General features: G+C 21.8%; 3 protein-coding genes across 3 annotated transcripts; 2 read left to right on the forward strand and 1 right to left on the reverse strand.

The window, feature by feature from the left end:
• The first annotated feature begins 6,156 nt into the window (after positions 1–6,156).
• Positions 6,157–9,071, forward strand: LOC128951292 (dr1-associated corepressor homolog). The gene is made up of 5 exons (XM_054296542.1): positions 6,157–6,370; positions 7,703–7,783; positions 7,894–8,100; positions 8,383–8,563; positions 8,813–9,071. The coding sequence occupies exons 1-5, from the start codon at positions 6,157–6,159 to the stop codon at positions 9,069–9,071; spliced, it is 942 nt and encodes a 313-aa protein (XP_054152517.1).
• Positions 9,072–12,782: 3,711 nt separating this feature from the next.
• On the forward strand, positions 12,783–51,882 carry LOC128952451 (vesicular glutamate transporter 1-like). Its single transcript, XM_054297853.1, has 12 exons — positions 12,783–12,853; positions 36,760–36,834; positions 39,469–39,724; positions 43,864–43,982; positions 44,093–44,207; positions 45,023–45,110; positions 49,128–49,214; positions 49,302–49,438; positions 49,547–49,696; positions 50,407–50,650; positions 51,190–51,317; positions 51,391–51,882. Exons 3-12 carry the CDS (start codon positions 39,542–39,544, stop codon positions 51,880–51,882), a joined length of 1,743 nt encoding a protein of 580 aa, XP_054153828.1. The 5' UTR covers positions 12,783–12,853; positions 36,760–36,834; positions 39,469–39,541.
• A 3,392-nt stretch (positions 51,883–55,274) lies between these two features.
• LOC128952070 (levanase-like) lies at positions 55,275–57,008 on the reverse strand. Its single transcript, XM_054297403.1, has 3 exons — positions 56,815–57,008; positions 56,218–56,725; positions 55,275–56,154 (listed from the first exon to the last, which is right to left on the reverse strand). Exons 1-3 carry the CDS (start codon positions 56,996–56,998, stop codon positions 55,299–55,301), a joined length of 1,548 nt encoding a protein of 515 aa, XP_054153378.1. The 5' UTR covers positions 56,999–57,008; the 3' UTR covers positions 55,275–55,298.
• Positions 57,009–60,383: the final 3,375 nt, after the last annotated feature.

The raw sequence follows: 60,383 nt of genomic DNA on the forward strand, positions 1-60,383 counted from the left end.
AGACAGAGATATCGTCGATTGAAAGCAATTAGGATTTCAATAATAAATAGCCGTTTACTTAACCAAAACACTGATTATCAAAACACATGTTCTCTATATTCAAGTCAATCATCAAATTATTACAAATCCTATAAATACGATGAAATCAATTCAATGAATTTACAGAAAAATGATTTGAATGAATCAGACAGTAATTATTGTTCACTCAGAAAAATTTGAATAATTTTTATAAATATTTATAATTAATAATTAATTAATAATTTGATTTATAATTGATTTAAAATTTTTATGAAAAAACTTGTTAAAAGTAAATGAAATCTGTTTTTAAAATTAATTTTAACTAATTTTGTTACATTTAACAATTATAGAAATATTCAAATATTCAATAAAAATAAAAACACTAATAATAATAATAATAAAAACAGTAATAGATATAATCTGAAAGAAAATTTTATTTAATCACCCTGCTAATTATTTTAATTGACTTAAATTTATTAATATTTTTTCCAAATATAAATAAATTATGTGTTGTTATATTTTATTATTTTCTAATTTAATATTTATTAGTAAATTTATTTTGTATAATAAAATTATTTTATATTTTTAAATGTTTTATGCAATTATTGTATATTTATTTATTTAAAAAATGCTTATAAAGTAATGAATAATACTGTAGATGAAATAAATTATTACTAAGTAATTATTAGTAATTAAATCATTTTTTTTTAAATTCCATATAAACTGCATAACTAACTCATAAAAACATATATTTGATTAAAGCATAACAAATGCATTTCTAAATAAAAATCTGAATAGTTATTAATTTATACAATTAAAAAAAGAGACATTTTTGCATTTTATGTCTATATATAGTAATGACAAATATCTTTATTTGGCAAAATAATTAAATATTTAAATATATTTAAATATATTTAAATAATTATTATTAGTTATTATACAATTAATATATGCAAAATATAAATTATAATAAACATAAGAATGTCTTTTTATATAATATTAAAAGTTGTATTATTATTAAAACTTTATATACATTTAGTTACAAATAACATATGGTATGAAAAGTTTAACGATAAGTATTTAAATACAAGCAAATGGGATATATATGTTGGTAATTATAGTCATCTAGGTAAGTTAAGATAATAAGTAAAATAATATTAAATTAAGATATATTTATTTTAAATTAATAAATTTTTTTATTTATTTTTAAAAATCTATTATGAATGTGACGATATTTTATTTAAGTTATTTATTTATATTATTAGATATATTTTCCGGTCAAATCAGTTATTTTTCTCAAAGCAATCAAAATATTCAACTTTTTGACGGAAATCTGGCGCTAACAGCAATCAGACAACAGTCGGATAACGGATCACAATATAACTATACGAGTGCTCTGATTGTATCCAAAGATTTACTGGATTTCAATGAGATTGAGACCCGACTGGCCGTACCTAATGGTGGATCACTCAAATCGATTGTTTATTTGAATATATCTATAGGTTATCGTAACTATGCGTATATAGCAATACATAATTTTTATAACAAACATTGTTATCAACAAATTGATATTGGCATAAATAAATTTACCTGTCCAGATAATTTGCACCGGGCTAAATTGGCTAATTTTAATACACATACAATTAGATTAGACTCAAATAATTATCTCAGATTTCAGTTTAATAATAACGATTGGTTTACTTTTGGAAAAATTAAAAAATACTTTGAATATCGTATAGGAATTGCATTATTTGTAAGTGAAAAAATTCAATCGGGAAACAGTATGCTAATTGACTCAGATGCTTTATTGTGGTTTAATCAAACATGCTCTACATTTACTGTCAACTATATTAGAGCATATTATCATGATGATGAGGATGATTATTATTTCAATAATAAAACAAACACTCATAACAATTTACCCAGTTCAAATAGTTCATCGGCTCAAAATGTATGCAATCATATGAAATATTTAATTTTGGGAAACAAAACAATTGATAATAATAATAATACAACTACTAATACTAATAATAATTATTATAAAAATAAGAAAATGCGAAGATCAACAAAATTAATTATAATTATATTTGTATTAATTATAATTATAGTAATAATGAGTATTATATGGTATATCCAAAAGCAAAGATATCATCGATTGAAAGCAATAAGGATTTCGATAACAAATAGCCGTTTACTTAACCAAAACACCGATCACTTGAACTCCAGTTCTCTATATTCAAGTTATTCATCAAATTATTACGAGTCCTATAAATACGATGAAATCAATTCAATGAATTTACACGAAAATGAATTATACGAATTGGACAGCAATTATTGTTCACTAAAAAAAATTTGAATAATTTGTAAAATATTTATTAAAACAATTAATATGTAATTTAATTTATAACTTACTAAAAATTATAATTTTTTATATTTCTAAGTTTTATTTGTAATGTCTTTTATTTTTAACTATTGAACTTATTAGTAAATAACTTATTGTTAAAACATTTCTATCATTTATTAATAATATTTTGTATATAAAGTTATATCAAATCATTTCATTTGATTAATAAAATTTTTTTTTAGATTTTATATATAAATATACTATAAAATAAATATTAATTTATTATAAATTACTGAAACTTTTAATAAAATACATTTCTCTAATATACTCACATAAATACAAATATAATAATTATATAATAATTTTATTATCTATGAAAGTCATTATTATTTATTTATACCAACAATATATTTATGATTAATATGTTGTTATTATTTTTACATAATGTTATTGCTTTATTTGGACATACATTATGTGTCATTGTCTATGCAATACAAAAAGCTATGCAATAAATTTAATTATATTTAATTAAAAATAAACTATATAACACTCATATTTATATTTAATATTGACTTTATATCGTTTAAATCAGTTTTTGTATTTATTGTTATCAAATTCATTAGAATTTTATTATTATTTTGAAATTAGTGAATCAGTTATATTAAAAGTCATGTATAATATATTATTTTATTTGATATTATTTAACTTGAATTTATATGAATCCAAACCTGAAATTAAATGGAGTGATGAGTTTGATTGTCAAACATTGAATACAACTAAATGGGAAATACGTGTTGGCAATTTTAAAGGTATATTATATTTTTAAAACTAGTATTTTTAAATATATATATATTTTAAATTATGTCTAATTATGTATTTAGAAGTTGAAGATTTGTTTCAAAATCGTGTCGTTAATAATGAAAATTTTAATGAAAATGTAAAGTTTTTTGACAAAAAGTTATCGATGAATGCGATCCAACAATCAATTGGCAATTATACCGGAGTGGCAATCATATCGCGTGAATCGTTTAATTGGGGAACAGTTGTGGCAGTGATGGCAATACCTAAAACAAGATTACTTAAAACATTTTTATTTATAAATTTTACAGTCGATAATAACTATTATAATTTTGTCTACAATTCATTTCAATCTAATGAGTCGCTTATTGGCAGATATCCAATAAGTGGTAAAAAATTCAAGAGTATTGAACACATAAATCTTGACAAAAATAATGCCCATTTGATTCAAGTTAATCAAAAAGTTTTTAAATTTATGTTAAATAATATAAATATTGACAACATTTATAAATATTATAATAAGTCTAACAATATATCTTTCAAAATTGGTATACTATTTATTGTTGATTATTCTAGAGGTTATATTGAATTTTCGACTAATGATTATCTATCTATTGATTATATCAGATATTATAAATCATATCCATATTATATTTTTAATGAAACAAATTATGCATCAAATGTAATTGTACCTGGTCAACAATGTCCAACATCATCAGCTGACACAAACATTTATAATAAATTAAATTATACACTACCACTGAATACAAATTTAACTGGATCAAATCAAACTACACTTCCTATACGTAAATCAAATAATTTTATATTAGCTGATTATGAGCTGTCAGATAAAACTAGTGTTAAAACTATTGTAATCAATATATTGTTGATTGCATTGATATTTATAGTTGGACTGACATTATTGGTAATCATTTATACAGTACTTAATAAAATGTTTTATAGCAAACCAATAGAAAATAGAAAAGTTAGGTTTAGAAAAAATAAAGATAATATTAATATTATTAATGATGATAATGATAATAATAATAATAATCTGAAATGATCTAAAAGTAAATTCAATTTATCTATAATGCTAAATAAGTTTTTAAACTAACAAACTATTATTATTTTAAATATTGTTATTGTAAATAATTATTATTTCAATTATGATTTTCTAATAAATAAAATAAATATATTTCTTGTAATTTGACATTTATTAAATATATTATAGATAATTATTTATTTTTATTACTGTACAGGATTTGTATTATATACATGAAATCAAAATTTTTACATTATAATACCCGTACATTACGACACATTATATTTCATTTTGTTTAAATTATGACAAATACATTTAAATTAAATTAAATATTATTATTATTTGTAACATAATATTAAAAATAAAAAACATTTATTAATTTATGTCTTTATATCTTTATGTCTTTATATGGTAATTATAAGTTTTTTATGGCATATAGAATATACTGTATTAAATAAAATATTAAATGACAATTATTATAACTATTTAAATATTGTCTATAATTTAGAGTATATTATAAACAATTTATTTTTAAAAATATAAATCAAAATTAATAATGTTGATTTCTATATTATTAATAGTAATATTATTAAAAATATATATATTTAATCATTTTGTAATAACAATTGGCAATAATTTTGACAATTTGGTCACTTCTCATAACATATGGTTTGATGAGTTTAACGATAAACATCTAAATACAAGCAAATGGGATATATTTGTTGGCAACTATAATCAATTTGGTAAGTTTGGATAATATTATATTTTTTATATAAACAACTAATTGATGCAAAACATATTTATATTATAATTTATTTAAACGATTTTTGGTTACTAACATGAACCAATAATTTCAAAGCTTAATTAATATTTTTATATATTTTAGGTATATTTTTAATATAAGATAGATCATATATTAGTAACAAATAATAATTTATTATTACATAAAATATTTATAGCTTAATATTAACCTAAAATAACTAGTCTTGTATTAATTTAATTTTTTATCTATATCAGCTTTGATCTAATTATTAAAGTTTTCCTTATTGTCTAAAGTATAATAATAATCATTTTTCTCAAAATTTATTAAAAATCATTATTTCATATTCAATGATCTACATTATTAGATATCTTTTCCGGTCAAATCAGTTACTTTTCGTCAAACAATCAAAATATTCATCTTTTTGACGGAAATCTGGCGCTAACAGCAATCAGACAACAGTCGGATAACGGATCCCAATATAACTATACGAGTGCTCTGATTGTATCCAAAGATTTACTGGATTTCAATGAGATTGAGACCCGACTGGCCATTCCTAATGGTGGATCACTCATATCGATTGTTTATTTAAATATATCGATAAGCTATCGTAACTATGCTTATATAGCTATACACAATTTTTATAACAATTTATGTTACCAACAAATTGCTATTAACTCAAATAGATTTAAATGTCCAATTAAATTGCACCGTACTAAGCTGGCAAATTTTAATATTCATACAATTACATTAGACGCCTATTACAGCAAATTTAAATACAATAATATTGATTGGTTTAATTTGTCAATAACTGGACGACCAAAATATCGTATAGGAATTGCATTATTGGTAACTGAAAATTTACAATCGGGTAACAGTATGTTAATTGATTCAGACGCACAATTATGGCTTAAACAAACATGCTCAACATTTACTATCGATTATATTAGAGCATTTAACCATGCTGATTATTTGAGATACAGGGCCAACAAATTAAACAATTTATCAAACTATACCAATAGTACATCACCACAAAATCTATGCAATCATATAAAATATTATATTTTGGGAAATAAAACACTTAATAATACTAATAATTTGTATTATAATAATTCAATTGTTAATGTTAAGACATTGCAAAAGTCAATAATATTTGGTATAATAATTTTTGCACTCATTATAATTATTATAATAATGAGTAGTATTTGGTTTATACAAAAACAAAGAGATAGTCGATTGAATGAAATACAGATTACTGTAACAAATAGTGATTTATTAAACCAAAACACAAATAATTTGAACTCCAGTTCTCTATATTCAAGTTATTCATCCAATTATAACGATTCCAATAAATACGATGAAATCAATTCAATGAATTTACACGAAAATGAATTATACGAATCTGACAGTAGATATTGTTCATTGAAAAAAATATAATTTTTCAAAAATAATTATTACAACTAATTATATTATAAATAAATTTATGATTTTCTAAAAATTTATTCTTAATTATATATAAATTATTGTTTTTAAAATAAATTTTCTAAAATTTTATTTCTTATTTGTCATGATTTTGTAATATTAAATAATTATTAAATATTATTATTTTTTTAGTTGTAAATTAATTAATATTTCTTTATTATAATAAATATATTTTAATAAAATTATATTTAAAAACCATTATAATATATTTATTATTATCTAATTAATAGTTAGTTATAACATCTTTTAGTAAATAGTAATCAATTAGAAATATGTTATATAAAAAATCATATCCTGTGTTTTGTATGTCTCTTTCAAAACCACTTATACTTAAAAAGTAGACAATTATTAAATTATATAACAATTAATTTATATAAAGCGCTGAATGAATCGACTCGTGAAATGTTGAAACAGATATCTGTCCCTTAAGTTCTGTGTTATAGTGTATCCATTGATATCAATTGAGGTAATCAATAAAAGTTTAATAATTTATTTTATGTTTCATCAGATGCTTAAATATTTAACTGTAATTTACATAATAGTTTAGATTAGATAACAGAGTCAAGTAATCATGTTATTTAGAGTTAATAATCATATTTTAATTATGTTTAAATAACTATAAACTTAAAAACAAATATAAGATTAAAAACAATACTGATTTTAATAGAAATAAAATTGCGATTTAAATAACTAAAACATCGATTATCTGAACACATCTTCACTATATTCAAGTCAATCATCAATTTATTAAGAGTCCTATAAAAAGACTAAAATTAATTCAATGATTTTAGAAGAAAATTAATTGTATGAATCAGACAATAATTATTGTTCATTCAGTAAAATACAATTTAAGCAATTTATAAAAACAAATTATATAAGTTTTGTTATAAATGTATCTATATTTTTATTGCTTCAAATATTTTTATAATTTAAATTAGTTGAATATTTTGCTATTTATATTTCTTTCCATATTTATTATTATACAATTCATATTTGGTTTTGACATCCTTTTTAATACAATTTTAGTAATCAATTAGAAATATACTAAATATATAAATAATGAATATGCTAAAATTTCATTTATATTATAACATTATTTTTTACAATAATTTAAAATAAAATATTAATAATTATAATAATCATAAAATATATTCGTTTTTGTGTTAATCATATATTATAATGCATTACTTATTTAATGCATTATTATTTGTATTATATGTGAAATTAAATGCATTAATATTTTTGGTCACAACTGAAGATTATTGGAGAGATGAGTTTGACGGCCAATATCTTAATGAAAAGAAATGGGATGTATATATAGGTAATTATAATCATTTAGGTAAGTCATTACAAAACTATTTTTATTATTTTATGTTATATTAAATATACTAAACGTATTAAAATAATTTAAATTTTATTATAAATTTTGTTGTTAATCTTATTCATTAGGATTATTTTCCGGTCAAATAAGTTTGTATTCAAACAATGATAAAAATATTCAGCTTTTCAACGGAAAGCTGGCGCTGACAGCAATCAGAGAGTCGTATAATAATATTAATAATACCGTTCAGTATAACAACTATACGAGTGCTCTGATTGTATCAAAAGAGTTAGTAGACTTGGATACGATTGAAACCCGACTGGCCGTACCTAATGGCGGATCAATCAAATCGATAGTCTATCTGAATATATCATACTATGATAGACATTATGAATATATATCTATTGAAAACATTAATACAATTTTTATATACAAAAGATTTGTTAGCAATGATAAACTTAAATACATTAGTGATGTTAATTATGTACATGGTCAATTATTAACAACTTTTAACATACACACAATTAAATGTACTAAGGACAATTTTGAATTTATGTTTAATCAAAATTTGACTGTTCAAATTAAAAATCCACTTGATCAATGTAAATATCGTATAGGTATTGCAGTGATAGTAGACAACATGGCTCACTCGGGAAACAGTAGAAAGACTGATACCGATGCCAAACAGTGGCTCAATCCGACTACCTGTTCGACATTTGTTGTGGACTATGTCCGAGCATTTAACAGTAAAATAATCGGTAATTATAACCGACATAAAGCACCTAATAGTGTAGGACAGTATGAAAATTTATCTAACAGTACTAGTATGTCACCTGAAAATGTGTGCCATCATATGCAACAATATATTTTGGGCAATAATAGTACGCCATTGGTTAACAATAAAACAACTAATATAGATACAAATATTTATCATAATTATGGTGACGATGATCATCATAATAGCAGACAACATCACGTACTGTTGGTTATCATTATTGTAATGCTAGCAATTATTTTGCTAATTGTTTGCATTGTGTGGTTTGTTAGAGAAAAATATCGGTGTCGGCCATTGGATTCCCGGCTAAATGTTATTTCCGTAATGAATAACGATTTGCTTAACAAACAAAACAATGGCAAACAATCAAAATTGTGTTCACTTTATTATTCGCGTTATTCAAATCAATTCAATTATAATGATGAGGAAGAAAACGAAAAATATGATGAAATCTCATCCGTTTTTATGGTCAATGAAAATGATTTATACGAATCAGACAGCAATTATTGTACACTACATAGTAGTTCATAAAATTATTTTTTTTTGTTTTATAATTATAATAAATTTTATTATAATTATTGTTAAATTAAAATAATTCTTAAAAAATTAAATATATCTTAAATGTAAATATTTAATACTTTTGTTGGTTTATTTTTTATTTATATTATGATTAAAAATATTGTATAAATTAAATGATAGATAATTTTAGATAATAATACTAATAAAATTATATTATATTATATTATATACTAATAAACACTGTATATTAAATTGATTTGTGTGTTAATGTGGTATTAATGAAGTTTTCAATTCAATACTTGTAATATATATAACAAATTCAATTCTCTAGTATAAAGATGTATAGATATTCAACAGTTATCAGAATTATTGCCGTTAGAGAACAGTCATCACAAACACCTGCTGTCCACCACTTGAATGGGAGTCAACACATCGTTAAAATCGTGTTGTATTTAGTCAGACACTGTGGTTCACATCAGAAACACTGCTCTCGTATAAGCATTTTTAGTAAACACTTTTGTAAGGAATGTTAGCAAAAACTAACTGTTCCTTAATAATATAATATAATAACAACAATAGCACATTCACACCACTTCTAAATAGACTATTATTTTATATGTGATTTATGTTATACAGTGTAAGGTATATCTAATAATAAAGTAATTGCTCTAAACATATGCTACCTTCTCATAGCATTTAACAAAATTATATATATTATTGTTTAATAGTAATACAAATACAATTATTTATTAAATAATTGACTGTCATTAAGTATACTAAAAATAAATTTATTTATATATATATATATAGGTAATTAACAATACATAATTTGATAAATAAAAAAATAATTATAATCTATAATTAATATTGCCACTTTTTCACAATAATCTTAATTTTATTTAGTTTTGACTAAAATTTTAATTAATATTTTTTTCTGCAATTTTTCATTTTCTTATTTTTTATTTATATCTGATTTTTCTTGACTACCAAATAACTTCAATAACATAACATAATATGATTTTTCCTTTTTAATACAATGTTTTGAATAAAAATGCATTATTTATATGTTATGTGTTGTCGTATAACAAAATAGATGGGAAAACTATGTTGTGAATGCCGGTGCCATATCATACATCACTATCTACCGAATTGGATACATAATACTGTATATACAGTATAAACATAATAGTTAAGTAAAAATATATATATATTTATATATAAATATATGGAGAGACGTTGTGTCATACAATGCGAATGCAATCTCACTAATGGTCCCAAAGGACGGGTAGGGAATTGAGAGATAGTGTTGTGAATCAAACAACACAACTGTTTTTAATACAATAAGCGTGTGATGTCTGAGAATTAAGTGGAAAGTGGATGAGTGAGTGAGTGAGTGAGTGAGTGAGTGAGTGAGTGAGTGAGTGAGTGAGTGAGTGAGTGAGTGAGTGAGTGAGTGAGTGAGTGAGTGAGTGAGTGAGTGAGTGAGTGAGTGAGTGAGTGAGTGAGTGAGTGAGTGAGTGAGTGAGTGAGTGAGTGAGTGAGTGAGTGAGTGAGTGAGTGAGTGAGTGAGTGAGTGAGTGAGTGAGTGAGTGAGTGAGTGAGTGAGTGAGTGAGTGAGTGAGTGAGTGAGTGAGTGAGTGAGTGAGTGAGTGAGTGAGTGAGTGAGTGAGTGAGTGAGTGAGTGAGTGAGTGAGTGAGTGAGTGAGTTAATAAGTTAGTGAATTAAAGATTACTAAAACAAAACAAAAAAACAATTTTATAGTTTAATAAAATTTTTCAATGTATTATAATTATAAAGTTGACTAAAATTATTAAATATTTGTTAAAAATATAAATATTAATTACATTTTTTATCTATTTTGTTAAATTAATATAATAATCATATTATCTTTTAATGATATTTTCCTTTATTTGATAAATTCCATATACAAGACATTTTAGATAATATTTATATTTTTTAGATTAATATTTTAATTACCGGTAGTAAAGTTTTAATAGATTTAAAAACAATTATAAATAATATTATTCATATATAATAATAGTATTAATAAACATTCAAACTAAATGTTAAAAAATATATCTTAAAATTTTAATACAAATGTATTTAATAACTTATTGAATTTATATTGAGATATAGTATATTACAATAGTAAAGTATAGCAAACAAAATTGTTTATCACATTTTTAAAATTAATAAAAATTTTAGTACATTAGTATATTTTACATATTTATATATTAAAATATTTTTTGATTAGTTTGCAAGTGTCTCTAAATTTTTATCTATAATTATATGATAATTACTATATATATCCATACACCAATTCAAAAATATTATATATCTATATATTGATAGTAATAGAGTTTAATTAAAATATAATTAAAAAATAAATCACAATGAAGTGTACAGTACATGTTAGCACTTTAATTGTGTTAAATATTTGAAAAATATATATTTTAAGTAAAAAATTATATAAAAAACTAATATAGCCATACATTTTAAACGATTTAAAAAAAATAAATTTTTAGAATAATTTATTCGTAAGATATGATGATTCAGATTATACATAAAAACTGTTCAAATGATATAAAAGTAATTTAAGAAAATTAATGATAAAAATTTGAAGTCATTTTGATAATACAATTATAGCGCAATCGCGACGTTTGACAACATTTTGCAGACAAACACACATATATACTCACACTAAACATACAAACTTTGGAATCGTACGGTCCTTATTGAGGAACTGTATGATACTCTCTATGAGCGCTGCCATAGAGAGAGAGAAAGAGAGAGTATATATCGATATATAGTGAGAAATAGAGAGGAGTCGGTGGTCGCGTCGCTAAACAATCCATAAGCGCCGTAACCATCGGTTCCCTATAAACTTTTGAACTGTTTTTACTGTTAGTGTTGTCCCCCACTCACCAGTAAAAACACAACTATCCATCAGTACAGTTGTGTTACCATTGCCTGTGCCTCTACAGCACTGGTAGAGTACTGGTTGCTGGCGATAGTGTTTTGTGTTTTGTGTAGAGAAAGTCAGTTTTTTCTCTATGACACCAATAATTTGTTGGTTTTTTTGTTTCTAAAAAATGTTGGATTATTTTAATAAAAAGGATTAACTATTTGTTATTTATCTTATTATTAAAATTATTGTAAATAAGAAAATTGTTGTAAAATTATTAAAAAAAAACTAATATAATAATTTTTAAAAATTATATAATTATAAAATAATATCTATAATTAAGCTTTATTTTAGTGTATTTTATATATAATAATAATAAATAAATAAAAATATAATTTTCTTGTTGTTGTTAACTGTGTGCTATTATTATATACCATAATTATTTATATTCATATATATAAATAAACTAATTAATTAAAAAAATCATTTTATTGTTGTTGTTGTTGGTGTTGCTACAGTTTATTTAATACAATATTTAAATTATATAATTAAATTATTAGTACTGTATTAAAAAAAATAAACTAATAACTAATTAATAATAACTATATAAAAATTATTAAATATAACTATAATTATATAATTACTGTTAATCATCATTCGTCATATTGATATCCTAATAGACTTAATTTTTTTTAATCAACTAAACAAAAAAAAATAATAATAAAATATTGTTTTTACTTATAGAAAACATAAAGTAGATAAAGTATATATATACTAAAAATCTAATAAAATATAAAAATAATTATCAAAAATGCCTATCGATTTTGGTAACGCCCTGGACGTAGCCAAGACTACATTCAACCGATTCAAGACCCGCGATCGGGCCGAGTAAGTGTCCATTTTTATTAAAATATTTATTAATATATATTAAATATATTAACAATTTACAATTTTAATATATTTTATATTATTGATACCATTACTATTAATAGTAGTAGTAATAATAAAAATTTTGTTTTTACAATATTTTCATTATAATATATATAAATGGAAAAAATGTTTTTATTATTAATATTATATATATTAATATATGTCTGTATTGCGTGACATATAATTAGAAAATATACTGTATATTCGTAATTGCTTTTAGAAATAAAGAATATATGATATATGCAAATGCCATGTGATTTATACAAAAATGTATTTTTATCACTAAATTATTATTGATATACTCTAAAAATTTTATAACATAGCGTTAAAATAATTTATACTTATTATTATAAAGATATTATGAATATTATCATTTACCTAAAATTAATAAAATTAAATTTATTGTAATATTAAATATTGTTATAATATAAATACATTTTTTTATTAATAAACCAATAAACTTTTAATTTTAGGTAATGTTTAATAATTAATTAATAGTGTATGTTATTAATATACTGTAATATTTATAAAATAACAAATAATAAATACTGATATTTAATCTGATTTTTTAAAAATTTTGCATAATTACAATTATTAGTATATATATTAATATATACTATATTAAAGTTAAATAATCTATTTATTTTACATCAATTTATTATAAATTCATCAAAAAACCAAACTGATTATTTAAATTGTTAATATAGTATATATATAAATACAGTACTTTATATTGTACTCTATAATATAATACATCGAAAAATTTTATAATGCAATTTTATCTATCAATTGCTGATATTCATAATAATACTATAATAATAATAATATTAATGTGAAAAAATAGATTATATTTTGACAAAAACAGCAAAATGTTTGAACACACCAAATACAGGGTCACAGTAAATAGCATATAAAAATGCTAATAACATAATCACATTATGCATAACATAGAGTATAATAATATTATAAATATTTAATGCATTTTTCTCTCTCTCTCTCTCTCTCTCTCTCTCTCTCTCTCTCTCTCTCACACACACACACACACACATACACACACACTCTTATATTATGACTGAATGACTACCAAATATGTTAGCAAAATGAGTGACTGAATGAATAAATTGTTATATTATGCTTGCGATACAAATATATACAATCTATTTATCTATTATGTATTATACTTATACTATTAGATATTTATATATATACTGTATATATATTTGATAACTTTTCTTTATACATAACATCAATTTGTAAAGTTATGGTATAATATTATATAGTACAATATAAATATATATACAGTATATTTCTAATATAAATTGCATTATAATACATAAGTTTTGTTTTATATGCTATATAACAAATGGCTTCAGAGATTTTTAGTATTTTGCTATTATTTTTTGTTTTGTTTGTAAATTCAATTACAATTTTATCAAATTTTTATACTCTCTCTCTCTCTCTCTCTCTCTCTCTCTCTCTTTCTCTTACTCACTCACTCACTTTCACACACACACTCTTTCAATTACACATTCACTCCCTTTAGCTATAATAAAGGTATACAAAACAAACTAAATATACTGAATATATATATATAATAAAATACGAGATTTAAAAATATTGTTTGTACATTATTTACATATGAATTGTTGTTATGATTGAAAACAAAATACAACACAAATTTCTAACAGCAATACAAAAGAGAAAATTTATTATAATTTAATTTCATAAATAATTTTTGTAATGTTTGTATATTTCTATGGATTATACAATGATTTGTCTCTTTTGATTTAGTTTAGCAAACATTTATAAAACAATTGTTTGTGTATATACACAAATATAAATACTGTATATATTTGTTTTTTAAAAATATTGTACTGAAACATAAAATTCATATTATTTTTATTATTATTATAAATTATAACAACAATATTTATTATATAACTAACATTGACCGACTATTTTTTAAAAATATTACTTTATTTTATATAAATTTTTTTATGGATTCTTAAATCAAATGGTATTGTGTTTAGTGAATCCTAAAATATGAGGCAAACCATTAAATATAAAGTTATATTATATTATAATATATATATATACTGTATGTTTTATAAATATAATATAACGTTTTATTTTATATATAAATATATTGCTTTTACAATATATATATATATATATATATATATATATATATATATGCATATACTTTATATACAGTATAATACAGTATATTGCTTTTACATTATATATATACAGTATATCCCTACTGTATGATGTATACATACAAACCATTGGTAAATCCATAAAATTTTATGTATAGTAGATGTGGTTTATACATATAAAATTATATATTCAATATTTATATTATATATATATATACACGTATACTGTAATATACACCGTATATAAATATATATATATATATATATACAGCTATAATTTATATATGTGAAATGTTTGTCCAAATAAATTTTCCATCAATATCATTTATATAATCCAGATATATTGTATAATATATATATATATATACAGTATATATACATCAATGTAAAGGCTATTTATCTTGATTTGTGAGATATTTTATATCTTAGTCTGACATTTGAAATCTTCAACGCTTTTCATAAACGACTTGACATAAGCATTGAATATAAATATATAACTTTATATAAAATATATAGACTTCACGGCATTGATGTCGACTATTGCGGCAAAAATGTCATATATTTAAGAATACACTGATATTATATGTACAGTAGTTTATATAACATTTATATATATACTGTAATTTATTTTGAGTATTTTTAGTATATTTTTAATATATAGATATAATATATAAGTTAGTAAATGAAAAACTAAATTATATTGGACTAATATTGAATATATAAATTATTTAAATCATAAAATTTGTTGTTTTATGTTATTTAATGCAACATTTATTTAATTAAAGTAAAAGACCATTTTCTTTAGTATTTAATTTATTATCTTAGAATAATAATAATAATAATAATAATAATAATAATACTAGTAGTAGTAGTATAATTTATAATTAGTTTTTTGTTGGTTAGCTAAATATTATATTAGTTTTCTTTGTAAAATGATTTGTTATATAAATTAACTAAAATTAAAATATATAATAATTATTGAGATGTTTTTGTATTAATATTATTCTAATACCGTACTATATATCAATTACTATAATGGTATTGATTATTTTGATGATGTTTTTAAAAAATAAATAAAATATCATTAAAATAATAATTTAATATAAATATGCATATAAATATATGTAAAATAATATTATGTAGTTGAATATTAGTTGAATATTAGTTGAATATACTGTATAATAATCTATACAAAAATTTATAATTTATATTAGATTTACTGTAATTGTGCTGTCATTAAGCAAATGGTATATTTTGTAATCTAATAAATATTTATTTTTTGTTATTACTTTTGTATATAATATAAATTTTTTAAACAAGATCAAATAAATTTTAAATAATTTACTCTGATCTAACATTATATATATATATATATATATATATATAATTAATTTAACTGATCAATGAAATAATTAATAGTTATTTTTATTTGTGATGCTTTGATATAAAAACTCATTTAATTAATGGCCACTGTATTTGATTTTTTGTTATGTATTATTTAGTATTATTATTATGCACTTGAAATAGTGAATAGTATTCACAAAAAAAATATGTGGTAGTATTGTGTGATGAAAAGGTTAAACATATAAAAACATTAAATGTCATAACCATAAAAAACCATTGTATTGTACATTTGTATTAAATAAACTTAGACCACCAGAGTCCAATGTTACAAATTTATATATATATATATTTATACTAAATATACAAAACAATACATACAATACACAAAAAACATTAGTAAATTACATATCAAAACAAAATAAGTCGACTATAAGTCTGATAACACAAATAAAAACTTGACTTACAATTTGTGTGTAACTATTATTGAGATTTTTTTGTCTATATATGGCTGTCTTTATTGTTATTATTATTTTGTTTTTATGAGTTATGTTTAATATAATATAAGCAGTATATATACAGTAAATATATATATATATATATTTAAATATCATATAATTTATGAAATTTGTTAATGTTATCATATAAACAATTTTTTATAGTAGTCTTAAAATTTTGCTTAATATTTCTAGCTTTTTATTATTGCAAAGTAATAATAATTTTTTATATAGTGTATAAAGTATACAAATATACTGTGTATATATATATATACTGTATAATGTGTATTAAAACAAAAAACTTTTTTAATTAAATTACTATTAATATATTAAATTCTCTGAATAAAATAGATATTTTTACAAATAAGATAAAATAAAACTTATTAGTTAAATAATTTATATTAAATTTTTTATGTGAACTCTCTCTCTCTCTCTCTCTCTCTCTCTCTCTCTCTCTCTCTCTCTCTCTCTCTCTCTCTCTCTCTCTCTCTCTGTTCTCTCTTATTTTATTTGAGAGATAATAAATGGTTTCTGTCGTATGTTTACTCTCTTAGATGCTATTAATTATAGCAACAAAAAATGTCACAATTATATACATAGCTTTTTACTTATATAGAAATATAAAATAATTTCTTTTAATTATAAAATATTATATTCTGTACATTACATCAAAATCAATATAAAATGATTTAATTGTTTAAATAATATATTACAGATTATATCTTTAGTATTTTGAATCATATTGTATTCATTTAAACTTATAAATAAATTCACGATAAAAAACATCAATATAAGTATTTCTTGGAAATGTTATTTTAAAATTACTAATAAATATATTAATAACTATTAATAAATTTAATAATTGCAATTTATTTAGTTGATGACTGCAGTGTAGCTTAAAATAAAATAATCTACAAAACTATTTTAAAGTTATAATATGTATATAAAGTTCATAAATTTTAACATTAATGCTGTGTTAGCTGTATATCTACCTCCCTGTGCTCCCACTCACACACAAACTAACATTAAATAGCTCTTCCCTTATTCACTGACGACTTAACAGTTAATATCTTATTTCTATTCTCTATAATACTGTAAATGTCTTATCATTTTTATTGGATTTGATGCTTCAAATGTCTTATTTATTTTCAACTCAATTATTATTAGTATTATTACACAATTTTCACACAAACCCTATAGTTTTTTTCGCATACCTTACCCAATGACTAGACATTCATTCACATCATTGCGTCGTTTAGCTGGACTAACACTGAATTGCATTGTTGTGTTGGATGTGATGACAAAAAATATCTCAATTCACTAACTTATAAATTATATCCATTGACTCAGACAGACAGACAGACACACACACACACACACACACACACACACACACACACACACACACAYACATACATACATACATACATACATACATACAGATACACTAGCGTTAAGAATCGTTAAAATAATTTAGCTCTTAGAGTAGATAATGTGTATGTATGTATGTATTTATGTGTGTATATATATACAGTTTATATATATATATGTATGTGTGTATGCGTTTTACAAGTAGTGTTGGAATTTGTGTAATTTAATGTATTGTTGTTGTTGTGTGTAATCATTATGTTGATGATGATCATTTATTTTTTTCAATTACAAGTTCCCAACAAAATATTTTTGATGTCTATACTGTATAGACTATACATACACAGAGAGACACATAGAAAGAAAGAAAAAAAGAAAGAGAGAAAGAGGGGTAATATATCTATAGATGTGTTAATTAATTTTTTTCCTCAATTAATTATAATATGAGTGTTATCTATTGTCTAGTAAAGCTGTATGCCGTAAAAGTGTGTAATAAAAATGGTCTATAAAAATGTTATCTGTATTTTACAAGCAATAAATAAATAGTTATCACTCACTGGGTTTATCGTACAAAAAAATAATAATATAAAATTTAATTTATAAAATGTCATTTTTCAAAAAAATATCGACTTTTATATGTATAGCTATAATGTATTACATGAATGAACTGACATATTAACGGAAATACGCTATAAATAGTATGAATGATATCATGATTTGTAAATCAATATTCATTATATACACTAAACTTATAGAGACTATTATATTACGTTATAATTCATTATAAATAGTAAATTATACTTAAATTATATAATATATTAATAGTTATATACTTATTTAGCACATTATTATTAAATGATGTATAGCTAGAGTTAGTCATTATTTTCTTAGGTTTTAATCAGAGTTAAGCAAAGGGGTAGGGTGGGGTCAAGCCAGTTGACCCCCTTATAAGATCGATATTTTGAGATTTGATCCCCCAGACTTTTTGACCAAATGGAAAAAATTGTCGCTTAAAAACAATGAGAAAATAACCCACACCTAAAATTTCGGCGTCATTTTTTAAGTTTATAAAAATTATAATTTTCTTTCATACTATTTTGTTAAGTGTTATTAGGCTTTTAAAATTTATATCAATCTAATTATTGCTTAAAAATAGTTAAAATCATGTTAAAATTAATATAAAAATAACATTATTCTATTTAAAATATACAACTAAATAAATTAAAAATTATCTATTAGTTGAAAAAACAGTAATCATATAACAATTTAAATACAAGTTTAAGATAAATAAAGTGAGAAAAACAAATTATAAAAAAGACAAAATTGCTGTTTAAAAAATGCAATAAAAGTCCACCCCCTAGAACCCCTCAAGATTTTTCGAGAATATTGTAAGTTGACCCCCCTCCTAAACCTCCCCTAAATTCAAAAACTTGCTTAACCCTGATTTTAATTTATTATTATTTTGTAGTAAACTTTCTTTTCTTTTTTATTTCTATTCATAAATACCATATTAATAGTGATATTCATATAATTCTCTTATTATACTATTATAAATGATTTTTGAATATATTATAACATTCAGTAAATTCATAATTGTATTCATATGAATATAAAAATCTTATTTTTATCCTTTACTATATTTTTGACTCACAATGTTTGCTATTATAATAATAATAAAAAATTTTAAAAATATTATTTACAACAGAGAATAGACTCTACAATTTATTTGACTAAAAACAGACACAACGTATATAGTATATACAGTACAGGGTATATACAATATACATAAATATATTATAAGTGATATTAAATTTTTAAAACAATTTTTTCTTTGGATATAACTTTGATATTAAAGATATGTAATATCGTATAAAACAAAAAATTTTAGTTTTGTATCTAAACTTTTATGAAATAATAATAATAATAATATGGAAAAACCAAAAAATGATTATTACATACAAAAGACTGTATAAACAGAAGAAAAATCAATTTTAATCATTTTGAAAGAAAAAACTAGACTTTTTTGTGTTATTTTTTTTTTATTTAATATATCATAACTTTAATGGCAGACACGCTATTTATATTAAATTTTAGTGCATTTTTATCGTTATAATAAATGTAATAATTCATTTATATATATATATAAATAAAATTACTTTTCAATATAGCTATTATTATTTTGCAAAATGTAAATATTCATTATGCTATATGAGGTAATAAAATTTTAATCAAGATTAATTATTTATATAAAATAATATTATTATTATTTAAAATTATATATTAAGATTTTATAAATAAAATAAATATTTTTCATCACAATATTAAAAATGATTAATGAATTATTATTGATTAATTAAATTAATAAAATAAGAATTATTTAACTCATTATATTGATATATTATTGTTGAAATATGAAATTTACAAATTATATTTTTAAATATTTTCTTCTAATAATTATACAGTTTTTTATAATTTAATGTGGATATAGTTATTATATATTTAATATTATAACTTTTATACATATAATATATAACATAGGGTAGGGTAGGGGGCACACACATACACACACACACACACACACACACACACACACAAGGATACACATATATACACATACATACACACTTCATTAATAAAATGTTTTATTTATTTATATTTATAATTTATTATATTGTATTATCGTATTTTTGTGTTTTATAAAAAATATATATTTATAGCGTACAGTATATTGTATTAAATACAATGCTATAAAAATGTCAGTAAAGTAGGAAAAAATAAACATAAATTTTAAAACATAAAAATATATATACTATACTATAAAATATGATATCAAATATGCATTGAAAAGTGTTTGCAAAACTAACAGCAATACACTGTACTCTATAATAACATTTTCGAGAATACTCTATAGATTTTGGATGTATTATAATACTGATAATAATAATAATAATAATAATATTGTATTGCAAAGTGAGTGCCGGAAAAAGTTTTCCGTTGAGATTTGTTTTCATCACAATATCATCTCATAAATAGTTCAATAAAAGAGTGAAAGAAAGTAAGAGAGAGAGAGAGAGAGAGAGAGAGAGAGAGAGAGAGAGAGAGAGTCTTAAATAGTATAAATGAAAATTTTCTAATATAAAATTTTATAGTATACAATTTTTATCATATAAATTATATATACAGTATATACTGTACTGTAATATTGCTATTTTATATAAATAATACAAAATCTTTTATGAAATTTTGTTGTCAATCTTTTGACGCAAAACTAATCCTATTGTCAAACAGTTATTGACTTAACTTTTTTTTCTTTCATACAAAACATTTTTATTAAACATTAATATCGGTTTTTATAATTTACTTCTCTCTCTCTCTCTCTCTCTCTCTCTCCTCTTTTATTCATTAAAGAAAATATATTAAATAATTTATATACTGTCTTATGAATACAAAAATATTATGAGATATTTAATTAACTATAATAATAATATTACTAAAATAGATATATCTAATTTTTTTTAATCATAATTAGTTTAAAATATTTAATAAATTTTAATAGTTTAACATTATAGTTTATGTAATATTTTATATAATATTTTAATTATTAATTTAGTTTTACTTATAGTTTCTATACTAAAATCTAATATAATGTAAACTATTATATAAATCTAAAAATTTTTATTTTATTTTTTTTATTAAATCCTTTGTTAAATTTCATATTATAAATAAACAAAATAATAAAAATAAAAGTCATTACTGTCTTATAATTTAAAAATATAGACAAATAATGTTGAAAAGCAAATAAACGGCATTTTATTTCATTATTTATATAATAATATCGTATATAACTGTCGGCTACTCTTTCTAATGGATATAAAGATGTTATAAATTTTCATTATATGCTTTTGGAAACATTTTAACGCCAAAAAAACTTTTGATAATATCAACTCTTAAATAGAAATTATATTTTAATCAATAATAATAATAAAATATTTGAATGCATATTTTTTTCAATCATTGAGTTTTAAAAAATATTTTATCTACTTATTTATTTTTACGTGATTATTAAAATTATTATTAATAATAAAAATTTATTATAATATATATTATTCTTAAAATAATAATATTGAGAGTTGAATGTATTTAAGCTTATATTACTTATATATTAGAGTATAAGTAGCACTTAAAAAGTCAAACAGTGCTCTCTCTCTCTCAGTTTATATCACATCTAAAATTGTAATAAATTTTTATTTAGCAGTAATTGCGATGAAATATTTTTTTTGTCGAAAGATTTTACGTATTCATCAATGAATTTTTAAAGACTACTTCACAGTAAAATCCTTTCATCAAAAAGTAAACATTTGAAAAACAACATAAACTAAAACTCATTCAAAGTATAACTCATTTTCATTTGAGTAATACATTTAAAAAGAAAGATTTTCGCGCATTTCTATCAAAATAAAAAAAAAGAGAATCTCATGTGAAAACTTATCGCTTATTTTATTATTCAAAAACAAACTCAACTTTCAATTCAAGGCTTAAATTTTTACAGAAATTTTTTAGTATTGAAGAGATATATAAAATATAAGAGAGAAAAAAAGTGAGTGAGTGAGTGAGTGAGTGAGTGAGTGTGTGTGTGTGTGTGTGTGTGTGAGAGAGAGAGAGAGAGAGAGAGATCTATTCAATGCTTTTTCAATTATAATCATTATTTTTATTTTTATTTGAGTCAAACATTTTCTTCTTCTTTTCTCTCTCTCTTCTCTCTCTCTCTCTCTCTCTCTCTCTCTTTCTCAGTGACTGAAAACCTTTTATATAATGTATATTTGATTCGCATGGATCCATACATTGAGATGAAACTGTTTTTTATTTTATTTTATTTTTGTTGAAAAAATATAACTTAAAGATATTCAATCCATTTATTTTGATTGACTCAACGCTTCAGTAACTTTTTATTCCCTATTTTTTATACAATATATATGTTTGTCTCATATTATTCATTGTATTTTAATATATATTTCTCATTTGTCTCATAATATCAATTATAATTATATTATATTATTATTAATTAAATAATTATTTTTTTTGTAAATTTGTAAAATATTATACTTTATAACATTTGTTAATTTATAAGTAATCTAACTTTTATTTTAAAAAATTTATTGATTACTATCTTTTAATTAAATGCCAATAATTAATTATAATATTGATAAATTTAATTGATTTTGATTTAAACAAAATGATTATTTTTAAGCAAATAAAAAAATTATAGAAAAATATAATTAGATATAACATTAAATGATATTTTAGACTAAATTGCATTTTGATTACAATTTGCATTATAAGTGAAAATTATTTATAAATATACTTTTGTATTATAATAATAATACAGTAATAGAAATATTATTGATTTCAAAGTGACCAAAACTATACATTATATAACTGTGATCAATACATCCCTATTTACGTCATATATATATAATTATTATAAATGCCATAATTCATAGGTCCGTATCATCAAAAAATATAAATGTAATGATGTTGTGACACGTGCTCAGACCGTGACATCAAAATTAGTTTTTTTATATGTGTTTATAACTTATATGTTTTTATAATCGTATATTATATTGTATATTAAGTGCCACACCCATAGACTTTTTATGTTTAACTGTATTGCACAGTATATACTGTATATATTGTGTGTGTGTTTTAGTGTATTATCGGCGTTGGTTTTGCTTCAATAAATAGATGAACAATACATTTGCTGATAAAATAGAGTGAGAATAAAAAAGAGAGGGTTTTAAGGCATTGACTGAAAAGGACAGGGATTTTGGCCATCAAGACTATGGTATGTGTTTGTCAGTCAGTCAGTGTGTATATAGTGTTATGGTATTGAGGTTTTGAATGGGTATTAAGTCTCCTCCGAAAAATGCCGTACAAAACACTCGCGATTTTCAGAGCTGATAATAGTCGTCAATATAACAGTGATTGTGAAAGAGTGAGAGTAAGGCATAGGGATGTCAATAGTAATAGAAAACAAGGAGATCATTGAGGGATAGGGAGATAGAAAATTATTGCATTTGTGCACACATTATCACAAACGGAACAATACATTAGCAGCACTAGTGGTTGTGTAGACTAAAATAGGCAGACTATTGACGGCAACGAGTGGTAGTTATACTACTACTACTACTACTACTATTTTATTATTATTATTAATATTATAACAACAACAACACAGTGAGTGTAGTTAGACATAGAAATTATAGTTATAGTTAGATATATATATAATAATAATAATGAAAACGTTAAGTCATTCGTATGTAATGTTTATAACATTTTATTCTCCAATAGTATTATAATAGTATTTATGGCTTATCTTTCGCTTCATAATTCTCTAACTTATAATTTGTTTAAATCATAAATATTAGAATATTCTCGCAATTTATTCGTGTGTTTGTGTAATAATATTTATTATTATTATTATTTTATTTTATTTATAGAATAAATATAATGAATGAATTAAAGCATTGATTTTTTATTTAAATTAGTTAATTGTTTATAAGTTAACATCAAGATTGACTCTATTTTAATTGAAAATTTTGTTTAAATTTTTTAAAAATATACTTTAAATATAATATAAAAATATATATATTTTTTTATAAATCAAAATTCAATTATATTCAATAAAATTATTTAATATATATAATAATAGTGTGTTAAATAATATGAGAATTTAGCACATGTTAGAAAACTATTATTGTTGTTGTTATTAATATTATATAATAGACAATATATATAAAGTTTATATATATTATATACCGTATATAAATATAAATCACATTTTGAAAATAATAGTAATGTTTAGCATTGATATGAATGTAAAGTAAGTAATTATAGTATATTATAATATAATATTATGGAAATAGTTATGTGTTTTGGGTTGTATTGCATTCCTTAAGTGTATTGATATTTAACATACAAAACCATATGAGCATTGATTCCGATGTGAATCACAGTGTCTGACATAACACAACACAATATACAGTATATATGACTCAAATGTGTTGACTCCCATCAAGTGGTCGGATAGCAGGTGTTTGTGATGCCTGAGCTTAACAATGAACTATTGATAAATGTGTTTATATGTTAAATATATATTGTATATCGTATATACTGTATATACAGTATATTTGTAGTATATATAATATATAACTTAAATTAATTGAATTGTTGAATATTTTAGTTGAGTGATACTCTAATATAAATTTTTAAATAAAATGTAATCACAAAAAAAATATTTGTAAAAATCCATAAAATTCTAGTTAATAAAAATAATAGAAATTATTTTATAAAAATTATGACATTTAATAAACTATGTAAATAAATTCATTTTATAAAATAAATATTAGTCCAATAGACTAATTGAGCAGGTATAATTTAAAAAGAAAAAAAATCTTACTATTTATATTGATATAAATAAAATATATATTAAATATTATGTGGAAAAATAGAGAGATATTGTTGTAAACGAGTATTGAAAATGATGACATTTTGTTATAATGCACATCAAACTACAGTATATAATATACAGTACAATGAGATAACCGTGCAATAAATCTAATACATTTATTGCTTTAGTACGTGTAGACATGTACTACACACACACACATACACACACACACACACAAACTTACTCATATAAAAATTTTATGATAAATATATATATATATATATCTAAACTAGGCATATAGGATGCTATTACTTATGATATAATTTAGATTTTATGTCTAACCTTCAAATTTACTTCAAATATTGTTCTGTATTAGACAATATTATTATTATAAAATTATTTTACAATTTTCAAAAAAAAATCAGCATAATTATTACATAACAAAAATAATTTTATTTACAGCACATAATATTATTTTAATTCATTATTTTAATTTTATATTAAAATATTATACTAAATTTTATAATGTTAATGAATTAATTTTGTTTTTAGATAAAAATATAAATATAGTTAATATAATTATATAATATGCTAAATATTAAATTAAAAAAAATATAAATGTAAATATTTATTATTAGTATTTTTTAAATATAGTAATTATTAAAATATATTTCAATATATATATATACTGTATACATAAATGCAATTAACTTTTAGTGACTAAAGCACTAAATAGATAAGTATTAAATATATAAACAATTTATTTTTTGATCAAAAAATAAACTAAAGCCTCTTCAGAGACACCAATAATTTTCAGTTGACTTTATTAGCAATAAATGTTATGAACTGTAATCAACTCTTCAAAAAAACATAACAACATATACAGTATATAAATTACTGTACAGTATATATACAGTACTTTATATACTTTATATTAACTGTATATAAATTTTATACCCTTTGAATGCAGTGTTTGTATGACTGTAGTTAAAGTCCGGGCACTCATTAACAAACCTTATGCCTTATATTCCCTGACCAACGATTTTGTGTGATTGTAATGATGTTTGAAATAATGATAATATTATTATACATTTGAAAACATTAGGATTTTTTTAAAAAGGTTTTTTAGTTGAAATAGAGAAAAATACTATTTTTGAATAACATTATTATACTGTATTATACAATATATAACTGTAATGTATATACGAGTTCACGTAATACTATATCTTTGTTGTTATTGTTTCGGTAGATCTTTATTATTATTATTATTATTATTATTATTATTATTATTATTATTATTATTATTATTATTATTGTAAAAACATTTTACTGAGTATATATATATAATAAAGTATTGAAAATAATAATATGTAATAATAACAAAAACATCTATTTTTATAGATTTCATTACATCTATATAATACAGTAAACATGTTAACATAGACTATGAAATTTTTATTATTTTTGTTTGTTTTTTAATCATTAACTTTATTATATATTTTATTATCATATTAGTAGTATTGAAAAATGTTAATTATATCAATAAACAATATAATTTATGATTCTAATATAATAATGAATTTTTATTTATACTAAATATAAATTAAATGTATAAAATATTATTTAAATTGTATAAATGTTTTTTAATCTAATTAATACTAACTGTATTTTAGTAGTTGTGATATAATGTATATAAACATAAAATACTAAAAAATTCATAACATGATTAAGTCATTAATTTAAAGGTTAAAACTTTATATTTCTAATAATCATTTGCATAAAATCTCAATATGTTTTAGCAATCGGTTTATATTCACATATATAGTAAAAATTCATTATTTGTATTAATGCTCTTAAATGTTAATTAAATAAATTAACATAAACTATGTTAATAAAAGTATCACATTAACCATATTAGTAAAATTGTATACTAAACATAATTAATCTCCTAATAAAATAGATAATATTTTTAATATTTTGGAAATAAAAATTATAATGAAGTATTTTTTAAAAATAATTTTATAATTGTAATATATATTTTATTTAATGTTGAGATTAACAATTATATAAGAAATATAAATTTATTTATTATTATTATATATTACTTTATTTCAATTATTTGAGAAAAATAAATATAAAGTGTGTATTTTAGTTAATAAACTTAACAATTGCTGTATATTTGATTTCATCAAATATTTTATGTTTTTGTCCATTTTATTGTTAACTATAATATTTCAACAAAACACACAATTATTTATCAGAAACACTATACCTAATGAAAATCATCTCATTGTTATTGGAGATGTGTTCTCTCTCTCTCTCTCTCTCTCTCACTCACTCACTCACTAACTCACTCCCATTATTGTCATTATCTTATTCACTCACCCGCTCTTTAACTGCAATTTTAGACATGCTTTTGTGTTGTTTGACTGTTAATATTATATTATCTATTATTAATAATAATGGTTAGCGAAGTCATATATACAACACAACAAAAAAGAAATATAAAATAATTAATATAAGAAAAAATGCATTAAATTATACATTAAAACAAAAATCCTAACTTAGATATAATTAATTTTATTTTTATTTTTTAATATACATTACTCTGTAGTATGTTTATATAATAATCAAATTTTTCAATTTTATTCAGTAATTATTGTCTTATAATAATAATAATTTAGTTTTGATTTATCTTTTATTATGTGTGTGTGTGTGTGTGAGCTATAATAATAATAAATTATTAATAATGACATTTATTTTTATTAAAAGTAAAACAAAATTAATTATAATTAATTATAGACATTAAGACTATCATATATTTATTTATTAATACTTAAATTTTAGCACAAAATATTTTTGTTAACTTCTAATTAGATTAATTTTTAATTTTTAAATTTAAATTAATATTTAAAGTATTATTTATACAAAACATTAAGAAGAAGTTAATAAAAATATATTGATTGGATTTTTTTTTGTTTATTAATACATTTGTAATATAATATGCGGATAAAACAAACACAAAAAAACATTTTCATATATAACTTTTAGTCTAATATATAATACTATATATGTTTGAAATATTAAACCCGTTTACTAATTTAGGGTCAATAATAAAACAAAAAGTTATAAAAACAACAACAACGACAAAAAATCAATACTTTTATAATATTTGAGTTGTTTATAGCATTTTCCACTCAATATATAATAATAATATCAATTCAGTCTTTTAGTCAGTCAGAGGTTTATGGCATCCCATTCATTGTGCAAACAATTATATGATAAGTAAATAAAATAAAGTTGATTCAAACTGAATGAATGAGTGAGTGAGTGAGTGGGTGATTGATTGAGTGAGTGAGTGAGTGAGTGAGTGAGTGAGTGAGTGAGTGAGTGAGTGAGTGAGTGAGTGAGTGAGTGAGTGAGTGAGTGAGTGAGTGAGTGAGTGAGTGAGTGAGTGAGTGAGTGAGTGAGTGAGTGAGTGAGTGAGTGAATGAGTTAGTGAGTGAGTGAGTGAGTGAGTGAGTGAGTGAGTGAGTGAGTGAGTGAGTGAGTGAGTGAGTGAGTGAGTGAGAGAGTAATTTGATCTCTTTATGTATAGTATATTGACATTACGGTAACTCACAGACTGATAATATTTGTATAAATGACTTTTACTAAAATCATTATTTCAAAAAAAAATTTAGTACAAAATATATTACATTATTTTTTTATTATACGGTATTTATTATATACATATACTGTGCGCTAATTTATTATTACTAAATATTATTATCAAATTTAATATCTTTAATATTTAATTTGCAATAATTTTTAATTAATTTTGGTTAACTAATGCTATATATGGTATATATTTATATTGTATATAATGCTTAAGTAATATAGCATTTTTCTCATATATATTTAATGCAATGACATGAGTTGTCACTACTATGTAGTGTAGAAAAGTATAATACAGAATATATAGTATTTTGTGTGTACTGTATGTGTAAGACTGAGTGCACCATTAGGTTGTATAGCACTCACAATTCTAGTCAGCCGGAAATGGTATTACTCTGGAGAGTTGGTATAAATACACTAAAGTATATATTGAAGAGATGGATACATAAGCGTTGAATTAGATATTTTTATTAAACAACTGATGGTTTTTTCTCTGAGGTTGTCGTTACCAATCTCTAAGCGCACGAATATTACCAAATAAATGTTTATGTGTGAGTGTGTGTGTGTGAGTGAGTGAGAGAGAGAGTGTGTGAGAGAGAGAGAGAGAGTGAGAGAGAGAGAGAGAGAGAGAGAGAGAGAGAGAGAGTGTGTGTGTGTGAGAGAGAGAGAGAGAATATAAAGTACGAGTGAAAGGATTTTTCATAACGTTAAGTAAATGTCTGTATGCTATTCACACATAAACTTAATATCCGGTCGACCGACTCATGAGATATACTTTTATTTATTTTTTTAGATGTTGTGTATGTGTGTCCACACAAATACAACAAATATCTTATACTATAGAGTATAGTCTATATTGTATTTCTTCGCACTTTTATTTTACTTTTGCCACAGAATTAAGCTTTTATTTCCTTTATTTTAGTGCTAATGCTCTCTCTCTCTCTCTCTCTCTCTCTCTATATATATATATATATATATATATATAATATCTTTCTCTTCATTTCTCTAACTTTCATTGAGTGTTAATCCTTAAAACATTAAAGTATTGACTTATTTCCCAATTGTTTAATCTAATCACAATAGAGAGAGAGAGAGAGAGAGAGAGAGAGAGAGAGAGAGAGAGAGAGAGAGAGAGAGAGAGAGAGAGAGAGAGAGAGAGAGTAGACTAAATTATATCTTATTTTATTAAAATAAAATTTATATTATGATATTTATTATGACTAATAAATACATTACTGATATATAGATATATCAATTTATGAATACTGTTTTTTATAAACATATACAATTATTTTAAATATAATATTAGTATTAACAAATAATAAATATATTTAAAAAATTATATTTAATTAAAACTATAATTATTTAATAAAATATTTAAAAATTTACACTGTTTTGTTTTATAAATATCATATAATTATTTTCTAAATTATAATATAATATAAATAATAAACTATAGATAATAAAATATAATAATGTAAATTATTTTAAAAATATTAGTTAAATATGTTATGTAATAATCTTAACTATACGATTATACATTTTCAATTTACTTGTGTGATATTTATAAACATTTATTCCTAAACATTAAATTAATACTATTACTGTAAATTAAATAATATTAAAAATAAATTTTAATTTTTTATTATAAATTTTTATCACTCTATTCAATGGGTATACATTTATTTAATAATTTAATTAACCGTTACCATGACTTCTACTTAAGCATAAAAAACTGTTTAATATATAAGTTAATATATAATTTCAATTAATAATATAAACCAATGTCACAAATGTTACATTAGTCTAATTTGAATATACTGTACAGTATTATATTGATAATGTATTGTATGTTAAACTAGAAAAATTAAACGATTTAATATTAATTTGCAAAATATTTTAAATAATGTTTGTATTTTTTTTCCTAATATAATGTGATTTATTTGTACCAAAAACTTAAAAAATAACATTAAATAATAATATAAATTATAATAAGTTAATATAGATAATTACTACATAGGTTTTAATTTTTTAAATATAATTATTAAATTATGTAATATAATTATTATACTTATAATTTTGTTTACCTTTATTATAGATAATGTCATTAAATTTGATTACAAATTCAAAAAATTATTATTATATATATTTATAATATAATTTATTTTTAAACATGAAAGAAAATATGTTTTAATATTTTTTAAAATAAAAACAACATGATTATTTTTATTTTATAATATTTATATATATATTCGTTTATCTAAATGTTTACAAATATTTGTCATTTACTAATGTTATTATTTGTATTATTAAATTAATTGAAATAAACTAGACTTAAGTATATTATACAGTAGTTATGAATATGTCATATGAATAAACATATAGATGTGTTTACCTTATTATATATATATATATATCTGATATGCTTTTATCATCAAAAAATAATTTTATATTAAATGTTATCTTAAATTGCATTTTCTATGAAAAAATTTAGATAAATACATTAAATTGATAGTGTTGACAATTTAATAGGATATATAATATAATATTGCTTTATATATAAATTACAGTATATTTATATATCAATATAGGTTTATTCCTACACTATATTTGTTTATTATTATTCAAAGTATAAATAGATATGTCATCTAAAAATATATTATTAAATGTAAATTGTTTTGTAATAAACAACATAGGTGTATTAAAATAATTTTATTTATATGAGCTATGTAAATTTATATGTATATGTATACATATATTATAGTATTACTATTATTATAACGACATTTGACATTTGAAAATAACATACAAAAAAAATATTTAACTAAAATAAGTATATATTCAGTAAAATCTTTTTAATAAAAAGTAGATTAAATTACTTTAAGTAAATATTTTATTAATTCTACATCTATCTTACAATTATCAAACAATTACAATTGAAATTGTATGAATTGAAGTTTTTTGCGTGTATTAAAAATGTATTGTTAAATTATTTTCATACAAAATCATCAATAAATGAAAATTAAACAAAAATTTATGTTTGAACTAAACATTTTTCAAAATACAGTTTGTTCTAAATATAGTCACCAAAAAACAATAATTTCTATGTAAATGTTTGTTTGATGTGTAAATTATTAATACCTAAAAGCATTATTCATTGATTTTTATTATTATTATTATTTAGTTACCATAATGTATGAATTAATGCGTTTTTTATATATTATATTATATGTAGATTTCATATTATATGTATATTTATAATATTTACATGAAAACTTATTATCATTAAGATCCATTATAATGTATAAACAAAATAATATAAAAACATTAGAAAACATTAAATTTTTATTATATTATATATCTTGTAAATGTTAAATCTTTTGTATCATATGTAATGTTAAATGATTTAACTCAAAAAAAAATATTGCAACTATTGTGTATTTTTAGCTTCATTGTATTAAATATATACAGTATATATATAAATAATTTTATTGATATATATATATATAGCTATTCAATCAATTTATTATTATTATTTAGAGACGCCAAATTGATTATGAATAGTCATTTAGTGTAAGGGCAACAAATAAAAACAACAACAATACTAATATTAACAATATATCCCATCACACAAAGTCACCAAATAATAATAATTCCTCATATATATAACATACCAGTCCTCTATGTATGTATATACTGTATATGTTGTCAAAATGGGATGATCGATAGGACTTCACTACTTTTTTTTTGGTGACCCATATGTGTGCTCTTCCGAATAGTAGTCAATCAAATTATATATACCAATATATATACAATATATATATATATATAAATTTATATAATTTATATAATTATATATATATATACATGTATATATGGTATATAAACTGTACTTCCATTAACCAACAAAATGGTCGATATATAGACATTTTTATATTAATAAAAATTTAATTGACAATCAAAAATCATATTCATATATGATTCATATAGAGAATTGATATATTAAGTATATGTATTAATAATATATATACAATATATTAATATATAGTATATTGAAACTATTAGTGATTACATATATTTATTATATATTTGATTGGATAATATTATAAGCTATTAACCAGGAATTTAATATACTGTCTATTACTGAACTATATCTATTTGAAAAATGGTCAGTTTTGTGCAACTTTATATATATATATAATATAATATAGCACAATATATAACTGTGTACATACAGTACAGTACTATTTGATATATTATATTATTGGGTTTGAAATATTTATATACTGTTTGTATATATGTTTCATCTAATGGCATCCAATAGTAAGACAGTATATTTTCAATACTCCACCACATTTGGCAAAAGGCTTTCCATCAATAAAAATGGTTATATATATCACATAGAAATATACAATATATTGTATACAGAAACACACTCATACACATACCTATGGATCTCATGCGCACATGAATACAGTTATATAATAATATACTACTTTAGCTCACTATTTTATTTATTGTATATGTTTGCTAAAAGACATCATTATTATAACATTAGATTTAGCGCACTGTGCCGTACAATATATAAGGTATATATATTTATATATAGATATATAAAGACAAATCGTGACACAGTATTGGAGAATATTCTCTACAGTTTTGTACGACTACTCCACCCGATTCCTTAAGACAGCCCAACCCATTGAATATTGCTATATATATATGAGTGGGTATGTGTGTGTGTGTGTKTGTGTRTGTGTGTGTGTGTGTGTGTGTGTTTGTGTGTTTGTGTATATGTGTATTTATATATTTATTAGTATAAAAATAAACAATTAATTAATTAATAATTTAGCGATTAATTTATAATTAAATCATATTAGCGTTTATTTGAATTAATTATAAGCTTTCACAGATGATATAATTTGTATTGATATATAAATTTTTGTTTTATTAATATTATAATAATAATACAGTGAAAACTTTTCTGACCTTAGTATATGACAAAATGTTTTTTATAATAACTTGAATATTATCACATAAATCAATTGAGATAATAATTAAAAGAATTGCTTAATTAACTATTGTCTATAAATATTTATATTCTGTAAATTAAAATTGATACATAATATTTAATATATATATATTATATGAATACTTTTACTAAAAAACGTTTAAATAATTTAATTAATATATATAGTAATTGCTATTAAACTTACAAATTAAAAATCTATTCTATACAAAAGATAATTATAATTGTAATTATTATTAAAGCAAATTTTTATAAATATATATATTATTGCATTTTTAAAACTGAAAATAATATTTAATTTAGTTTTTATAGATTTTTAATAGAAAATGAAATTTATATTAAATATTTATAAATATTTTTTTTTTTCAAAGTATATACTGTGTTTAAATATAATTTTTTTCATTTATTTTGATATTTTTTGAAATTTGAAGTTAATGTAAATATACATTTAGGCTATTATTGTTAAAAGCATTTGAGAAAACAGAGAGAGAGAGAGAGAGAAAGAAAGAGAGAGATGCGAAAACAAACAGTACTTTCAGTAAATGTGCTGTAAATATACATTATATTGAAATCCCAATATTATAATATAATATTATACAGTATAACATATATATAAATTTATATTATTAAAAGTATCTTTTATGACTTGTATGAATGTATACCAGTTCTCTAACTATCAGAATTAAAACCCATAAATTGTTTGAATACTACATATATTAAGCGTATATATATAACATATAAACTTATATATAGTATATTTATATTACTAGTATATACCATATATTATATATATTGGTGTTGAAGGCAAAAGTTCAGTCAAAAATTGTGTATTAAAAGAGAGAGAAAAAAATAAAATAAAAATCGATACAAACTTTTGCTGTCAAAGTAAGCAAAAAATAAAATAAAATAGATTTCGTAGCAAACATTGTAAAGTACATTATATACAGTTTGATATTTTTAGTGTTGGAAAAAAAGAGAAATTTATTAAATAATAAATAAATTTCTATCTATGGTATCCCCATTGTTAATTTTGTTATCTCGATATTTGCTATCATATAACAATACAGTACCGTAAATATTATTATTAATATTTTAATTATTAATTAAAGTAAAAATTAATTAATTAAACTACAGTATGATATATATATTATAATATAATGATGAATACAATTTTACAAAACTAAATTATAATTATTTTATATATAGTTATCCCATTTGTTTAGTACTATACTATACTGTATAGAATAATATTGTATGTATTATTGTATTATATCTTATTAATATAGTATTACAATAACTATGGATATGGGGATCCCATAGTATAACAATGAAGTTAACTTTCTATAGAAATTTATTCATAAGCAATTTTCTAGAAACTTTCTCAGGGAAATTTATTAGAAACTTTCTATTTGCCCATCTCTAGATATTTTATATTTAAAATATTTTATTATTATTATTTTTTATGTATGATCGTAAAATCGTGATAAATATTTTGGTTATTTTTTTATGAAAATGCACATGACACTTTATTGCTATAAATCCATATAATTTTTGACATTTTTGGGTTATCTAATTATAAATATGTATTGTATATATGTATTATATATTTCTATTTATTACATTTAGAAAAAAAAATATAAAATTTCTTTAACAAATTTTTTTGACAACTATTTTATAGAAATTCAATGCAAATCTTGTTAAATAAAATGTTATAAATTTTTTATAATTTATATATAACTTGAACCGTTTGTATCATATTATACATCATTTATAGTATAGTACAAGTACTTGATGTCTAATGTTTCTAAGCGCTCACCTCCCGGTGCTGTTCAACAAATTTTATACTACTTAATAGCAAATTAAATGCAAATCTAATTTCTATACATAATAATGGTTTGATAGGAAATACACAAAACTCAAATTGCATTGTTTTTAATTTAATTTATTATATTCTGTATCCAAAAAATTTGTGTACAAATTAAGTGATTTTTGTTAGTAATATAGAAACTGTTACTATATTTGGATACAATAAACAGTTAGATAAAAATATATTTAATTTTTGGGAAAAAATTATTTGTACGTAAAATATTTTCTCATTAACTATTATATTTTGATATTTATTGGTACATGGCATTATTATTTATTAAAAATTAATAATAATTAAATTTACTTAATATATTTTAATTATAATTGTGTTTTTATATAAATTTTTAGTCAAGTAATTTACAGCACTTGAAAAACATTTTTATGTAAAATATAAATTATATATGTAATACTATAGATTTAATCTAGTGTTAGTTAAATTATTTTAAATTAACTAATAATTGCTAATTATTATTATTAATTATATTGTATTGTTATTGTAGACGACTTTTTGATGAACAAGACAACGATTCATACGACAAGTTTGGTAATCGTGGCGATGCCCCCGACCTTATTAGGTATTAAAACAATTGGTTTTTATTGTTTATTTACATAAAATATTATGTATATTTAATTGTAATATATATACAGTATATATATATATCAGTATATATTTATATACGATTTTATTTAGTTATATAAAACTGAAATATAGGTAAAATATTATAATAATTATTATTATTATTAAACTAAATTATGTTGTCAACAATAAATATAAATATAAAAAAGTTTAATATCTATATAAAAATATTTTATATCTATATTTATCATTTATTTGGTATTTATTGAATGTTGTCTACACATTGTACTCTAATAAGAAACGGTATGTAAGGAATGTATGTCTATATAATATAAAGTATATAACTTATTACATACTTTTCTAATCTACTGTTGCCGGAGTAGACCTCACATATCTAACTTTATATATATATATATATCTATTTAATCAATTATTTATAGTCTTGTTTAACGCTATAACTTTAATGTATCTTTTATATACTTATAAGTAGTAGACAGTATATAAATTTATTATTAATAATTTTTTTTGGTAATATACAGTATATAATAAATACTGTTGTATTCAGCACTGCAATCAATGTACCGTAATTTTATTTAATATGAAAGTTAATTTAAAATTAATATATTCTAGTTTAACAGATAAATGTATTCAATAATAAATAATAAAAATACATATATTTTAGATATAAACCTAATAAATATATAATACTAGTATATAGTGTATAATGTAATATATATTAAGTTTTGATTTAAATTATAAAAAATATAATTTAATATTAAATAGTATTTGTAAAATATAAAATTTAATAATTATATCAAAATAATTTTTAATAATTCTAATTCTAATATTATAAAAAATAAAAATATAATTTAAGCAATACGATTGTTAATATTTATTATCATTTTATTAATTATACTTTTCAATAGTAAATTTAAATGATTATTATTATTATTTATTATTATGTATTTTAACTAAATCTTTGTTACAATTTATGTGTTAAATATATAGAATATATTCAGTATATTCAATATAATGGAATTATATGTTTAAATCCTTGTCCACAAAGACAGTGGGATTAAGTCGAGGTTTTGTATGTTAGCATACAGTTATCGGGTGTAGGTATGTGTTTGTGTGTGTGTTTTTATGTGTTTGTGTGAGTGTTTTTATGTGTGTGTGTGTGTGTGTATGTATGTATGTATGTGTGTGTGTGTGTGTGTATGTATGTATGTATGTGTGTGTGTTTTTATGTGTATGTTTGTGTGTATTGTGATATTGTGTTTATAAATCAGTTTTTATTTTAGTTATTCTAGTATTATTATTATTATATAACATTATTTTTTAGAACAATATATTATTTGACATATTGTTAAGTCAATCGTAAAATGTATTTAAAATAAATATTTATAAATATGAGAAAATTTTCTTTAAAAAGAGATAAACTTCTTATTTATGAAAAAATTAAGCTATTGTTTATAATAATTTTTCTTTATAATAATATTTATTTATAATAAATATATAATTTTTAAATGCAAATAAAAATACATATGTTAAAATAATAAAATTGTTTTTATTTATAATACAAATTACATTAAATTGAAATATTAAAATAATTTTCCTATTATATAAACTTTTGTATATAATAGTAAATATTATTATATTTATGATATATATATTAAATAACAAATATGCTATTAAAATTAATATATAATAATTATACATTTTAAAAAATACAGTAAAATTTAGCAATTTATAAATCTAATCATTCAAAAAATTTACAATAAAGTGCTCTTTAAGGGGTACATTTTATTTTATATTGTATCATATAAACAATTTGTAAAATAAATATATTATTATAAATAAAAATAAAATGTTATAAAAATTATAATATGGTTATGATTTAATTTAATATTTTGTTTGTGTAATATTATAATTAATATTTTATTTATTATTTGTTATTAGACATTTTAGTTTAGTTTATTTTAATCTTACATATATCCAATAATAACTATTAAAATAATTTACTATCAAATTTATATATATATATATATATATACTAACTTATATTAAAGAATTAATATAATAAAATATTTTTATGCTAATAACTTTAATGTTATTTAAAATAAATAAATATAGAATATAAGTATTCATTTGCTTATTAAACAAAAATTATAAATTTTACGTTTATTTAATTTTATAAAATAAAACTTAACTTATTAATATTGTATAATTTTATATAAGTTTTTTTTAGTAAAACTTTTTAGACTTTATTTATAATTTTAGGTACTATTTTATTTAAAGTATTTATTATTTATGCTTTTAGTAGCATTTAACATTATTAATTCTATTAAAATCTAATAAAAATACAATAAATTAAATATTTAGAAATTCTAACTACTTTTAATTATAATACTTTTAAAGTTCAAAGTAAATTATAAAACATTTTATAAATAATTAAATTGTCATAATTTATTGGTAATGTTAGTTTATGTAGTTTTTTTAAAAAACATTTTTTATTTTCAATAGTTTATAAACTATTTGATGTTTTTGCAAATATACAGTTAAACAACAATTATTTATACAATTTATGGTTATAACTGTTAATGTGATTAAATTTATATTTATAATTTGACAGCAAATTGGGCGACAATGAGAAACAATATGCAACTCAGGACGCGCTGACCAACGACTACTATAACGACCATAAAATGTTTAAAGGAAGGGGAGAGCGATGGGAAAAGCTAATGGAGCCCAACTGTCCCTGTTTTCCAAACATGACTAAGCGCTACACAATTGCCTTTTTGAGTTCATTGGGATTTATGATTAGTTTTGGTATACGCTGTAATATGGGGGTCGCCATCGTCCAAATGATTAGCAATACGACCGGACAGGTTTGTCAATCATATCATATGTCATAAATTATTAAAACATTTATTATATAATTTACTTTTAATATATATATAATAAATTAAATGCATTATTTCTAATATTAGTAATGTAAAATATAATTTTTGTTGTTTATTATACAATATATTACATTAATAATACTTTATTAATGTAAAAGCTAATAGTAATATAAATTATATCATTTAAAATATTAAATAATAATAAATATCATTATGCTATTAGATTTTTGGTATACAGTCCAGACTATATACCTTAAACTAATATTTTACAATATTATACAACTATATAAATAATGACTACTGTATGTGTTTTAGTTATTTTTAATAAAATAAAAATAGTATAAAAATTATGAAATTAAACTAATAGTTACGATTACTAATAAAAAGTAGAAAACAATATTATTTTATACTATACTATAATATTATATTTGTTTATAAAATTATAAAAATAAATTTTAATGACATTTTTCTAAAATATAAGAAACTAATAATATATGTATTATAAATACATTTTAATTTGATAAACTATAATTGATGATCTTGTTTATATTGCAGTCTTAAAAATTTAAAGTTTTTATATATATATATATATATATATATATTACTATATTATATTAAATACTAATTTAAATAATATTAAAAAATGATGTTAAAAAAAATACTTAAAATTGTTTATATATTTAATAAAATGCATTTAAGTAGTTCATAAAATTGACATAATATTTGCTGAAAACGCTTTTAGCGATGAAATATAAGTAATGGTAAAAACATCGGCTAATGGAAAATACATGTCTCTTATTATATATATATAAATATATATACACTTTATATATTGTATATAAAGCTTATTTATCAAGTGATGGTTTACCTTAGAGAATCGGGGTAATGTAATTTCAATGCATTACGTAATTTTATTAACTTAATATTAGAAATTTTAACAATTACGGCTCTTTATATTTGTATATTTGCAACATTAATAATAATTTGTATCATCAAAAAAAAGATTGTAATTATGATAATATATATATATATATAATTATTAGACTATAAACAACAGTTTGATTGTCACTAGATATATAAGCTTAAGATAGCTAAAAATAAAAGTACATTTATTTTCTATATGTGTTTGTATAGTACACTATAAGTATATACATAGAGTACAGTTGAGTCTGTACTTTCAATGTGTATGTATAGCTCCTATGTTTTTAGTCAACATTATATATACTTTACTATAATAGAAAAGCCTTAAAAGCCCAGTGTTTCTAACTTTTATTGATGACATCCTAAATGAGAAGAGACGGCTACACACATACACTATGCATATATACAGAGACACTGACACACATACATAACAAAACCCAATGAAACAGACATTTTTAACAGTTATCACTAACTCATGAAATGAAAGCGAGTGAGTGAGTGAGTGAGTGAGAGAGAGAGAGAGAGAGTGAGAGAGAGAGAGAGAGAGAGAGAGAGAGAGAGAGAGACTTATCTATCGAGGGAATGGTAGATTTAAACACACATACATACACACAAGTCATCTATGGCCACAGTTATATAAATCTGTGATATTACTGTGTATTTGTGTGTTTGTGTACTACACTGTGTACTATATATTGTATTTACTATAAGTTAATATTATTAAAGTATTACATATTTTTTCACTAATGTTTTCAGTATTAGGTTTTAACTTAGTATATAAAAATATAATCAAAGATTAGTTTTGATCTAAACATTAATAACAATAGCATTAAAACAACGAAAATGATTGTGTAATTTCTCAGTAATTTTTAGTATCTGTTTTTCATCATAATTTTTACATGAGTTTACATTATACAGTATATTGTTTTTGAAATGTTTTGTTTTATATAACAAAAATTAATAAAAATATATTAAATAAATTTTGTCTATTATATATATAAATAAAAAGATTATTATTTTATTTTTACGTTAAACTTTAATACAAAAATTTGTAAATAGGTTTTAAAACAATTTTGATTTAAACCAAACAACTAAAATAATATTGATATTTATATATTATAATTGAATTAAAAAACTGCTATGAAATTTCTGCTTTGAAATAATGTATTAAAAATTTTATTATCAATTTTAATTTTTAGAAATTATTAATAAAAATATTAAAAATAAGTTATTACGCAATAATTATTATATTTTTTAAGAAAAACTTTTTATAGTTTGTGTAAACATTTGCGAGAATATTATTAAAAAAAATTATGAAATAAAAATCATAATTTTTAGTATTATTATTATTTTATATAATATTGTCAAATATTGAATGCAGTATTATTGGTTGCTATTTTTCGTGTAAAAAATCAATTAAATTAGATAACAAATTACTAATTTTTTTTCTATTATTATTATTTTTATTATTAGAGGATATTTAATATATTGAGTGTTGAAATGTACATAAAAGTGTTGCGACAAAAGTAAACACAAAAATATCATTATATTGTGTAAACAAAATGAAAAGCTTAACAATAATGTGTGTTCACAGCATTGACACACAAAAAAGGGTCACATATTTGTTGTTGAATGTTTGGCTTAATTTTATATATAGATTATACTATATATATGTATATATATAGTATTAGATCTTAGATACAAAATTCACTATATATTAATATATATAACATTATTATTATTATATATACTGTAATATAAATAGAAAACATATATCTTTTTTAATATCGCTTTTGAACACAAAATTGGATGCATTTTGTTGTTGTTGTTGTCGTTGTTATTATTGTAGTCATTGTTAAAAAAATCGATTAAATAATATATTGTATAAGAAATAAAATAAAATGAATTGATTGCCAATCTCTCTCTCTCTCATTGAATCATTCAATAAAAAAGTCTTTTCTCTTGATTTATATAATATATTTGGATATACTGTAGACTATATATACAATATATTATATAATATACAGTATATTGCTTTTATTGAGAATCTTTGGGTAAACTACTTTAACACAAAATTCAATTGGATGGGCACTGACTGTAAACGGCTCAACATAACTGTATGTATATATTGTACAGTACTGTATATATATGAGTCCTCTTTTTCTAATGTATAGTATATATGCCTATCCATAGTCTCTCTCTCTCTCTCTCTCTCTCTCTCTCTCTCTCTCTCTCTCTCTCTCTTCCAATCTATTGCTTAACTGTATATTTGAGTGTCGATTGCATTCAATATTGAATTTTCCATTTATTCTAATGAAATCACTGTTCGTGAGCTTTAAGAGCAGTCAGTTTTATTTGTATGTCAGCACTGGTAGAAAAACTGTAATGAAAAGGGAGAGAGAGAGAGAGAGAGCACATGGATATAGCCTAGGGATGAGGGAATTGAAGAACAAGTGAATGAATGAATGACTGAAAGAGAGAGAGAGAGAGAGAGAGAGAAATCAGAGAAATACTTATCTTTCAACAGTTTTAAGATGTATTATCTATGAACGGGTGCGCATCCTTGAGCTAAAGTACTGGTATATTAATGTATTCAAGTGTTGCGCACATATATACATATATATCATCTGTATATTTTTGTTAGATATAAATTGTATCTTACAATATAAAATTTTCTATAATTAAATATTTAATTTGATTTATAATTTTTTGTTTTAAATATATATTTTAATTGTTAAAAGTTTTTTTAATTAAAAATGTAATGAATAACAATTATTAATTATTTTTATCAATAAATGTTTTTTTTGCACAAATAGATTATAAGTTAATTGTAACCCAATACAATTTGTTAAAATATCAATAAACAAAATTAAGATTTAATGCAAAAATAACTAAACAAAAATAATTTTTAAATATTTAAACTTATTGTTATATTAAATAACTCATAACTCTTATTTTTAACTGGTTTATACAACAACAAAAATTAATAATGTATCTTTATAATAATCTTATCATTATAAATAAAATTTATAATTTAATATAACATATAATATTTAAAAAACAATAATTTTTGTATACAATATAAATAAATCATTTTTACTTTTTGATTTAATTTTGATTAATATTATATGATTGATACTAATAAACACGTATTATATACTGTGTATATAACAATATATTTTTTTATATATATCTATTTATAGGGACCAGAGTTTGATTGGACACCTGAGACCATAGGTGTCGTCGATTCATCATTTTTTTGGGGATATTTAGTGACGCAAATTCCCGGCGGTTTTCTTGCCGCTCGATATCCGGCCACAAGGTTTAGTTTATTATTAATTTTATAATAGATTAACAAATAAAAAATATGATTATATTTTTATAATTTTGTTTATATATTGTATTAATCAATTAAATTAATTAATTTTGCAGAGTTTTTGGTACAGCAATAGCCACATCGGCATTTTTAAACATGTTATTGCCCGGTGCCGCAAAATTGCATCCAGGTTATGTCATGTTTGTACGCATACTACAAGGTCTAGTTGAGGTTTGTATTCAATATTTTATTTTTGTTAGGCTAAAGTTTATTTTATTTTTTAATTTATATACAAAAAATATATATATATATGATATTTTTATATTTAAAATAAAACGATATATTTTAAAAATCATTAATGCCTAGACGTTATTTTATTAAATTAATTAATGTTATTTATTGATATTTTTTGTAAAGTTTACTTCAGTGTTAATTTATTGGTTATTTTCAATAAATTTAGTTTTAAAATATGGGGTTTAAAAGTTATTATTTCTTTTTTAAATTAAAATATTTTTTTTTATAATTTGTATTATATTATTGACAACAAAACATTTTATTATTTCTAACTTATAGTAAAAGAAAAACTACTAATATATAACTAATAATAATTTATATAATTTAATTTACTAATTTTTAAAAAATTTAATAAAATCTAACATAAGTTATCCATCAGTGAATAATTAAAAATAATTCAATTTGACAACAAAACTATATATGAATTAGTAATTTATTTTTATCATAAAATTACATTTTCTAAATTACTATATATTTATTTCTATTATATATAACATTTGTAATTTCAAATATAGTAATAATAATAAGAAAATTTCTCCATTCATAATGTAATAAAAATTTCTATGTTTTTGTTTGTTATTATTATTATTATTATGTTTTTCATTTCAATACAACCATCCCTTTCCCTAAATAATTTTTTCAATGTCTTTTTATTTATATATTATATTGTGATCATCCATTTCAATGATACGGTCTAACAATCTATTTGTATRTATATATATATATATATATTTGTCTACATTTAAACACAGGGCGTCACATATCCTGCGTGTCACGGAATATGGCGTCATTGGGCGCCACCATTAGAGAGAAGTCGGTTGGCGACACTGGCGTTTTGTGGTATGTATTAGTCAATATAGTATTGTATGAGTTTTATAGTAGTATGGGGTTTGGGATATATAGTCTGACTCTTATAAATTATAAGTTATAATATTATTAAATATATTAAATTTAAAAAACAAAAAAGTTATCCATAATAATAACGAGAGAGAGAGAAAAAAAATATTGCTTTTATATATGTGTGTATTTTTCTCTCACTTTGTAATTGAAAAAAACATTTTAGTTTTCATTGATACACAATACTTGACACAAAATTATTACTAAATAAATAATATAATACCATAGTTTTTAAGTCAAATATTATAGTTTAAGTAATACACCCACACATATATAGTATAAAACATTTTTATAAACACACTATTATATTAATACAATGCGTTGTTAAATGAATTATAATGTAATTTGTGTTTTATAACAATTCAATTTAATTCAATTGTAGAAATAGTTTTCTAATTTTTGCAGAAAAAAATTCTATCAATAATATATGATAATTAACATGTATAATTTTAATTTTATTATAACAATAAAATTTTTATTTGTTTTTCCATTTATTTGATTAGAAATAACTGCTTATATAAATTTTAATTTGTACTAGTTTGTCCCGAGCAACATGTATAGCCGTGCAATTCTTTTACTAATTTAAAAATATTTACTATAAGTAATTTGAATGAGACTTAATTTGTTTATACAACTACTACATAACCTAATGTAACAAAACTACTGAACCAATACACATTAATTCGACTAAACTTTTGAGAAATTTTAGTTTTTATATATATTTAAATAATTTTAATAAAAATTGAAAATTTAATTTTTGCGAAAAAAAATTTGCATTTGAAAAAAATTTACTGAAATTTAACACATGTAGCTAACATGTGCCATAAACTCACACAATATAGCAAAGTGTAATTACACGACACACCAGCCTACCTGTCCCTAAAACCTACCTGAGCTCAATAATCATTTAAAATTTCCCATAGAAATAACATTACTTTAAATTAAAATTGAAAATTTTAACACAAATTGAAAATTTTTGCATTTGAGAAAATTTTGCAAAAATTTAGCACAGGTAGCTTACCTCCCGGTGCCCTGTAACTCATATAATATAGCAAAGTGTAATTACACGACACCAGCCTACCTGTCCCTAAAACCTACCTGAGCTCAATAATCATTTAAAATTTCCCATAGAAATAACATTGCTTTAAATTAAAATTGAAAATTTTAACACAAATTGAAAATTTTTGCATTTGAGAAAATTTTGCAAAAATTTAGCACAGGTAGCTTACCTCCCGGTGCCCTGTAACTCATATAATATAGCAAAGTGTAATTACACGACACCAGCCTACCTGTCCCTAAAACCTACCTGAGCTCAATAATCATTTAAAATTTCCCATAGAAATAACATTGCTTTAAATTAAAATTGAAAATTTTAACACAAATTGAAAATTTTTGCATTTGAGAAAATTTTGCAAAAATTTAGCACAGGTAGCTTACCTCCCGGTGCCCTGTAACTCATATAATATAGCAAAGTGTAATTACACGACACCAGCCTACCTGTCCCTAAAACCTACCTGAGCTCAATAATCATTTAAAATTTCCCATAGAAATAATATTGCTTTAAATTAAAATTGAAAATATAACAATATATTTTTAGCTTTGAATTAAAAAATGGTTGTTGAGGAAGTGTGCACACATACAAACAAACAAACAAACAAACAAACAAACAAACAAACAAACAAACAAACAAACAAACAAACAAACAAACAAACAAACAGACAAAACAAATGTCTTAAAGTTATTAGGATTATGTTTTTTTTTAAATTCAATTGAAAATGTGAAATCAATTTTTTTAAAAGTTTACTATAGTTTTGTTACTCCATTTATATATTCAAATACATTTAATTTAAATATAAAATATATTGATATAATATTTAGATTATATACTAAATATACATTTATACATATATTAATAGATTTATTTTATTTCCATTTTATATTAATAGCAATATCACTACAATAATACATAAAATATCTTTTTACTTTATTTTTCAATAATAAAGTTATTTTATATTTTAATGCTCTCTCTCTCTCTCTCAATGTATATAAATATATAACAACAAACATAAAAAAATTCTCTACTATTATTGTAGTTTTGTTATGTTTCTTATGTTTATTTCCGACATTACAACAGATTTATTGTATATTTGGGTCAATCGATAGAAACCATAAACTGTCACTCATATCACTATATGCTGACATTAGCCCGACTCTGTTCAATAAGAGAAAGAGAGAGAGAGAGAGAGAGAGAGAGAGAGAGAAAGGGAGCTTATATGCACCCGTACTATATATATATACTGTATATATATTGTATTCAATGACTAAATAGATAACAGTATTATAGCGTACTTTTTTGGAATAAAAGATAATAAAATACAGTACAAGACATTGATTTTAATAAGACTAATGTATGAGAAACTCGCGATATTCTCATATACTAACAGAATATTCCTTAAATTATATTATAAATTATATTAATATTAATAATATTCTGTAGATATTTTGCACACAAACACAGACACACTATACAGTGAGTTCACCTAATTTGTTATACACAATGTTATAAGTTATTCATCAATAAAAATCATATTTGCAATCAATCGTGCTTGATAAATTTAATAATTTTGTCAGTTATATCTATGATATAAATTTAATTTATTATTTATTACATTATATTTATACTTACAATATTTAGTAGATTAGAAATTTAGAAAATTATTATCACTAAATAAAATCTTATATTATAGTATATTATATTGTTATAGTTTAAAAATTATATATAATATGATATATGAAGTATTGTTCATAAAATTTTAAAAATTTAGTCAATTAATTATGATATCAATATTACTGTATATACGTTATATAAAAACAGAATAAAATATATTAATAATTAAATAATTTTAGATTAAAATGATATCAATATTTAAGTAAAACTCAATATTTATATATTTATAAATTAAAAAATTTATAACCATAAATTGACCCTAAGATATACTGAATATATATCTAATTATTGCAAAATTCAATTATATTTTCCATTAATAGAAATCATAGATCTGCTTATAAATAGTTAAACCGCTTTTTCGGGTCGGAAAATCTCTATACTATACTCTATACCAATACTATCATTACTATTACTGTTAGACTATAAATATACAGCAATTTAGACATTACTTGGGAATTAAAGGGGTCTTAAGTCCAATAATCAATTATTTGCATTATGTCTATTGTACTGCAATTGTATGTATGTATGTATGTTTCGTCTATGCTTCTGTATGTACAGTATATATATATAATATATATCTGTTTGTGTATGTATGTGTGTGTGTGTGTGTGTGTGTGTGTGTGTGTGTGTGTGTGTGTGTGTGTGTGTGTGTGTTTGACTACTGGTTTGAATGAGATAGCGGATAGTTAGTTAGTTTACTATGCTACCGGTACTCGAAATTAAATTAATGAATTTCTCTCTCTCTCTCTCTCTCTCTCTCTCTCTAACAGTTTAAATGAAATGATAAAGAGTTTGCCAAATAATGTGTTGTGTTTAATAGTGAATAGTAAACTAAGTAGTGTAGTAGTAGTAGTAGTCATAGTGGTAATAGTAAATAGTAATGACTATAAATAGCCATATATACAGTATTTGTAAGTTTAACATACATATACACAGTTGGGTTATACACCAGGAGAGCCACATCACATAGTCATTACACAATTAATTACCACTAAATTAATGTTGATATTTATATATAGTGTAGCAAAAGATATAAAGGAAAGAAAAAAATAAAATAAAACAAATATTCTTGGCATCAATAGTTGCCCAGTAATTGAGTTTTATTTAATGATTATTACTATAAATACATGCAAACATACCTAAATAAAAAAAACACCCACATATATACACACTAACCAAGTAAGCTAACTGTCCAATTTGTCTGTTTACCCCATCCATCCACCAATATGTAGGCTCGTATGCCGGCGCCGTAGTTGGTCTGCCAATGTCTGGCTTATTAACCGAATGGCTCGGTTGGGAAACATGTTTCTATTTTTACGGTATATTAGTTACTAATTTTTAGGAAATTTTGTTATGTTTAGTTGTTTTATATATATATTGTATATCGTATATACATAAATATTTAGGATTTCTGGGTCTGAGTTGGTATGCCCTATGGATGTGGTTATCGTTTGAAAAGCCGTCAAAACATCCGACAATCACCAGAGAGGAACTGGTGTTTATAGAGAACAGCATCGGTATTGTCAATCTGAAGCCCCCAACCGTATGAAACAAATTAATTTGTCTTTTTAATTATTAGACATTAAGACAGAGAGTAATTAATTAATCAATTTTATTACTATTATTATTATTGTTGTTTGGTATCAATTAGTTACAAACGACACCATGGGTTGAGATATTCAAGTCTATGCCGGTTTGGGCCATAATAGCCGCCAATTTTTGCCGGAGTTGGACTTTCTACCTGTTGCTCATATCGCAGCCCATGTACTTCAAAGAGGTCTTCAATTTTGATGTCGAAAAGGTACAGTTATATTGTGTATATATATGATATACAGTATATATATATATATATATTAGTCAATTTAAACATTAATATCACTTTAATAATATATTGTAAGGCATCAAAAAAAATTACACATTAAATTTTTCTCCAAAAAAATTATATGCATTTTATTTGTTGTCTTTAGCTTGATAAAAGATTTTTTTGTATAATTTTTAAATTGTATAAAATTTTAAATATTAAGCATTAGGTTAAATATTTAAAAGTCATTATAAATCCAAATACATTCAGTTAAACTATTCATTAATACTGTGTTTTTTAATATTAATATAATGCTAAAATGCGTATTTGTGTGTGGGTGTGCGTGTGGGTGAATAGGTGGGTGGGTTAGTAGGCTGTACTAAATTGAAATAGATTTCCTGTAAATTTTCCATATAACATATAAATTTTTAAAAAACTATGTAGGTATTTTGTCTAAAAATAATAGTATAGTAATGTATAATATAACTGTGTTTATAAAACTTTAATTTTATTAAAAACTATTTATTTTATACAATAATCTCAACGTTAATAAATAAATTAGAAACTATACTTAGAAATAGGGTTGGCCTATATTTTTATCCTGTTATAATTGTAAATAAAAATATATAAATAATGACATTATATTTAATTATTATTAAAATTATTATATTATTTTTACTTTTGTTAAACTTATCTTTTTTTTCATTTAGTCGGGAATGTTAGGAGCGTTGCCTCACTTATGTATGACATTTGTAGTGCCATTTGGCGGTCATTTGGCCGATCACTTGAGGACTTCCGGCGCTCTGAGCACAACAAACGTAAGGAAAGTGTTCAACTGTGGCGGCTTCGGTATGGAAGCACTGTTTCTCATATTAGTTGGCAGCACATCGAGCACACACCTGGCCATCATTGCACTCACACTTGCCGTCGGGTTTAGTGGTTTTGCTATTTCAGGTATTTTTTTTATATATATACAATCAATGTTTTTCAAGTAATAATAATTGAATTTATAATTGAATTTTATAAATATTTTTTTTATTAAAAAATATTTATAAATATATTTATAAATTATTATTCACATTTTTTGCTATTTGTTTTTTTTCATATCTAGCATAAACATAATGATTGAAATCATCGTTAATGAAATATATATATATATATATTTGACAAAATTTAATGATTGCTCTCAATGTTTATTTTAACTGAATGTTTGTGTGGCAATCATAATAATAAATAGTGTATAACTGATTCGGCTTATAATTTAATTTATGTCTAATACATAATTAAATTTATATAAAAGCCTAGAGTCAATAAAGCAATGAGTTTTATATTTATTATTAAACCATTGTATTATTTTTTAAAAATCTCGATATAATTATAATGTTATATAAGCTTATATCTTGAGATTTATTAGTTATATAATCATTTAAATGTTTATAAATAAAATTGTCTCCAAAATTAGATTTTATTTTTGTTTTTTTTGTTTGCATTAGGTTTTAATGTCAATCATCTAGATATAGCACCCAGGTATGCTAGTATATTGATGGGCATATCTAACGGTTTCGGTACATTAGCCGGCATGTTATGCCCTATTGTAGTCAACCTTATGACAAAGGAAAAGGTATTTTTTTGGGTTTAAATTGAAAGATAATAATATTAATAATTTAAATTTATATACAAATAAAAATATGTAGACACCGACCGAATGGCAGGACGTATTCATAATAGCGGGAGTCATACACATATGTGGTGTCATATTTTACGGTATATTTGCTTCGGGAGAACTGCAAAATTGGTCGGAACCGGTTTCCAAAGACCAGCCCGAGTCGCTGCAAATGCAATACCAGCAGCCGATACAAACACAACTGCCCCCCAGTAGTGGTGGTGATCCAACAACGTGGCCTCAATCGGACGGTACGGCCATAGGCTATCAAACGCAAGCGGCAACCAACACCACTACAAACCCATTCCAACAGGCCGTACAGCCCCAATACGGCGATCAATCATACGACCCGTGGGCCCAAAACGGAACGGTAGGTACGGGTTTGGCCAACAGTTATCAGCCGTCCTATGGAGCAACCGATTCGCAGCAATCGTCAGCGTTTTACGAGACGAGAGCACAGTATATACAACAGCCGGCAACTGACCGCTATCTACACGGAACGGTAGATGACAGGGATTATTGACTTTTATATCGTTAATCAATATATATTCAAAAAAAAAACATAATTATATTTATTTACTATAACTTATTTATAGTTATTATTATTTATTATATAAAAAACATTATATGTGTTTCTAGTCATTTAAAAATAATTGAAACAATTTAATTGTTTTGTTATATTTATTATATTATATAAGTTTAATTATAAATTTATTGTTATTTTATGAATATTTTTTAAGTTAATTATTGCTTAGTATTAATACTAATAATATTTAGTATATTTTATAATCTGTTAAAATTTTGTTAAAGTTTTATTATTTGTTATTTGAATGATCATTGCCTTTATGATTGATTAGATGTTTGAAATTATTATTAATAATAAGTCAATAAAAATCTTACATATTATTATTACATGAAATTTTTTAAAAAATATAATTGTTTTACGATGTGCTTATTTTTATATATATATTTAAATTAACATGTAATATATATATAATTATATTAAATATGATACTATTAATAATAATTGTTTTTATTTTATAAGGTTTTTATTGCAAAAAATCAATATAATTTTTAGAAAATAATTTTAGATATTTAGTAGAAAACAAATTTTATAATTTTAGATTATTTTTACTGCCTGCATAATATTGTATTTATTTATATTTATAAATTAAGTTTTTTAAAATTAGCACAATCATTTTTGCCAATAAAACTAATTTTTTCACTACTAATAATTATAGACGACAATCTAGTAATAGTATACCTAAATATTATTAATAGTAAAATCTAATAAATTAAAAGCAAATAATTTTTTATAATTGTTATTAAAAATAAAACAATTTGCAGGTAGTATTTTATTTTATTTTAGTATATAATTTATATATATACTAGTATATACACTATATATTATATATTAAACTTGTATAATTAATAACCAGATAATCTATGAACAATGGCACAAATAGATATATATATATAGATATTTATTTACTCAATAAATATTAAATATATATATATTTATGCCTTAAACAGTAATTGCGAGACAAATCATTAAGTTTACAAACAAAATGAAAAAATTAATCATTGATAATATTTTGTTTGTAAACAAAAAACAATCAATTTAAATTAATATTTACTAAATGTGCATTTAATTATATAGTTAGGTTTAGTTATAAATATAGCTAATTTTAAACTTAATGCACAAATTTATTATTATTATTATTAAATCTTTAATTTAATTTAAATCTATTCATATCATTAATATAATAGTTTAAATTTAAATAAAACATTATTATTTTATTAATCTTATATTCAAAATTCTTATTATTAGTTTACTATATTATATTTATGGCCAAATGTTTAATCAAAATTTTTTTTATATATCATTATATATAAGATTTGTTTTATAATTTATTAGTATTTATTTATATATTATTAGTGTGTAATGATACAGTATAATATATTAGTAAAAATATTTTCTGTGTTAAACTTCAATGTTATTAAAATATAATTTAATAAATATATATTAAAGTGATTCTGTGATAGTCATTTTGAAAATTATAATCAATTTAAATATTATATAATAAAATTTTTGATTTATCATTATTATTTAGTCATATACAGTATAAATACATAATAGATTAATTACTAAAATAAATTATGATTTTATTAAACATAAAAATTTTCTTAAAGCAGAATAATTTTAATAATCTATAATTATGTTAATAATGTTAATCAAACACAAAATAACCTAACATACAATATTTATTTCATTTTAATGACACAAATGCAATGAAATATTGATATTGATATATAATATAAACTATTTTAAATATTTGTTATGTGAAGGTAAGTAACATAATTATATCATTTTTAATATACATATTACTGTGAATTAAAACTGATGTCAATATTATTTAAATTTATCAGCGTTTATGTCATTAAACTAAAAAAACATTTATAAATTTATCACATATTCCATAAAAAACTAAAATTATCATAAAAATAACATTTATATATAAACATACATATAATTGATGTGTTAGCTGTTGTTGTATTATATAGAGTGTCTATAAAAATTAAAAATATTATTATTATTATTGTGAGAATTATTATAATAAATGATAAAATGTGTTAAACTATAAAAATATAAATAAAATCATTAATAAAATAGTTTTATTATTAAATTTCAATAGATTGATTTTGTAATATGTTTTAATATATATGTTGTTTACAACGAATTTGTTTTATTATATAATTAGATAAAATAAATTACAACTAATTTAATATTAAGCTTTTTAATTATCTATTAACCAATTGATTAAAATCATTAATTATTATTATGTAACAAATTTAATTATAATTAATTTTTAATTAAAGTAAACTAATTAATTGATTTAAATGATGTATTTTGTTAAATATTAATAATTTTAATATGTATATTGAAAATTCATAATAGCAATAAACATAATCTGATTTGTTTGAACTGAAAAATTAATTAATTTTATCTATATATTAGTTTTTGAATAATAATATTTTTTATAGTTTTTGTATAAAATTTTTAGAAAATGGATTGCTATAAATATATTTTTTAATTTTTATTAATTATTGTTTTGTTTCATTATCTACAACATTGCCCTTGGTCACTTTTAAATCAAACATATTGTTGACCCGATAATTGTAATCAATAGTAACACCGCTATCATCGCTGCCGCCATTGTTTAAGACACTCTGTTTTATAAATATATACAAAACTTTATTGACATTTTTTATTACAAGTTTTTAAAAGTAATTTTTTTAATTTTCAAAGTATTTAATTTGTTTTGTTTATATAATTTATTTAAACGATTAGATGCTTTTCATTGCGGTTATGTTTATATGAAGTACGGTATTAGTGGTCAATGGATTGTCAATTATGTGGTATTAAAGGAACGACAGATTACTATCGTTACAAAAGACTTGGAGGAAATCAATGGCAATCATAATTCCGTCGCCAACGACACCGCGAGTATCATATCAGACGATAGTGAAAGTCATATGAGTACCGATTCAATGGATCTCAATAGTCGTCATAGCTATCAGATCTATGATATGCGGAAAATAATTTAAATGGCGTACGCATCGGTACATCAGATGAGTTCGTGTGGATCGGCCATCGAAATGGGACAACCGATATGAGACACTTAGACACTTAGTGATCAACAAAATAGTAGACATTTATTAGATTAAGAAAAAAAATTATAATAATTATTGTTTTCATGAATTTATAAATTTTAATTTTATAATTTTTTTCTCAAATATAATTATTAAATATGCATATTTTATTATACACATTTATACATAATAAATATTTTTACGTATTATAAACTATAGCTTTTGAAAATCGTTAATATTTAAATCATAATTATTATATATTAAATAATAATATAATTTAAAGTTTTATATAAACTTATTATTCCAAACACTATTCAATTGTCTGATGTATACTCTATTGACTTTCAATACTGACGTCCCAATAGTTGATTCATAAAACAAGTTTATATTAGTATTCAGACTATCGGTTGAATAAAATGTATCAGTAATTGTAGTCAACCCGTTATCGGCAAACAATTCAACCGATGCCACATCTAATACGAGTCGCATTGTAATTACGGAACCAGTAGTCAGACGCGGGCCTTCACTTTTCAAGACAAATGATTTGCTAAACTCATGCCTACCGGTGCTATTTCTGTCCACAACAAACTTATTGCCGGATCCGTCAAAATAAACCCGCAAAACATCTTTAGATCCTTTGAATTGCAGACCAAACTTATCGGCATTTAGTCGACCAGAGCTCATGTCGACCTCGAGCTCAATATCGAGAAGTCTAGACTTAATATTTTGGTCGGCATTCAAGTTAAGCGTTTCATTTGGTTTGAGTGGTTTAACTAAAATAATTGTTGTGTTTTGAACAATATTACTAATTTCAGGCACCGGTAGTGCTGCTAATCGTAATTTATTATCGGTTGTCTTAACTAGACTCAGCTCACGCGGTACAGTCATACCACCTCTCCATGGATTAGTAGGTACAGCTACTGCATAGCCCGGATTTACTGACCATCCAATAAACACTCGGCGTCCATTGTTAGGTACAGTGTTATAGGTAACACCGGCATAATTATCTGCTCCGTAGTCAAGCCATTGGACAGTATCGGGTGAGTTATCGTTTCGGTATTGTTTGCCATCAAAAGTGCCGACAAAATACTGAGTTTTTGAATTCAAGTTTACTGTTAATATCCATTTTTCAACTATTGTGCTAAAAAAATAATTATTGACTTATTGTTAATAATTAATTATTATTATTATTAATACAACTAACCCGTTAATTGTAACATTAAGTGGATATAGATCTGGACATTCCCATACACTTTCATGTGATCCCTGTCCCGCACCAAATTCTTGTATGAATTGCCATACCTTGAGGTTATAAGACTTATATAGGTTGACGTGATTTCCGGCAGCAAATATCAGCGCATAATGATCTTTAAATTGCAAAACTTTTGGATCTCGATAGTCACGGAGTTTTGTCGGGTTGGGTATAACTGGATTACTATCGTAGTATTTCCATGTGAGTCCTTCATCGGCACTATAGGCTAACCACTGGTCTTGAATGCCGTCCGTATCATTGAAACCGGAGAAAAATGCTATCATTGTCTTGTTTACAGCACCGGGAGCTGCAAAACCGGTAACATTGTTTACATCTACAATAGCACTGCCCGACCAAATAGACTCTCGACCTCCGACCTGTGGGTATAGAGCTATCGGTAGGTTTTGCCAATGAAACAGATCTTTACTGATGGCATGTCCCCAATGCATTTTACCCCCGTCTAATTATTAAAATTTTTTCAATAATAAATATAAAAATTTTAATAATTTATTAATAATGCACATTAATTTTTAATATACAATAAAATACCTGGGCTTAAGCCGAGACAGTATTGATAAAATAGATGATATGTATCTTTATAATAGACGAGTCCATTGGGATCATTGGTCCAACCCTTGGGCACTGAATAATGTATTTGTTGTCTATAGTCCTCATCATATTCACAATTATTTAAACCGATTAATAAAACTATTATTAAAAAATTGCAAAACATTTTTACGTCAAATATCTGAGAATTTAAATTCTATATTATTATATTATTACTATTAATATAAATTATAATTACTTTATATAAGGTTTTAAAAAAATAAAATAATCATTATGTGAGTTCAAAAATTGATATTAAATTTGTCTTGATAATTTTATAATATATCTAGGTATATTTTTATTTTTACTTGCTTATTTTTACAAATTTAATAACTATTATTGTATTATTATCAAATATTAACAAATTATAAATTGAATTATTTATATAAAAGCTCAAGAACATTTTGTTTATCACAATACAACAGTATTTTAGATTTTACTTATCTTAATGAACATGTTTTTTCTAAACTATTTATCTTATAATTAAAAACAATTATCAAATATACTATTTTTTTCTATTCATTAGATTATTATACAATAGGATACTTAAATTATTTAAATGTCATTCAATATCTTATAATAGTTTAAAGATAACATAATTAATAAACATTAGGTAGTATTCCCACATATTTATTAAAATTATAACTAGTGTTGGCAAAAAAGAGAAATTTATAAAAAATAGAAAAATTTCTAGAAAGTTTCTAAAAGAAATTTCTATCTATGGGATTCCCATGTTAATTTTGTTATCTCGATATTTGTTATCTTGTAACATTGTTATTACAAGTAATAATTAAATATTATTATTAGTATTTTAATTAATAATTAAAGTAAAAATTAATTTATTTAATTATATTTAAATATGATATAATAAAATAATAAATAAAATTTTACAAAACTGATTATTATTGGATTATTATACTTATTTATATAGGTATCCCATTTGTATAATATTATATATACAATATTATATCTCATTAATATATTTATAGTATTTCCAATAACTATAGATATGGGGATCCCATAGTATAACAATAAAGTTAAATTTCTATAGAAATTTATTCATGAGAAATTTTCTAGAAACTTTCTATTTGCCCATCTCTAACCATAACTCAATTCTGTAAAATTACAAAATGTATAAAAGCTAACAGATAATCATTTTTAACCAGTTGAGAATGCTAGAAAGCATTTCCATACGAACTCCTTATCCAAAGTAAACTTTACTCATGAGGGATATCAAATGATTGAGTATGACAAAATAAACTCAACTATAGTCATGTGTGGCACCAAATGATTCAGTGTAATAAAATAAACTCAAATATAGTCATGTGTGGCACCAAATGATTCAGTGTAATAAAATAAACTCAAATATAGTCATGTGAGGTATCAAATGTTTCAGTATGACAAAATAAACTCAACTATAGTCATGTGTGGCACCAAATGATTCAGTGTAATAAAATAAACTCAACTATAGTCATGTGTGGCACCAAATGATTCAGTGTAATAAAATAAACTCAAATATAGTCATGTGAGGTATCAAATGTTTCAGTATGACAAAATAAACTCAACTATAGTCATGTGTGGCACCAAATGATTCAGTGTAATAAAATAAACTCAAATATAGTCATGTGAGGTATCAAATGTTTCAGTATGACAAAATAAACTCAACAATATGTGAAGTTTTAAATGATTCAGTATTAAAATTTATAAATACAGATTTATAAAAAATACTGAATTACTTCTATATTAATAATATAAATCTTAGAAAAACATACATTACCCTATATTTAATTTTTTTATACTTTTACAACCATTTTATTTTTTTGAAAAAATAATGCTGATTTATTATATCTTATTTTTGTATGTTCCTGAAGAGATAACAAAATTTTAATGCTGATCCCCTTTACCTTATTTTTGATACTTAATCCAAATCTAAAATCAAAATTTCAAAATTCAATCAAATACGGACGGACGGAACGACGGACGGAAGTACATATAGAATTCAAATACGTACTCATTTCAGGAGTTCGTGAAAATAAATTTTAAACTCAATTGCATCACTCAATTAACTGAAAACAATTATTTAGTACTTTATAGCAATCGCATAGATGTTGTGGCAGTTTTGCTAACTATGAACTCATTTATAGTTAAATAAAAATTAATATCATTTATATTATAGCTATGTTTTAATTATATATACATATAAATAAATAAAATATTTTATTTGTTTATTGAATAAAAATAAAATAACATTTGTAAAAAAATATTTGTTGCTTTTATTATTTATTAAAAAATATTTTTAAAAAATATTACTAAAAATATTATATTTATTAATTACATTTACATGTAATGTAGAAAAGAGGATATCTAGAAGTCTAAAAAAGACAATTTTTTGATATTTTAAGAGCTAATCCCTATATTTAAAACAATTTATTATTAAAACTTAAAATAAAATTATAACTAATTAATATAATAAAATTATTTTCAACTATAATATTTGTAAAATAATAAAATGTAACATTTTTGTTGAACTATTATTAGGGATCGTCTATACATTAGATTAACTCTATATGATATAGACTTTGTAGACATTGTATTAATAGATCCTAATTGTAAGATTGTATATGTAATGGACGGGGTTTTAAGCCGACTGTTTACAAGGAACTATAGATCAAAGCTATACTCTTAGATCTAATTCAGACAGTATGTCTGGTCTCGCAATATCGCAGTCGAATAATCACTTTCAATATAAGTCACGCGTCCTCACGATTCCGATCTCTTCTGTAGCATTACTCGTAATCACACTATCACTTGATAGGCGTTCTATATCTTCTCTATTCACAATCAATATCTAAATCACATCACATTTCGATAACATTAAACCACTTTATTTATAATAAATTAAATTTATAAAAGTATACAAAATGAATATAAATATAGATAATGATGTTTTCTATATATATGGGCTCTCCGTCTCTCTCTCTCTCTCTTAGGTCGGACCTCTTTAGGCCGCTTTCTCTGAGTCCTCACTCTCTTAGACTATCTTTTATGACTTCTCTCTTAGGACTAGTTCTAGGACTCAATTTAAATTTCAATAATCAAATGCTTATATAGACATAAATTCATAATTGCATTAATCATTAGATTAGGAAATTTACAATAAATATTAGAAATCTGATTCAATATATGAAAATATTTTAAATAATACTAATTATCATATCTTTTTCATTGAATTACTCGATATTAGACTTATATCATATGAATAGTTGATTCTCTGAATATTGATAGCAATCTGAATACTGAATAATTTCTTTGAATAGCATTTGACTCATTCATACTAAAAATAACCTATAATTTTCAAATATCCATTACATATAATATAATTATTGTTTTTTTTTTAATTTTAATAACAATTTTATTGGTAAATAAAAATACTTTTAATGATATACTTATATATTTTGTTATAACTCGGACATTACAATAATTATTTTATAAACTAATTATTATAATTTATT

Source organism: Oppia nitens, unplaced genomic scaffold, assembly GCF_028296485.1.
Source record: "Oppia nitens isolate AA-2021 unplaced genomic scaffold, nextdenovo-longstitch-racon4-pilon3 scaffold1_pilon_pilon_pilon, whole genome shotgun sequence".
In the NCBI taxonomy this organism is placed as follows: Eukaryota; Metazoa; Arthropoda; class Arachnida; order Sarcoptiformes; family Oppiidae; genus Oppia; species Oppia nitens.

Coding starts and splice junctions, on each gene's coding strand:
- LOC128951292 (XM_054296542.1), top strand. CDS start 6,157: ATGAGTAGTATTTGGTTTATACAAAAACAAAGAGATAGTCGATTGAAT. Junction 6,371..7,702: donor TGAATTATACGAATCTGACA/GTAGATATTGTT, acceptor TCACAACTGAAG/ATTATTGGAGAGATGAGTTT. Junction 8,564..8,812: donor GCACCTAATAGTGTAGGACA/GTATGAAAATTT, acceptor GTGGTTTGTTAG/AGAAAAATATCGGTGTCGGC.
- LOC128952451 (XM_054297853.1), top strand. CDS start 39,542: ATGTTTAAAGGAAGGGGAGAGCGATGGGAAAAGCTAATGGAGCCCAAC. Junction 39,725..43,863: donor TTAGCAATACGACCGGACAG/GTTTGTCAATCA, acceptor ATCTATTTATAG/GGACCAGAGTTTGATTGGAC. Junction 49,439..49,546: donor TCAATCTGAAGCCCCCAACC/GTATGAAACAAA, acceptor GGTATCAATTAG/TTACAAACGACACCATGGGT.
- LOC128952070 (XM_054297403.1), bottom strand. CDS start 56,998: ATGTTTTGCAATTTTTTAATAATAGTTTTATTAATCGGTTTAAATAAT. Junction 56,726..56,814: donor CTGTCTCGGCTTAAGCCCAG/GTATTTTATTGT, acceptor TTTAATAATTAG/ACGGGGGTAAAATGCATTGG. Junction 56,155..56,217: donor CTTAATGTTACAATTAACGG/GTTAGTTGTATT, acceptor TTATTTTTTTAG/CACAATAGTTGAAAAATGGA.